General features: G+C 39.0%; 1 long non-coding RNA gene across 3 annotated transcripts; it reads left to right on the top strand.

Annotated features, from left to right (window-relative positions):
- Positions 1-21874: 21874 nt before the first annotated feature.
- Positions 21875-46198, top strand: LOC113964130. Of its 3 annotated transcripts, none has more exons than XR_003533070.1 (4): positions 21875-21990; positions 33387-33514; positions 35622-35751; positions 44887-46198. It is a non-coding gene; the product is annotated as an uncharacterized LOC113964130 (long non-coding RNA). The 3 variants fall into 3 exon arrangements; XR_003533071.1 differs by having other exon boundaries at positions 44890-46198; XR_003533069.1 differs by having other exon boundaries at positions 21876-21990; positions 44859-46196.
- The last annotated feature ends 25891 nt before the right edge of the window (positions 46199-72089 follow it).

Here is a 72089-nt window from a genome sequence, read left to right on the forward strand (position 1 = left end):
CTGATCAGAGACTGAATTAATATCACTTGCCAGAAAATTTTATAGCATCCTAGGCAATCTACTAAATCCCTGCCCTAAGGAAGGATTGATGGTATCTGTTTTTATTCTTGATCAATGTTTGTCCAATGTGTCCGCAAAATTCTCTAATGCTGACAACCCTCTGAGGGCAATCTAGCCCAGTGGTACCCTGTCCCTGCTGTCAGAAAATATTTTTAATTTCCTCACTGCTTTTTCTTTCCACTGTCATTTAAGACTGAACTAATGTCCTCCTCCCTTTGCTATCCTATCCCTCTTTGCTGCAATCTTTCTCCTGTCTGGAGTCTGTGCTCATGCTATTTCTCCGGTTTTCCCTCTAGGCTGAGTAACTCCAATTTGATCAATTTTATCCATAGGTCATGTTATTGAGACTACTTAATAATTTGGGCTCTGCTCAGCTGATCCACATCTTTCTTGAAGGAGCATAGATCTTAGCTGAAGCTGTAGGAGAGCTGAGGAGGGCAAGAAGAATTGTTTCATGTCTTCCATAGGCAAGACTTCACTCCTTGCCTCACCATGACTTTTTCCTTTTTCACAACAACATCTCAGCTCAAGCCTGTCTAGAAACATGACAACTTCAGATGCTTCCTGCAAACAGCTACCCAGTCAGCTGCTGCTCATGCTGTGTAGCTGGCTATTCCTGTCTGAGGGTGGGATCTTCAATGTGGGAAATGATGGTCCAGGACACTTGCCAAAGCAAAGCTGTATACACTCTATATTCATTTGTATGTCATTATCTAGAGTGGGTTGTTTCACAGACACATTTAATTCTGAGCTCTGAGAATGATCCAAAGGCTTGGCTGGCTTTAGCTTGTGTGTCAAAGTGATTTTTTCTGTCTGTGTTCTAGCAGGAACTACCTTGAAGGACACTTTTGAGAGGGCTGTAAAGTTATATTGAAAATTGTGCAATTCTTTTGTATTTGGATCTGTTAATGAGACTGCATAGATTTAACCAGTGGAATAAAAAAAAAATAGTTTGTAGATCTGTCAAGAAGAAATAGTCAGCTTAGAAAGTCAGCATTTTCTCACAGTAAAATAAAGAAAATAAAATACCAGTTTCCTGAAACCTTGGCATTAAATTTTCTTTACTTAAAAAAATTCTGCTGTGGATACACTGAATGACAGATTCCTGCTCCTCTGGATAGGCACAGCAACATGCACAGCATCTCTTTCTATAGCTTCCTCCAGTTGTTAATATGTCTGAATTTGATGACTAAAGGGAGACAAAGAGACAATTTTAGGAAGGTTCCATTGCAGTGACGTCATTCATCATTTGTATCTTTTTCTTTGAATAGTGAAAATTGATTGCCTCAGGAGAATAGAAAAGTTTCTAGCATAAAGGTTACTACAGAAAAAAGTGGAAAATCAAAGAATGAAAGGGACCTATCTCTTCTTTCTTTCTCTTTTTGTTGCCTGGAACTGCTGTATTTTATCAGTAGGGGAGAAAAAAAAAGGTATCAGTAGCTTTTCATTCAGATATTTTCTTACCCTGGCTTTGATAATACTGGAACAGAATAATGGGAAACTCTGACCTTTGACTGAGAGCAGGATTTTCATAAAAAGCTTGAAAAAACAATATTAATATGATATATTGTCTCAACTTTTCATTCCTGAGATAGGTTTCCTCTCCCCCTTTCTCTCTCTGGTCCGAAGCCCATTCCTCAGAGCATCAAATGCAACATGAAAGGCAGTAATGACACCTTTGCCCCAGAGGAAAGAAGCCTCAGACGATACAGGCCATAATGAAACACTTGGTGTAACATCACTCTCTGCTTCCTCTCAGGGTGGTCAAAGACTGCTAAGGGCAGGGGAGACCTGGCAGTAAGTTCATGCTACTCATTCTTGCCTGGGCAGGTGGCAAGAGGTGGATATTTTCATGCTGTGGGAATGAATCTCTCCAGCAGATAGATCCCATTGTAGCTGTCACAGTGTTTCCAATTGTTCTACTAGTAGTCAGCATGTGTTCTAAGAGGAGTCCTTTTCTTCCTCCCAGACAGAGGGGGTGGAGAGAGAGGGGACATTACATTCTTCCCGTTCTTCCCATGTGGATTGATTTTTTTTTTTTTTTTTTTTTGTTCCATGAGTTGTACTCAATTTGTAGTTATTTCCCATGTGAGTAATACCTGGATAAGTTACGGCTTACGTGAGCTCAACACTTGAAATGAAAAGCAGATTGCCGTGCAGATTTGAATTATCCTCCAATATTTCATGATATATATTCCATCTTCATGGGTTAGTATTGTTACATATTTCATAGTTATCATTTCCCCAGTATCAAACTTCTCATTATCTGCCAGTACTATCCAGCTATAAATGCCAAAGCTCTCCAGCAGCTAGTGTGTCCTTTTTCAGACTTATAGTTCTGTGTTCTATGGATATTCAGTGTTTAATGGCTCTGAATAAAACAGAACTGCCATCATGCTCCTGCAGAAACCCCAGCTAGGCTATTGACAGTGCAAGTTTCATTTAATTCCTAGATTCAACAGCCATTTCTAGATGTTTCCTGAGCAAAGCAATAAACACAAAATGCGGTGCTCAAACTGAATATTTAAAAGTCAATCAGGCTTGAAATTTAATTTTGTCTAATTGGTTTCTTACATTCACACACAACTGAATGACATTTAGAAAAATCCAACCTTCCTACGTAATTTCATGTTTACTCCAATCACAAGATGGATTTTTTTTAACTTTTTTTAATTTCATTTTAATGCTTTAGATAATTGACTCTCCCCACTGCCACAGGTCTAATACAGTGTTTTGGAACTCATCTGTGTTCTACTGATACATGATGCTATCAAAGCAATATCAAGCTTTATTTATCTTCTAGTGCTGGATGCCTAAAGGAAAATCATATGTACTTTTGGGGATCACATTTTGCAAGTTGGGGAAAGGGTTTGGTAATTCTGTGACATTTACAGATTAATGTTGAATCAGGAATTACACACAAGGCAGTATAAAGTTTACTGGTCCTGTAGAAAACCAGGGACTGGTACTTCATGTTCTGTAATTTCCTTTACAGTTTCCTTGGTAATCAATTTCATACACACACAAAAAGGCACATCAGTCCCATTTATAGTCAGTTCCATCTATAATCTGCATTTTTGCAGATTTCCAATAGTCGTCTCTGAAAAAGGAGCTGGGACACAAGCTAAAGCAGTGATGCAACCTTGTGCAGAATAACGGATACAGTGTTTGTCATCTCAACACAAACATAAACTTCAGAAAGGTTTCTGAAAAGTACACAGAAAATTATAAAGGGGTGGCAGATAATACATAGGGTAAGTACAAAAAGAAAATTCTCTTGACCATAAAAGAGGTCACTGTGATAAACTGAACTACATAGATCCCTCTATGTCTAGTGACATAGAACTGAATGACATACATCTTTCATAACACCAAATTCCACAGGACCTTCAGGGTTGGACACTTGAAATCCCATAGAGATGCCTCAGGACTCATTGTCGCAAGAGCCTCATCTACAAGGCACACTGCAGGGTCCCAGGGGAGCAGCTCCATGAGAGTGCCTCCACCTGGGTCAGGTCAGTGGTCAGACACTGTGCTTTGCTCTCCTCATCATGGGCCATTTCGAGTTACCAGGCTGCCCTGCACAGCTACAATCAAGGTCGACTAACATCATATCATCTTTTAATGAAAGGTAATGCACTCCTATAAATAATAAGACTATGCGTAGCTACATTAGTTAAAGCTTTTAAAAGGTGCCTCAGAAGGTAGATAAGAAGCAAGGGTGTGGTGTCCTTTTCTAACTGCTGGAGAAGACATTTATAGAAAGATGTTAATTTGGAGAAGACATTTATAGGACCACAACTGCACACTGAAAAAGGCTGAGACAGGAATTTCTTGCTTCTTCCCCACAACGACTAAGGTCAGTTATTTCTGCAAATAGGATACTGGACAAAACAAAGAGCAGTTTGTATCCCGTACTTCATTTATTCTGTGCCTTAAAGTATTACCAATCTTTGTGGGTGTCTGACATGGTATCACTCTAATTTCAGGCAAGAACCCACCTCAATGAGGACCTGCTTTTTATTTCATGTAAGAAAACCTGAAGAACCAGCGGCATGGAATTATTTTATTTTTATTTGCACATAATTTTTCTTGACTCCCCTTTCCTTTAACTAACAGCTATACAGAAGAGATGAATCCCTGATGAAAACATACTTATGCTGCTGAGCATAAATATTATTTTTTGGTATACAACATCAGAGCAGATATTTACTTTAGCCTTAAACTAAGAAAGAGCTATTGTCTCACCTTGATGTGTGAAGCTTTATACATTTAATTCCCAATATAATCAGGTGAAAATAGAGCCCTCTGTTCCTGGAAGCTTTGCCAATTTGTTATATTATACAAAGACACATGTTGCCTCTTTGTTTAAGAAATAACTCAGTGTTTGAGAGAGGCAGCAGACAGTTGGGAGCAATACTTTCTAAAGAATTGTGAACAACTTCATTTGTCTCAGAAGATCATTGACTCTGACACCTAATGGTGAAAATTTAAATATCACCATTAACTGTTCTAGATGAAGTAATTTGAACAGAAGCACCCAACTTTGCCTTTAATTGAGTGTTGATGGTCATAGTAAAGATTAGAGATGATACATACCTAGTGCATCATCTTTTCCATTTCTTGAAAGGCCTAGGTGGTTTTACTAATGCACTTGCATTTCAAGTATTGCCACATCTAGTTTTAATACAAAGCCTTGTCTTCCATGGGTTCCCTCACAAGCACAGTTTTTCAGTTATGCTAGGATTGTGGTAGCACTTTGGGTTTGGCAGGTGCAGGCTGCACCTTCCCCTTTTGGGACAGATGTAGCCCACCCAGGATGGAGCTTGGGGACTAGAAAGGTTGTGGTTAAGTAAATGAAGAGGAACAGTCTGACCCTAAACACAGATGGCTCTTGTCTGGGTGCTTTGCTTTATTACCCAAAGCATAAGTAACATGGAGGAAAAGTACGGTGAGACTCCCACAGCAATGATGTGTAGCAAGTGCTTCCCCTCCTCCTCTGACTGCTGTAACATGGTCCTGCCACTCTGCAGCACGGTGCCTATCGAATATCCAGTCAAGGTACAGAAGCATTTGATGTACTTTGAAATGTAGTCCAGAGTCAGTCTCTCAGAAACCTGATATGCTTTTAAACTCCTCCAGTCTCCCATTAGTAAACTCAAGAGATATAAGTAATGACTTTCCTTAATCAATTAGCTTGTCTGGAGAATGTTTAAGTCTACACCTGCACTGTGTGTTGAACCCATGATCCACTGGCTTGTTTAAAACTACCTTTTAGTCCTTTAAGAAAAAAATGCTTTTGGTGTGTTCAGCTGCCAGATCCTAGGGGTAAAATGGTTTTCTTGACACCACTTCTGTGTTGTGTCACATCTGTATATCTGGCTCTTTAACACCTAATAAAGTAAAAACCTTGCCTTGACTTCTCAAGTGTAATTCTAAATGTCAGTCAAATACAGCATCTGCACTTGGGTGGATATTGCTCTTTAGCTTATTGACTCCGTACGTTGAGTCTGGCCTGAAAGAACCAAGGCACAGCTTTCAGACAGTGAAATTTTCTGCAGCTTCTGAGAAATAAGGACCCATGTTTGATGTGGACATGAAAAATTTAGAAGGAAAAGTAATTCTGAGAAAGTGTAAGAGCAGATTATACTTCCAGACAAACTCCCCTAGGGCTTGCCATGCATTTATGAGTATACTTTCACTAACACTTGTCAGTAAAAAGTCCAGATTCTGAAGTGTAATTGCCACGAGAAAAATTAATATGAATTTGTTCATTAGGTTAATAGTTTCTTCTACAAATTTTTGTGGGTACTCTTTGTGCTTTTTTGGCTGACCTAGCAAAATCAAAGCTGTTCAGTGGTAGAAATCTCCACTGTGCTCTTAAGGCTGAAAAGGGTTGTCTGAAGGCAGCACAAATGGGGACCCCTTCCAGCAAAAGCAAGGAGCACACTGAGTGAAAACAACTCCCATCTCCTGATGCTGCCAACACAATGCAGGACATGCAGCTGCTTCTCCTAGAAAGAAGCAAAGCCTGACTATTCTGCAGCATGACACAAGACTGAAAACTCTAGCAAAGTCTCCACCATATGGTTTGAGAAAACTAGCTACGTATCTTAAGACTAAGAAATGAAGCAGAAGCTCAGAGTTTCTTCTTACATTTTCTCTTATGTTCTAAGGGTGAAAACCTTAATTTCTAGTTTCTGTAATTAACATTAGTATGTCTGTCTATAGCAAAAGTCAAGGAAGAGAACTGATGCCTTTAGTAGTGGGACTAACCACAGCTATCCTTCATTTCATTGGATTAATTTCATTGGTGTTAATTTTGTTTAATAATGTCTAGATACATCACTGATAAATAGAAGGGTGGACTGATGTAATCATCAGGAAATTATTGAGAAAAATAAGAATAAAGTAAGAAGACCTAATAAGAGATCAGAAGATACCACAGTTAAAATGCAAAGTGCTGTGATCCCTTAAATTGCTAAGCTATTTTCTCAGCTGAGTCAAAAAGGATATATTATCTGCTTGAGTGATTTAATCTGACTAGGTCTAGTATGAGAATGGGCATTTAGATCCTATGAGCATTTCCATCCTATAGATACGAATGCCCTTCATCAGAGAGATCAATCAACTGTAACGATGACTCTGCAGTGCTGGAGAGCCTTCCATTGTTGTTAACTAGACTCTCCTCTACAGTATAAAGCAAAAACACAATTTTTTCTCCTAGAGCCAACTTCTTAATTGGACCTAATTACCTGTTGTATTAATTTGGCAGTAGATCCTGTTCACTCAAAGATTTATTCTGAGTTATGACCTAAGGTTAGGAAGTTTGTGACACAAACAGCAATATATTTGCTACATATATATATATATATTGTCCAGCTTACTGTTTTTTAATAAAATCCATAAAAAGTACACAGAATAGGTTTATTCCATTAAGCAGCAGCACGGCTTATGAACTTTAAGGCACAAATATCCTTAGGTTAGAAATCTTCAGGGTATTGGATTCTTCTCCTAAATTAATATCAAGGCCCTTCACAGAATGTTAAAGCCATTCATGACATAGCTATTACTCAGCCATTTGATGGGTTATGGATCTAGAAGAATAATTTAGTGTTTTGTGACAGAATCCTCTAAGTTTAATATGACTTTTTTTCCTCCTTAACACAAGCAAATCAGAAGCATGCAGATTTGCTTGCAAACAATCTGGTGAAAAGCATTGTGAGGAAAATTTAAAAAATCATATGAGAAAAAATCACTGGTCTGAGCCTAAAATGATAGCAGACCTCAAAGACCAAACTATTATTAAATCTATTTCTCCATACTGAGAGGGTGAAGAAGGAAAAGTCAAGACATTTGAAACCCATCATAAACAAAATGCCATTTTGTTATGAAAAAGAATGAAGAAAATCCATCCACATAGTGTAAACTGCTGGCATGCCACCTGGCGTGTCCTGAGGGCCACTTGGAATGACCATATGGATATTTTAGAGGCACCTAAGATTAAGAGCAAACTCTAGGATGCACTCCTGAGTTACCTGTACTGTGCATTGCTCCTATGAGGTGTGTCACAAGTCTGCCAACATATTTCTCATGGTTATGATATGGCCCTCACTATTACCCTCCCAACATGCGCATGATGGAATGAAAATGTTCCAGTAACAGCAACCTTGTGATCTCCACAGTAAATGCTGGATGGGCTGATAGCACAGGTGAACCTACTGTGCACCTTAATGCCACTGCAATACCTCTATAGATTAACTGGAGTATGGTCCTTACCATGAAAGTAGTGAACTTGTGCACCCTGCTAAGTAACCATCCTGTGGGTTTCTTGCAAGAAAACTTTCTGAAATCTGATGGATTTGCAAGGAATAACTATGTAGGTGATATCTGAAAGCACAGAGGTTTCACGGTTTCTAGACAGACAATTTCAGAAGGGTGAGGAAGGCATTTAGGGCTGGAACAAGAATGACACTGCCAGCTGAAGCAGGTCTTATTAGACAAGTGACCTTCCATCTGGAGCTTTCTAACATCTAGGATTCTCCTGTGGTGTATCAGAAGATTGCTCTTGCAGTTATGCCATAAAAAAATGGTAGAGTTACAGAGTAAGAAGGAAGGTCAAAAGTGAAGAGATCTTTAAGAAACTCTGCTGAGTTCCTTCTTAGGTTGTCCTCCGTTTTTCCACTTGGAGCAATGGTTGGGAGGAATGAGAGAGTAGTAAGGGATAAAGGGGTCGACAAGAGTGGCGCAGTGTAAAGGAAATGATTGGTGAGAGCAAAAACAAGAGGAGATGCCAGGAAATTCAGATATGATTTGCAGTTTGCACTTGTTAATTATATTGAAGCACTGAATAATTGCCTTCATACTGAAATCCTAGTACGTTTCTCTGTTACCTGATCTTCCCCCAGTTTCTCCACTTCGCCTTCACATTTTTGCACCTTTTGGATCTACTTTGATCTATAGTTTAAACCACTGGCTTAATGACCTACATTCACATAATTTCATGATACACATTGTGATGGGGGATCACTTGGTAAATTGCAACAGATCTGCGTTATTCTGACTTCAGATCGAGCAGCCAGTGGTTAACAACACAAAGGAGCTTCACAGCTCTCTACCTAGTCTTTGCATCTGAGAAGTTCAACGTCTACTGTCTCTGTCCTCTGTAATACACAATATGTAGTGTATGTGATATATAGGGTGAGAGAGAACTGATAGTTATGTATGTGCTGGTTTAAAGGTAAACCGGCAGGAGAAATGAACCCAACTCAGAAGAGATTATAAATTAGAATTACAATTTAATAAAAATAATACAATAAATACAATTATACAGAATGAACAATTGGTTTTAGCCCACAAAACCCCAGATGTATAACCCGGCATCCTGGGGCACAAGCAGAATGTGCATTCGTTGGTTCCTGTGCTGAGCCCCACGTGGTCCCCTGAGCCCAAAAGTAAAAGGAGAGGAAAAACCTGTTGGTGAGAGTGATGGTCGCAGTCTGCTCAAGAGTGGTGGTCACAGTTTGTTTGAGAGTGGTCGTCTCAGGCTGCTTGAGAGTGGTGGTCGCAGTCCAGTCGAGGTTCTGGTCCTCCTCTGGATCCCACAAGTGATACCAGAAGTCTCAAGACCCCCAGATTATATATCCTCAGGTTCAGGCAGGAATGCCCAGTACCTCCCTCAGGGAGTTCCACAGTGGGTGATTGTGGGTCATGAGTGTGAGGTCAGGAACATCCTCCTATTTCACAGGCCTCTTAACACCCAGCATATAGCCTGAGGGGTCAGATGTGCTCTGGGCAGCTGCTGCAAATGGTCTATTGTTAACAGTTTCTGGGAAATGACATGGTAGGTGTAGAATACACAGTTTGGGTTACGCCCACACAATGATGAACTGGTCCCAGCTGTTCTAACTAGGACAATGGATGATAAGAAGAAGAACCTGGAATGAATATTTAAAGTACTAGCTTTATTGCAATTCCATTTTGGCTCAAGAAAGTCTGAGTGCTGTAGGAGAAGGGGATCCTTACCAGTTAGAAAAAATGAAGAGATGATCTAGCAGTCTGCCACCTGGGTGAGTGACTTGAGATTCAAACAGCAGAGCATCACACCCCCAGTAAAAGTTCCATAACATTTCCACCTTACACCTCGTCTTAAATTTTCATCATTGCAACCTACATATTTAGAGGCTGTGTCCAACGAGATAGTTAAGAACAGAAACAGGATCAAAAGACAGTGTCAGTAACAAAAAGATGTAAAGAGAGTACATATAAATGCAGTAAAAACCTACCCAGAAGTATGTGTTCATTTTTTTTCCTCTATCTGCAATAATCCAGAAGTATGATAGTATAGGAAAGGAGTTTCAGTATTTGATACTAAGAGACATATGAAGCCCGTGTAGGTATTATGGCTCAGTAGTTTGTGTTATCCCCAGTCCACTCCTCCATGAAGATGTTACTCAATTAAGTCATAGATACAACCTCATTCCTTGTGTTTGGCCATAATTCAAAGTGCTCTTGCGCTCTCATGTGCAGATTCTTAGTTTGTATGATCAATGGCTTTTTTGCATGTTTGATGTTGTCCTATTGATTAATTTTTTGGCTCACATGCATATTGTAACACACCGGCTTGTCATGCTGTGCAGTGAATAATGGTGGAATGCAATCTAACAGATGTAACACAATGCAATAACCAAAAAAAGACAAGTAATTTTCTGATCAATAAGCCAATCCATTTGGTGAGATAGAAGGGATCAGTTTGGAGACATGATTTATTTTTCCTTTAGGTAATGCATGAAGGCCCTTACAATTATGAATCTCAATGTGTCTGACTTACCAGAGATCTCCTGTGTGTAGGTTACATAGTAACGACTGATTGAAGGCTTATGGTTTTCCACAGTACCATCTGTGGGCATGCTCTGTAGAATGTAAGGAGTCTGAAGACTGGGTAGTTTCTCAGATGCTAGAAGTGTGCCCTTTTTCTCTTCTTATTGCAGAGGCTAGCAGAAGACCTGGTTGAGTCAACATGAACTTGCTTACTTGACATCACCCTGTGTTTAGAGTGACTGTGAGACGAAGCCAACAAATCAGATATTGCTTACTAACACAATTTCCGATCAAAAGCAAAATAAATTGGGAGGTCTAACATACAGGCAGTAATCAGAGCTACTCAACTAAAATTTAAGGTTCCAAGGAAAACATTGGCTCAAAAGGGCCGAAAGAGCTCTGCTTACCTTAAAGTCCTTTCATGCTCCCCTTTTATGGGGATAGTACCTTTTAACACCTGCATGCATAACCTTGTCTCTGAGGGACGATAATGTCCATCAGCCTGCACCGCCAGAGGACCTCACTTCTGCCTGGAGTATGATGTCCTTCTCCGTACAATACCTGAGGTAGCCTCTGGGTGTCCCCAGCCTTTGTAATATTACCTGTCCCCATACGCTCATCAGTGCTTCTAGGGCATTCCTGTACTTGAGAAATGGTTTTTCTGGGGGTAGGCAAAGCGTTTTCAATAAACATCAAGGGACTGTAGGTCATTGCCTGTGTCAATGACACTTGTGCTTACTTTCTGCAATGAGTGAAGGTGTGTGTATAGCAGGAGAAAGCCTCCTTCCCCTTCTCTCTTTACTCTCCAGGAGCCTGAGTGCATCCTGTCTCTTCCCCAGAGATTTATTGACATTCATTACATTAAAAAAGGGGTGAGATCTCTGAAGTATTTTTAATGAGCTCCTGAGATTATATCTGATGAGAGAAGTGATCAACATCAGAGAGCAAGAATTCACCCCAATTTTTCACTCATGTTTGATGGTAGAGTATTACCAGGAGCTCCACTGCACTGTTTTTATGGCTGTTGGGTGGTAATCATGGTCTGATTATTTGTCTGTGAGTATTTCAATTTCTCTTTTTAAATTTCAAGAGAATGGGTAGCAATTTGTTCCAGCACCTTTGTTCTTTCTTCTTCACAGCCACAAACTAAAACCAGGATGTTTTACTATCAGCTATTAGTACTTGGCAAAAAATTTTTCAACCTGCCTTTCCCTCTTCTGCTTTTTTTTTGCTTTGTCTGAGATTGTAGAGCTGACACAGATAGTTCAGTGCCCCAAAGAAAAGTTAGACATCACTGCAATGAGACGCAGCTTGACTGCATATTAGCAAATACTCAAGCCATTTGCAAATCTCTTAAGTCTGATCCTCTTTATGTTTTCTGATGCTTAACAAGTCAAGATTTAAAGAGAGAAGTGAGCAATTAAAAAAAGGAGAGAACAAAAGCTACAATCATAAAAATCTGGTAATGATTTATCCCCAGGGCTGGATGCTAACTATTGCCTTTAGGAGGCTACACACAAACTTTAATCTCCTCCCTCCTCTATGTTGCTGTGACCCTTAATAACATCCAGATGTTACCTCTTCTTTTTTCAGTATCTCATCACTTTCTGAGACATTCACCTTTTAAGAGGCATTTCTTTTCAGTGTTGTTCCCTACTTGCAGCTGATTTTTTTTAAATTTTTTTTTTAATTCATTAAAAAGTGTAGTTAACAAAAAACTTACTTTCCCTAGCAAGAAAAAAAATTAATCCAGGTTACATTTCAATAATTACAGAATCCTAAGGAGATAATGGAAATAATTAGTGAGGAAATAACCCAGGTGCTATTGAATCTTCTGTTGGAAAGTCTCAATGAGGACAGCATTTACCAAAAATAGTTATAAGTGTGTGACTGGTTATGTAGCTAATATATTTGTGACAGGTAAAATTTAACAAGAGATGGACAAGACAGGAGCTGTAAAAGTGACCTTTATTATTTCACTCTTTTATTGGTAAAGTCAAATCCTGCCCAGTTCCTCTGTAGACTTAAAGATTGCAAGGTAGAGAATTATTTCTGGGCACTCTTTGTCAGCTGACGCACAGCAATGATTACGAGCTGTTTTAGAGGATGAATCTTTTCCTCACTGTCCCCTCTTCTCACTTGCAGATGCACTCATGCCCCAACTTTGCCAGCCTTCCTCCTCTTTGTAACCCTCAATGGAAGCACCTCTTGCTCTCCGTGTTTCTGGATGCCTCCTCTCTCACCGGGCTTTGGTTTTCTGCCTAAACCCCTTCCCTCCAAGTCCTTCCCAACTAAAGGTGCTTCAACTATTGTTCCCTTCTTGGACATATTTAGTTATCCCCACCTTTTGCAGAGTAAGGGAGAAAAATAAATTGATGTCTCCTGATTTGGGCTCCTGTTTCTTGCCTCAAACATGTCATATACATGAAAGCTGTGCATTGGGAGTCCCAGGGAACACTCCATTCTGGAGGCAGCTCCTCAAAGGAGGCAAAAATGTCATGTGGAGGAGCCACTGCTGTTATTTCCTGTATTAAGAAATTGCATTTAAAGAAACAACCAACCTAAAAAAACAAAACCAAAGACAAAACAAAAAACCTAACTTGCTGAAGGTAAGACTCAGGTGCTCTAAAATCAGGTGGTTAAAAAACTTTATTTGAACATCCAGCCATATACCCTTTCCTTGCACATTTTACCTTAATGTTTGTAATATCTCTGTTTACAAATAATGCTGCACCGTACACTTTAAAGATAGCTCATTTTAAATAGTGGATAGCTTGATGACCTGCAGACAGATGAACAGCAAGACACAAAGATAACAATGAAAAGCAAGATTTAACTTTTCCTTTGGCGGGGCATGTTGCTTATTCCAAGCAAAGAACAATGCTGTCAGGTTGCTAAGACTGGTGTGGTCTGTTCCTGCCTCAGGCTAGGTTTTGTGCTAAGGTGAATCCTAACCATTAGAAATCCCTTGTTTACAACAAGCAGTCTTGGAGACACACCTAGTTATGTCTACAGGGCTGGAGAAGTCACCGCCCAACTTTGGCTTCAGGACATCTGGCAAGTGTGGCCTTATCTCAATATTAGACCTACAGAAGGCTTTTCTGCTAAGTGATTGCTCTAAAGTAGAAGTTTAGAAAGGGGGAGTGCTGGCATCAGTTGTACAAAGTCTATGTTCTCAGGGAAAACATCTTCCCACACAATAGACTTCAAATAAAGACAATGACTAATAAAGGCAATAATGAGTTTACAGATACTACAGAAGAAAATAATTACACAACACATTGTCACATATTTTTTAAAAGAGTTAATGGTAGTTTGGGATGTTTCTTCTATTGATTCCATGATTTCTGCTTTGGCAATAAGGTATTTTACCATAGAAGTGTTGCATGACTTCGTTACTTCACAGCAACACTAATGAAAATAATCAATCTTTATATTGATAATTTCTAACCGCATGTAATCATTACTACGCTTGTATAGAAGACAAGCAGCACAGTCTAAAGGCTTAGAAAATTTTTTGCAACAAGGTCCTTCAAAGAGAAATGTGATCAGGTTAAGTAGAGTTTTCAGCTCTAGATTCTGGAGGTGCATAACCTCACTACTCAGTGTTGCCACATTGAACAGTAAACCCTGTACTAAGCATGCTGATTTAGAGCTGCTTGTTAGACTGAGTGAAGAAGTTATTTTTGAGAGCAGTCATCACTCCTGGGGAAGAAAAACACACAAAGTGTGGCAAACACATCAGGATGTGGTTCTCACAGGTTTATTTGTAGAGAGAACAGAAGCATCAGTAGTTGTGTACCATTTACATTTCCTACATCTACATCTTTCTCTTTGAAGAACTTAGCATTGTTTTTACAAAGTACTGTAAAAAGTGTAACAGCTCCCATGGCTTTGACTTCTTTGCAGGAAAGCAGTGTACAAGGGCATCACCAGGACGTGGTGGCAGTGAGCTAGCTATGGCCAGAAATCCCTCACATTCCATAACCTTCACTTTTAGGCTGTCAACACAATACTATATGCTGCATATAGCAATTGATTATCTGGCTCACCCTCCAGCTTACCACCAGTTTTTACAAGGATCTCTTGAAAAAGAGCTCAGCTCCCACATCACTGTAACCTCTGTCATTTCTTCTTCTACTCCCTGTTGTTTCCCTGCCTATCCCTGCTGCCCCATCCCCTCAATATGAGTAAACAGAAGAGGGCTGGTGTAACTTTTCTTCACAAAGGCCACATGTAGGCACTTCAGACTGTTTGCAGGACCCACATCTTTGAAACAAGGACAATTCATTTTAAGGATCCAGAACTCTACTTAGATGAGACTTATTCTGCACCTTGTCATATGCTTAAGTGCCATACATTATCTGCTTATAGCCTAAGTGTGTGAAGGAAGCTATTTATAACACACAAGGATAACAAGTGCAGTAGTCCTAGGACAGAAATGCAAACATAGCTAGTCTCTCCTGGCACACGTTGTTTTCAACTCTTTACAGAGCACTGATATATAGAAAGCACATCACAGTAATTTTCTTCTTGCTCGAGAGGTGCAAACCACAGTCCCCTCATCCGTGGAGCAAGAAACCTATGTAGGCTATGACGCTGTATTCAGGCTCCTGCAAGGTGCACTTCAAGTCTTGATGAGGGGAAGGATGAAATGATGCTGTTCAAACCACTTGGTGTTTGAAGGGGCTGGAAAGATCCATGGAGAAATGAGAGAGAAAAGAGATAAGGAAAATGCAGCCATATCACTGAGGTTATGGTATGGCAACCAGCGTCTGGATCACACAAGTATGCTGAAAGGAGCTGAATATCTGATGGAGGGCATGAATGTGAAATCCATATGTGGGCCATCCAGTGAGACCATCTGGGGCTGATAAACCTGCTGGTTTATTCTGTGTCAAAATGACACAGAATAAACCAGCAGAAATTCTTTTCATAGAGGAGGTTTACAGACCTGCCAACCTTCTCCTTGCTGGCATTTCCAGTATGTAAGTACTTATTAAATTACAGTGGGGCTGCTCACTCCAATTTTAAATGAACATTGTAAAGTGGGTTTTTGACAACTTATTAAAAATTTAAGTATAATTCCAAACCCTTGGGTTTGCTGATTTTATATTTAGCATTTCTCTGTTGGAATAGCAACACATGATGTCTGTCAGCAAGCCAGCCACAATAGCCCCAGGCTGATTTTCCAAAAATAAAACAGCAGTCTATATTTGTCAAGGCTGTGCCGGTGCCATGTTCTACATGAGCATCTTTTTAATCTGATAATTCATCAGCTGAAACATTGTCTAACAATCAGCTGAAGTGTTCTTGCAATCTGAAAGAAACTCTGTTCCCATTCCCAGTGTGGCAGTCCACAGGTTGTGTCAGAAGAGCACTAAAGTCACAACTTAACAAAGTTAGAGAGGAACATTAGGAAAAAAAAAAAAGAAGAGGGAGGATGGTTCATTTTAAAATGAAAGGAGAGTTATAGTGAAATTTTTTAAAGGGAAGATCAAGGAATCAATATGCTTCAACAGGCCACTCACTCTGATTGCGATTGAGACCTAAATTTGACCAAATTCATGAGTGATCTGGTAGTTGACAGCTGACATAAACGTAGCCTGACTGCATTTGTTTTCTCCATTTATATAAAAGGTTAGTTATGTTCCAACTGCAGGTTTTGTTTGCAATTGCAGCTGTGTGTGTAAAATCACCCATATAAAATCTGCATAAAATGCAAATATGTTTACTGAAAATTATGGAGGTTAATTTTTTGCTCTGCTTTAATATAGAGTAAAATCAATTGTGCTGAAATATTTTAATGAAAAAGACACACCACTGTGGAGAATCTAAGGGATTTGGAGGGCAACATGGAATCAACATGCTGACTGATGTGATCCTATGTTGATTGATTTGCACCGACAAGTTTTGCCTTCATCTTCCTAAACTGACATCTTAACCTAATGGACAGGGAGTCGAGCTCTCTTTGGAAACTAGTTTTACAGAAGGAGATAACTCTATCTGGTAATATTGGGAACTTGAGGAAGAAAACGAGCAAAGGTTCAGATGCAGATAGAGGTGGGCTTAGAGTGGGACACAGGTGCATGTCAAAGTGATTGACTGTTCTGTAGTAAAGGACTGTGCAATACTTCCCTCAGTAATACTCCAATATTTACTGCCTATAATTTTGTTATTTGGGTAAACTTGCATTTTCTGTCCCTCTCTGTCAGTTAAAACTTACCCAATTCATACATATGTGTGTGCAGCATTTGGATATTTAATAATGTGCATATATCTCTGTACATAGCACAAACACATGACTCCTGATTATAGTAGGACTGATAACTGGACTGGGAGATCTTCTTCAAAAAAAGAAGAACAGAAATAAGTAGCATTTATTTTGTGAGTGCTTCTAGTTTTGACAACTTGAAGGACTTTTTAATCACTCATATGTTATGTCTATAGAACTTATATTTGTGAGTATTACAAGGGCATGACAGGGAAGTATTAACTGGAATTTCTTAACTGGAAATTTCTTTTTGTACTTACAACAGTAATTAATTGTGACAAAGTTACAGAGCTATTGAAGTTTGATTGTGGGAAATGACATGGAATATTCCCATTTTAACTGCAAAAGTGATTGTTTAATACTCCTATTTTCCTAACAAAATGGAGATCCATAAGGACATCACTATCTGCATTTCAGCTAAGAGAACATATGAAAAACCAAAACATGAGGCCATGTAATACAGCCCTTTTTTAGAGATCATGAAGTGACAGTTCAATTTGTCGCTGCATTGAATGCAGCTGACCACTGAGGAAAATGGATCCTCTGTCTACAGTGGTCACGTTCTGAAATGAATCCCTTCACTGTATCACACTGTTAGTAAGATTTATACATTCTGTGAAAAGCAAGGCATTTCCATCAAAACAGATTGAGTTTAATATAATACAAGTTAAAATTTTTGCCCATATGTGTGGTAATAAGATTCTGCTCTAGAACTTAATTTCTTGGATGGGACTTTTCAATTTCAACCCCAGATTCATTCAACAGTCTATATTTACTTAATTCTTTGCCACCATTACACGTCTTCCCTTAGCTCTCATTTTACTAGGACAAAACAATCCAAGTGGGTTGGGCTTATTTTGCCCTATTCATTCTTCTTTTGCATCTATTCCTTTTTTATCTCAGTACTTCTTCCATCATTACGGAGCATGACAATTGTACACAGTGTCTCATGTGGAGTCTTCCCATATTGTCTAGAAGGCCATTGACAGTACTCTGGGAAATACTCTCAGTTCAACATCACTTGATTTTCAAAGGAAATGTTGCTTTTCTTTTCAACAATCCCTTTTCTTACTCAGTTTAAAGTGCTGGGCCTTTGTTAACTCTCCACTATTCAGGTCTAAATGTCAGCAAGACTATTATTACTATACAATAATACAGGTTACTACAATTGCAAATGGATTTATTGGATGAAGAAAAAGAGGTACAAAACTGTATCTACAAGATAGGACAGAAGCCAAAAAAAAAAAGGGATATCAAATGTTTCTTACATTTTTTGTGGGGGAAGTGCTGGATATTGTACTTATTGCTACATCACATAGAAGTTATGTATGTCATTTTCCAGTTTATAAGTGTAGCTATCATATTTATTATAGTCATTATTTATCTTGTATTCCGCCAAAAAAGGTGGTTTGAGGTTCAGTAACTCGATCGCCTTCTATGACAAGGTGACTTGCTTAGCAGATAAGGCTGTGAATATTGTCTATTCGGACTTTAGTAAAGCCTTGGTCACCATTTCCCACAGCATTCTCCTGGAGAAACTGGCTGCCCAGAGTGTGGTGGTAAAGGGAGTTACATCCTGCTGGTGGCTGGTCACAAGTAGTGCTCCACAGGGCTCAGTACTTGGGCCAATCCTATTTAATACCTTTATCAATGATCTGGACAAAGGGATCGAGGGCACCCTCTGTCAGTTTGCAGACACCACCAAACTGACTGGGTGGGAGTCTTGATCTGCTGGAGGGTAGGAAGGCTCTGCAGAGGGATCTGGACAGGCTGCATCCATTGGCCGAGGCCAGCGGTATCAGGTTCTAAAAGGCAAAGTGCCAGGTGCTACAGCTGGTTCACAACAACCCCAGACAGTGCTACAGACTTGGGACAGAGTGGCTGGAAAGCTGCCTGGCAGAAAAGGACCTGGGGGTGCTGGTCGACAGCTGAACATGAGCCAGCAGTGTGCCCAGGTGGCCAAGGAGGCCAATGGCATCCTGGCCTGTATCAGAAACAGTATGGCCAGCAGGACTAAGGTGGCCACAACCTTAGTGATCTTCCCCCTGTACTCAGCACTGTAATTGCTGAAAATGTCTTTTTAATTAGAAAATGTGGAAAAAAGCCTAAAGCTCTTAGGTTGAACTACAAGTACAAACATGAGGTATTACAAATGCAGAAAATTTGGTTATGAGTTATATGAAATAACACAACTGTCATCCACAATGAATGCCTTCAGTCTTTCAAGCACTGCACAAGGAATATATATATGCGCTTTCACTTCCCTGTATTGAGTTCCTTACCGCTCTGCTGTCATTCTCAAAGCAAGGAGAAACATTAGTGTGACAGCACAGGACATATCCACAATGATGTTCAAAGACTTTTGCTATTTTTCTAGAGATGGCAGACATACCGATTTACCTCAGGACAGAGCAACCTTCAGATCCAACACTTGAAAATGCACTGGGACTGCTGTGATAACTCACATAACTGAGTTTGAGATGTAGATATTCAAAGATGCTGACATAAAGAAATGAAATCTTGGCCCCACTGGAGTTGGAGCAGATTCAGCTTTGATGTCAGCACGACTGTGATTTTAACAGTGATTTTAGAAATGTCAGGCATGGCTCATGAGTCTAATTGACAGAAACATTTTGACGAATGTCAAATTTTAAAATACCATTTTTACCTCAAGCATTTGACTTGCTTCTGTGCAGATCCTAGGTACATTTTTTTACAGCACAATATAGGACACACTACACTTTTATTTCTATGCACACAGCTCGGATAGTGCAATCCTCAACTGCTGTAGTTATTTGCTTGGATGTGGAACAACACTGAGGAACTCCAGCTTTGTGCCTGCATAGCTATACTATTGACAATTCTGAGCTGTGTAACAGTAATTTCAAATAGTTAAGTGGGAAAACAAAAAAACCCACTTTTATATCAGTAAGAATTCATCTCAAGTACCCAGCCTTTCTGTAGTGAATATTCAGCATCTTATGGAAACCAAACTACAATCAGCTCTTCTACTGCATCTACATTTCCTTCTACTACTTCCATAGAGGTCCTACAAAAACAGCTGCAAGTCAATTATTCAGACTGGAAAGCAATGTAAATTTTTCTTTTTCCTCTAGTCTCCACCATGTGCTTTGCTATCAAACAATGCCAAAACCAGAATATAAATGAGGCTAGAAAATATCCTTATAAAATACACATGTATATGTATACACATGCTGTATACATTATTCCAGGTGCATATAGCATACTGAACTGCTAAACAGCTTTCTGCATGGACTTCACGGGAACAGAGACCCTGTTATGAACTACTCCCTCCCTATTTTTTTTCCATACACTCGGGCTATTGTGACATCTTCTTTCCCGGCAGTGCTTCCTTTCTCTTGAACTTTTACCCTCTCTGCTTGAACCCTTCAATGAATGACAATGAAACAAAAGGGGAGAAAAATGAAGAGAACTGTAATTAACAAGATGATGACTGCTCCAGCTCCTCAGAGATATCCTTAGAGAGTGACTCTCTGAGCTCATCAGCACAACAGAAGATAGCAGTGTCAGGGATAAACTGAAAAAAAACCAGATAAGCTAGAGACAGTTATTTTTAAGTCCCATTTTATTGACAGAATATAACATCAGTGAAATTAAGGCAGCATCCAATTTAGACTGGCCTTATGTTTTTATGCTATAGCTGCTCAAGTGGATTGTATGGTTAAAACCATATTTCAGCTCCCCAAAATCTTATGTCATGTGTGTTTGGACAGTATCAAAAGAGTAATATTGTGAGAAAAGTCTGTTAATGGTCAGTTATTCAATGCAGTATTGGCAAATACCTGGAGAGGTGCTGTAGATAGATAGGCTGCTGAATTTTAAACACCTACTGAGCCTAATCTCTTTCATCTAGTTGTACCTTGAGTAATACAGGAGCTAATACAGATTGGAGAACTTCAAATATATGCCTCAAGCATGCACATATATATTACAGCAGTAAAACCCAATAGTAAACCTGTTCCTTAGGCATTGTTAATAGGATTTGGATAATCGCAGAAAAAGCCCTTGGTGCTGAAATTTATTCTTTTTGTTTACATCACATTACCTAATGGGACTGTGTGAAGCTGAAAAGAAAACAACGGATTGACATGAATGTTCCAGTAGAAAAACATGGCAATGTCAGTGAGGCCTCCGTGCAAGTTAATAATTTGTTTTACTTTATTCCGCATTTGCTTATCTCAAGGAATATTTTCAAATGAAAATCACATGCTTGTACTTTTTAGCTGAAGTTAAGTGCTAAGATAACGGGTTTTAAAATGTCCACTGTGGGGATTGGAAGATGCCCTATCAGGAGTGCTTGGTACACACCTCACATGGGGTCTGCTCTGAGAATGCTTCTTAGTCATTTTCTTCACCACAAAATCCATCAGTGATGTTTCATGTGCCCTTTGCTGCTGGAAGCTGTGCTATTCTACCCCTTGGCCAATGAGATAAAATTATATATTCCATAAAATTACTGAATATTGCATTTCTAATCCCAGCATCTATTAAAACCATTGCTGCTACCTGCTAAGGAAAGACAGACCAAGTTAGGTAAAGAGAGGTTGAAGCCCAACAAGAATAGTTAATTATTAACTGGGAAGTTAGAAAGAGGGATGACCCACAGAGGTAGAGTATCCCTCGGAGTCCAACATGCCCTCCTCCCTGTCATCCATGGACTACTCCTTATATACAGTCAGGTTCATTCTTTCACGCAATAAGATGGAAGGAAAAGCAGATTCTTCTGCTTTTTCCCTTTGTTCTGATTTCTGTCTTTTGTCAGTCAGCACACAGTCCAATGAAAGGACGAGAGAAAAGCAGTCACAAGTAAAATTCACTTTCAAGGGGGATTTTACCGATGCCAAACTACTGTACCATCAGCAGTTATTGGTTACACACTATAAACTTTTATTTCCCTGCTTGCTGGCCACATGATACCAGAACTCCCTGTTGGCCCCAGAAGGCAGATGCCTGCTGCTGGTACATGACCAAAGTAAAATGTAAGTTGCGTGTCTCCTTGGCTACTATATGGCCATTTTCCTAAGCAATCTTTGGCTGATGAAGTTCTGTGCTCTCTCATAAGGACTGTCACGTGGTGGAGGAAGAGGTGGGGGGTTGATTCCTTGTTTCTATGATTTGTAAAAAGGTAAATGTTTATCTCAGTTTTGGCACTGAGAAGAAGAGCAGAGAGGGTTTTAAAGGCACTTTGCACCTAACTACTCATGAAACAACACTGTTATTCTCACACAGCAGGTGTAAGCAGAAGAAACAGAGGCATAACAACTTAGCAATGCAAAATGAGCTCCAGGCATCAGGTAATTGTACCTTTTTTTTTGCTTTTAAAATCCCTAACAGCACTGAATCACATGCGGTCAATCTGACCTGTTCTTGATGCTGTTCGCAGCAGTAGAAAGTCTTTGTGACTCACACTTTCAATCAGAAGGACATTTTAGATTATTCACATATGGAGAGAAAAAAGCAAAACAACAAATTATTTATTTGTATTCATTTTATGACCTGAAAGGGCTCCATTTTTCATTATTTGTACTGAAGTTAGGGTGTTTTAAAAGTATTTATCCAAAAGATGTGATTTCATCATACAGCCTCCAAAACAAATATATTTAGTTCCATTATATGTGACCTATCTTTCTGACTTTCTTTTGAGATATAAAATATTATGGAGAGGTAGAAGCATGTGATCCAGAGAAGCAATGCAGCAATGCCAAATGTTTGAAATTCAAAGGTATTGGCAGTTCCCTGGGGCAGGTATTTCAGTGTCGTGAGAGCCAGAACCCTCTGCAATGAACATAGTGGCTCTGAATGGCTCAGACATAGCTTCTTGAGGGCAGCGGAGCTGGTGAAGGATCTGGAGCACAAATTCTATGAGGAGCAGCTGAGGGAGCTGAGGGTATTTAGCCTGGAGAAAAGGAGGCTCAAGAGAGACCTTGTCACTCTCTATGACTACCTGAAAGGAGGATGTATTTAGGTGGGAGCTGGTCTCTTCTCCCAAGAAATAAATGATAGCACAAGAGGAAATAGCCTCAAGTTGTCCCAGGGGAGGTTTAAATTGGACATTAAGAAAAATGTCTTCATCAGCAGGGTTGCCAAGCACTGGAACAGACTGCCCAAGGAAGTGGTTGAATCACCATCCCTGAAGACATTTAAAAGACATAGAGACATGGTGTTTGGGGGCATGTGTTAGTGGTGGACTTAGCAGTGTTGAGTTAATGGTTGGACTCAATGAACTTACAGATCTTTTCTAACCTAAACAATTCTATGATTCTCTGTGTTTTTGTCAACTGGTTCCTTCACATTCCATAAATGGTGCTTCTGTGGAAAGGGTAGAGAGAGACGAGCACTTACCCAGAAACAAAGCATGCAGTCAACAGGAATGGGCATCCTCCCTGACTCTACCAGAGGTGACTGGTAGAGTCACCAAGCACCTGCAGAAACAAGCCGCGCATCCACTACCAGGAATGCAAGCAGTGACATTATTCTTCCTCTGTTCCTTTGCTCCAGGACACCAGGTCGCAGGTCAGAGTCGGAGGCTGATCATCATCTCTTATGGCCAACCTCTGCACAGCACTGTCCCCAAACAGGCAGGTCCCAGGAAGAGGCTCATTAGCCGTGCACTGTCCTAATGGCTGCATGGCTTCCCGGTCAGATCTGGGCTGTGACCACCAGCTGGAAGCACCAACGAAGTAACTCTGCTCCCTAGAAAGTCTGCACTCTCCAGTCAATTATCTTTGAGAATTTGGTGTATGTAGTGATTTGATTAAAAACAGGGATCTTTCTCAGGTTGAGTAATACATACTCTTTTTTCATATGATTTAAGTGTACAGGTCCCATGCAGTAATGACTTAGGATATAGACAGAAAAGTTTTGCTGATGAATGTAAAATAACTGCAGGTGCATGTAGAAAAATGTTATCTATTTATAAACCACCTTGTAGTTAAAAATACAAACAATATTAAAAAATGGATGGAGAGAAAAAAGTTTAGCTCTCAGCACTAATTCTAGCTCTTGTAATTAAGTGTAATCCATAAATACCAAGGGATTGTCCATTTGGACCAGATTATATGTTTCAGTTCCTAGAAGAAGAAAAAGTTATTACTTTTTTGCCATGCATTAAATTTAATATTAGTTACCATGTTGGAAAGAATAATGGGAAAAACCTTTCCTTGGATTGTGAGAAGGTGAAATCTAATATCTTCCAGTTAATCCCATTATGATTATTATATATGGCTCTAGTTTGGGTTCATTCATAGATTGCACAAATATTACTAAATAAGGCTTCAGGCAAGTATACATGAATTTTTCTAAATTGTGATCAGGCCTCAGTGCAGTGGCTGCCAGGTAATGGATTAACGAGCTGTCAGTATTAAATTCATTTATTTCTCTATATCATTTAAAGAGCAGGTGGCCTCTAACTATACCAATCTGAACACAACGCTCTTAAAGCCACACAGCTTTTTGCAGAGAAATAGGAGGAGCAGCAGCAGATTTCATTTATCAGGAATAACGTTCTGTTCCTGACCTTCCATCTCCAGCACCTAGGTAGAGTCACTCTGCTGGTGCTATTGACCCTGCACATTTTATGCAGACTGGGGTGGATTGATGATAAATATACTGAAAAATTATAGACTTGCTGTAACTTGAAATTAAGTAAGGCCTTGAAAGAAAAGCCTTCAAAGGACTAAAAATGTGTGCATGCATGCATGTATTTGTTCAAAAAAGCATGTAGTGATTTACTGGACTGTGTTCTGCAGATATGCGCATATGTGGGTTTCAGTGAATTGTAAGGTGTGCAAGTCAGTGCAAAATTTGTCTTACCCTTCTCCAAAGTCAAATCAGTCCTGGCTGCCTCTGTCACATAAACAGTGTAAGTTCAGATACAATTGAAATATGTGAATTAGCCTGATGGATTTACTAAAAAGTAAAACCAAAAGTGCTGAAAAATTTCACAGTTATTTAAAAATAAGAAGGATAACCTTTAGTTTACTCTGGTTATATTGTCCCTTTTTGTCCCTCTCTTTTCAGTGTACTAGAGCAAATAAAATATTTGGCCTTGAAAAAATGAAAAAGGGTGGGAAAGAGTTCCATTTTGACCTTTAACTAAGCAGCTCATCTGATTGAATCTCTGTATGTTGAAAAAAACGAAGGTGAGCAAGCAGGAGAATTTTCTTTCAGTAGGCAGGGTTTCAGTTTGTCTGCATTTCCTACCATCTCATTTGTTTACTCAGCATATTTATAAAAATTACTGCAGCTCCCCATCTATTACTGCAGTATTCTAATTAAAAGCTGAAAGGATACTGAGGACTCACTTGGAAAGGATTAGTGATCATGGAACAAACTGAAATGTCTGTCTGCTCCATACCACCAGGCAGCTTTTCTGCAGGTGAAGATAAAGAAGAGTAGCACAAGATTTGTTGAAAGAGTTTTTTAATGCTTCTTATCTTGTCTTACTATGGTGGTAAGTGTTGTCAAGGACTGTTTTGAGCAAGAAGTTGAATTACAGTCATCAAAAAGAATGAGGTCGTGCTATTGTCAGCAAAGACTACTGATGGCATAATGCAATGCTGTGTGCAATGAAAATTTAAAGAACAGGATAGATCTGCATTAAAGGAAGATTTTTCTTTTCTGGGCAGGGGTTTTCCCCTCTCTTTTTATAAGACAACTTTTTAATTAAAAACAAACAACAAACAAAAACCCCACAATGGGGAGGTTTTGTCATCATTTGGGAGTAAATAGAAGATACAACTTAGGGGTGGGTATCTCAAAGAAAAAAATAGCAGCCAAATCCTTTCTCAGGGAACTCTGTGTGCTTACATTTGTGAGCCCTAGACATGTGCTAAAAACACCTCCCTTTTCATTCCCAAAGCACTATTGCTTTGAACAGTATTCGGCAAGAATTCAGAAAAGCTGTACTTAAGCAGTGTGGCATTTAGAAGGCAGGTATAATGTAAAACCATTTCATTAAAAGTAAGTCACATCAGGACCCACTAGAAAAACAATTTATCCTGAAATGACTAAGAATTGATACATATATAATTGTTTTGCCATCACCTTTTCCAAAAAACATCACCCAACTAGACCTTAAAATTGTGCCCCAAAAGGTTATTTGGACACCAATGTTGCTCAGGCAAGTGGGAAGTCAGCTGATGTTCATTTCTACTTCTCAGGCAGTGACATCACAGGGAAGTCTTGCTTCACAATTTTTTGAATGGAAATATTTTCTTCTTTTTTATCTCCATATGAATGAGCATACTCACATTCGACAGGTGCACTCTTTGCTGGGTTAAAAAGCGGCTGGATGGTAGGGCCAGAGAGTGGTGGGAAATGGTGCCACATCCCGTTAGTGGATGGTCACTAGTGGGATTCCCCAGGACTCAGTTTTGGGGCCAGTACTGTTCTATATCTTTATTGATGATCTGGATGAGGACATTGAGTGTACCCTCAGACAGTTCACAGATGACACTAAGTTTGGTGGGAGTGTTGATCTGCTGGAGGGTAGGAAGGCTCTGCAGAGCTGGACAGGCTGGCTGGATGGGCTGAGACCAGCAGTATGAGATTCAACAAGCCCATGTGCTGGGTCCTGCACTTCGGTCACAAAAAATCCCGTCAGCTCCACAGGCTGGCGTAAGAGTGGCTGGAAAGTGGTCCAGTGTAAGAAGAAGACCTGGAAGTACTGGTCGACCGCTGAACATGAGCCAGCAATGTGCCCAGGTGGTCAAGAAGGCCAGTGGGATCCTGGCTTGTGTCAGAAATAGTACGGCCAGCAGGACCAGGGAAGTGATTGCCTCTCTGTGCTTGGAACTGAAGAGGCTGCATCTTGAATCCTCTGTCCAGTTTTGGGCCTCTCACTACATTGAGGTGCTGGAGTGTGTCCAGAGAAGGGTGACAAAGCTGGTGAAGGGTCTAGAGAGTAAGTCATATGAGGTGCAGCTGAGGGAGCTGGGGATTGTTTAGCCTGGAGAAAAGGAGGCACAGAGAGGACCTTATCACTTTCTACAACTACCTGAAAGGAGATTGTAGGGAGGTGGGGGTCAGTCTCATCTCCCAAGCAACTAGAGGATACAGCCTTAAGGTGCACCAGGGAAGGTTCATGTTGAACATCAGGAAGAGTTTCTTCACAGAAGCGGTTGTTAAACACTGGAATTGACTGCCCAGGGAGGTGATGGAGTCATCATTCCTGGAGGTGTTCAAGAAACTACTGAATGTGTCACTTACTGACATGATCTAGTCGACAAAGTGATGATCAGTCAAAGGTTGGCCTCAATGATCTTGGAGTTCTTTTCCAACCTTAATGATTCTGTGATTCTGTATCCTCACCTCACTTCATTTGTGTATATAATTGAAATTCTATATAAGTTGAAATGGTATTTGAAAAAAAAGAACCGCTACAGGTTTTAGAAAGTTACTTACAGCAGACAATAAACCCATTTTCAGCTTTTTGGCATACAGATGTCCTTTCTTCCTGAAAATATGAAAATTATGTTTTTATAGGTCAAATTACCCAATTGTTTCCTCATTTAATCATAAAATAGATGTTTCTCTCCTGAAAAAAAAGCAAAATTAATACTTAAAATGTACACATTCAGACATAATTATTTCTTTTTGCCTTTTTCCTTCTCTTGTTCCTCATTATTTCATCAAATTAATGTTGTCCTTGTGAGATTTTGAAGAATTTGATAAAAGAAACTGGTGAGATTAGCCTACCTTTATCTGAGTTTTTATTGAGACCTATTGCATATAAAACATTATGCGTAAAGAGGTAAACATATATTTAAAAAAATAAACAAACCATGTTTTCCTATCAGTTTTGGGTTTTTTTCACTTCCGTGGGCAGCACTGGCCTTTTTCCCCTGCTTCTAGGAGAAATGTTTGCTCCAAAAATATGTTAACCATCCAGTGTTTTGTTTGTACTCTATTCAGGGGCTTGCAAAAGTATTCAAGATATACTGAGAAAGAAGGGAGCAAAATGCTTGATATTCGACTTTACGTTACTGGAATTCCTTGCGGGACTGAAACAAACCCTTAGCCATGCTTGTTTCACACACTTTTACAGACAACTATTGGCAAGCCATGTGAATCTTGGAGGTTGGAACTTTTCTCTTTTCATCTGCCCTCTTTCAGTATAAGTTTTTTCCTTATTGTATCCTATGCAGCACTCTGCCCTTCAGCATAGCTTGCACTACTGACAGAATGCCAGCCTGCTCTCATTCTGGTTCCACCTTCACATCCCTTCTCTTGGCTACACCCCCAACCTGAACCCTGCTCCCTTTGCTTTGTAGGTTCTCCTTGATAATTTTCTGTTTCTGGTACGTTTGTTATAATTCCCTGACCAAGTACTCTTTCCCAATCTTTCTATATGAAAAATTCTTCTGTATGTAAAATGCTTTCAGTTTGCCAGCTCAATGGTGTTACGCAAATAAGAACACGATCCATTGCTTATCAGATTAATAAATATTTAGATAAATAATGCTTTCTCCAGGCAGCTAGCTTCAGTATGCCATAAGGCTAATTGCAAGGTGGAGAAGGCAAAGACTTTGAGCAACCAAGCAGGTGCTGAGGAGGGAAGTCAACCTCTTGGAGATGATGACCTTCACATCTCACTGTTAACAGAGACCCATAAGTCACCATAGAACAAAATACCTATATTTTGGAACTGTTCATGTTAATCAATACACTTCAGTTTTCCTTTGGTTTTCTAAGGATACAAATCCTACACAGTCACACTCTCTCTGTTTTTACCCACAAGCACCTAATAGCTGTTTTGGCATTATTTTTTGACAATGGATTGTCCCCTTTCACACGCTAGCAGTGAGGACTCAGACTAACAGTCCTGCAAAATAGGCATAGCACAGGTTTAAATTCATGTAATGTAACCCATTCCCAGGCACTGTGACTGCAGAAACAAAAGAGGCTCTGCAGCTGTCAGGGAAGTAACCTAGTGAAGTTTGCAGGAATCTCTGTTAGCTTTAAAAGTCCTTTCTATCAGTCCTATGAGAAGTTCCTGTACCAGAAGTCTCTCTCTGTTCTCCCACTTGCAACACATTCTAGTCCAAAAGAGTACCAAAGCTGAGATCTTCAAAGGATACAAAGATATTTAGGAACATAATGTCCCTGAAGGTTGATGGCATTTTCCTAATCTTCTCAAGCTACTTCTAAAAAGGCCTGTTCAACAGCTCTGTGAGGGTTTTTTTTCCTTTATAATTGCCTTTGCTTTTGGTTCCCTCTTGGATTATAAATCAAAGGGAGCCAATTATCTATTCATATAGCAGTTTGCAGAAAACTTATTCAGCCTAAACTATATGCAAAATTTAGCCACAATTCATCATAGAATTTAAATACCATTATAAAAATTACAAGGAGCAATAGTCTATCACTAAAATTTAAAAGCATTGACTTTGAATATAGACAATCTTCCAGAATTAGTTAATACTATTACATTTTTCTTACACTTAGTCAGAAGTACCTGATCTCCTCTCTAGACACTTTTTCTCAGAAAGCAATTGACAATTTGTAATGCTTATTGCATTTAAAAAGTTAATTGCTGTCTAACTGAAGTAGCTTATTATACAAGTACTGGGACTATGTCTGTCTGCCAGTTGAATACACTAAAGTATTCCATTTAAGCAATTTAAATTAAAATATCATTCTATAAAGTTGTTTTGATTTTGATTACATATTGAGATTTTAAATAATTTTGACTTAATTTCAAGGGAGATGGATTCCTTTTGTATAATATCAAATTGTAATAATTTCTATGTGATTAACATTTAATTTATGTCTACATTCTTGGCATATTCTTTCCCTATAGCCATAGTTGTATTATATTTGTTAAAAAAGATGAGTTTTCTGTGCAATGTACTGTGGAGCTGAAGTAGCAAAAATCATGAAGAAAAAATTCTGTATCTGGAGTTCTGCAAGCAATCCCCCAACAGAATGCCACTATCACATGTCATCATACAGCCCAAAAGACAGCTCCATAAGAAGACTTCATAATAGAGAGAACTAAAACTATCATGGTGGGTTCTATAGTGTGATGTAGTCACTTGCTAACGAAATAAGATGACGCAAAGCTCTAAATTAGCCTTTAGCCCAAACTTTTCATGTTTGGGAGACAGTAATACAGTAGCATTGTACTCTCTGCAGCACAGATGGATGGCCTCTCTGTCCTTCAATGTCTGCTTCAGGACTCACACAACAATTTGAGAAATTAGGAGATGCTATGCACTCCACTCAAATGTGTTTATTCACAAGTGGAAGTGGGCATTTCTCTTCCATTTTGGTGACTGGTATAATTTTTTTGGAGGGTAGGGTGTTCAAAATAGTTGAATTGTCAGAAAAGTGAATACTCTACACTGAATTTGGTGAATGACTCTAGCCAAATTTGATGAGGCAGAAAAAATAAATGTCAGGAGCAGAAAGACAAAGCAGGATATTTTTTTAAAGTAAGCTTTCTAATTTTTCAGCTAAGTTCACGGGGGCACAGATTTTCTAGTCCTTAAGAAGCAGATGAATTGCCTGGAATAGTCCAGTTCAAACAACTTGGATTGCTTCAGGAAGGATGTGAGAAAATGTATGTCTCTGAATACACATTTAAAGTTAAATGACTATTCTAATTTCCATGAGCAAACTGATGAAGAACAAGTATGGACCAAGAATTTAGGTTTTGATTTACACTAAATTTCACCCAGACAAATACTTCATAATTTGCACCATAACAGTTTTGGTCAGTACCACTTTAAACTGAAGTATCCTAGGTAACTGCACAACTCCCCCATATCTTTTCTGAAGGAAATGCCATTAGCAGCAATCTGATAGAGCTCATGAGAAACAAGAATCAAGCAGGAATTTACATCCTGTCTTTGTCTCAGGACTTGATCTTGAGTTTAAATATTTGTTTTCCTTGCTAAGGTGTATAAAGGAATCCATGGATGGTTTGTCAATGTGTATTTTTTCTTGCTATTGTCAGCTCTTTGTTTTGGAAAGCTGATGTGAAGTATTCCTACTACTAGCTTTTTTGAGTGTTCAGTTAATATGCTGTAAACCAAAATACACATACATAATAAAAAAAAATCTATAAGGTAACAGCACCAGTACAGCATCTGAAGTCATTTAGAAAATGACAGTCTTTGTAATGATATGGGAAAAGCAAAACAACACAATCCAAAGGACAGTTTTTAAAAGCTCTGCAAGGGGAGGTTAAGGTTGAATATTATGAAGAAATTCTTTACAGAGAGGATAATCAGGTATTGGAATGGGTTGCCCAGGGAAGTGGTGGATTCTCCATCCCTGGAGGTTTTAAGATGAGACTGGATGTGGCACTTAGTGCCATGGTCTAGTAACCATGGTGGTAGTGGATCAAGGGTTGAACTTGATGATCTCAGAGGTCCTTTCCAACCCGGTTGATTTTAAACTGAAAAGGATTGAAACTGCAAACTTGCATCTGAACCTCTTTGAATTCTTACAGAGAATGAAGTCCTGATTTCCTTCCTTGGATAAATATTTTCTCTGCCAGTTTTTTTGTCGATCTGCCTCTGCTAAATCTCCTAGAACTTCATCAGATCTGCATTTACATCCTACTCCCTTCTATGTTATATGCTCAGCTTCTTCAGATGTTTCTTTTTCAAAATATATGAAAAGAATTTACTTTAGAAGATTGTGTAATTTCTGTCAACGAAAAAGGACAGAACAACTGCCTGACTCCATTACAACAACAGGTCTACTTCCCTTATTCCAGGCTGCAGAACCTCAGATTAAAAAAGAGCAGGAAAGTAGAAGAAATCTCTTTTACGTTTAACAGGTATCTTTAAACACAAATTCTATCTCACCAGCCTCAAACTTTTATTTTTAGCTAAAAAGGAAAATCTAAAGGATTAGATTTTTCAGTCTTCTCTACCCTCAAACAAATTTTACTTTAAATAGCCTGTCTAGCAACCCTAACCACCAATGTTCAGCAAATTTTTTATTGACTTTGCTATTTTATTTCCAATTGCTTAAATGGCTGTGCATTGAAAACAGAAAGTTACTTGAACTTATTTCAGTGAACAAGTCTCACCTGAGATTTTTTAATCTGTCCAAATGTAGACACTTAATCAGCATGGGCTGAGAGAAGAAAAATTAAGCTAATGACCTTCACACTGAAAAAAACCAAACCAAACCAACAACAATAACAACAACTACTACAAAAAGGCAGAAAAGAATTGATTGCAAAAGGCCAGATCCTGAAGGACTTTAAGCATCCATAGGGCTGCTAAATTGGCTGAAGATGCTGGCACTTGGTGGTCCTGAGAATTAACATCTAACAAAAAATCTAACTGCATTTAACCACATGAAATACTGTTATATTCTATGCTTCTGTGCCCCACAGATTTGCTGTGTCTTTTACAGTGAGGATTTTATTCCAAGTCTGGGTCTTCTGGGTGACTCCATATTCAAAATGACAGAAGAACCTACAAAGCATGTGGGTTTTTGTATAGCATCTAGCATTTGTTCTATCTACAGAAATCACATGCCTGAAATGTCTTAATCAATAAAAAATGGAAAAAATATTTTAACTGAATTAAATATCCTTTTTCCTTCCCTTCTTTTACATTAACAGACAAATTGTTGTAGAGCTCCTTACAAGGCTGTGACACTTTAACTTTGCAACTTGCAATGCTATTATGCGTAGCGAGGTTTAGTGTTTCATGTGACATGCTTTTGCCTTGATTTCCAAGTCCTTGATAAGGCTGTTTGAATTGCTAACAGATAGGACACCGGAAGGAGATCACTCTTATCGTTCACTTCATGGACCACCTAAAGGTTTCTGCGGAACTTGCAGTTAGGTGAATTCTCATAAAAGAGCTGAAAGTCCAGACTGAATCACAGAATCACAGGTATCTGAGTCAGTACAGCAAGAAATTAAGCAGAAAAAGTTCCACATATTCTTCTGTTAAAGAGGCAACAGAAAAATCCTACAGCACCACTCCTTTTTGTACTACATTGCCAGTCACTCTTGAACAATGATGCTCAGATCATAGTTGTGTATTAATTTTATCACTTTCCACTTTCATCTTGGCCATTTATTTTCTTACTTATAAAGGCAGTGGGTTATCCTCTATTTTGTACAGACCCAGAGATTAAAGACTTATGTAAAAGATTTGGGTCAATTAATATTTTCCTTTTTTTGCCTTTTCTTGACATGCTACGAGGAGAGTTGCCTGAAGAACTTACCCCAATTTATCCCAACCCCAAAAGCTTTTGAAGCTAATATATACTTTTTCCCTCTAGTTACGCATTCTAAGTTTTCCAGAAATCCCTTTAATATAAATAACACTGCATTATCTTGGCAAGGAAGCAAGGACAAAAAGACTTAGAGGCAAATTATTTAGATAAGAGCTAAAAATCCATAAAAGACTAGAAAGTCATCTTGCTCTTGTGTTCTGTTTTCCTCCTTAAAACATTGCTATTCCAGAGCAGTGCGAAAGAGGACCTTTGGGAAATGAAACCCTTCCTACAAGCACAGAAGAGGATCAGAATGGGTTACCAGTGTCCCTAACAGGTATCTTGGTCCTGCCCGCTCATCCCTGTGTGACAAGTTCCGTCTCCTGTGACTTCCCTAACCCACTGCCAGCTAGGTTAGCCAAAGTAGCAAGAATTAACAAAACACACCCATCTGTCCCTTAGAAATGAGGATGAAATGCAAATATGCCTGTTTCAGGTAGGTCAAAAAGAAACTATCAAATTATTTTCACCTTCAGCCCCTGCAAATTGGGATCAAGAAAGGTGGAACATCTCCTGTTGACAAGCTCCCTCGCACAACCAGTGCTGCAAAAAGCTGTCAATAAGGTGAGATCTAGTAAGCAGACTGTAATTAACTTCATTATGTGAAAGGACTGAGGAATGGAGGATGAGGAGAAGAAATGAAGTAAGAAATGTGTTCCCCAGGTAAAGTTGCCCAATGATAGCATGCTGGGATGTACACAGCCTCTGGAAGCAGGGGGCTCAGAGAGCCTGCCCTGTGGCTGGCTTACTGCCCAGGCAGCCTGTGAGACACTCTGTCTGTCTCCTTAAGGTAACCTGCAGGATATGCCACAGATGGTGAACTTGTAATTAGAGTAAGGGCTAATGACCATGGTGGTGACCCCAAGCTGGCAGACATGTGACCAGGCTGGGCAGAGGGCCTGTTCCTCCAACAGGGATCAAGGTCAACCTCCAAAGCAGTAAGGAAAAACACAGGTGCAAGAAAAAACTTCATGTCCCTAGGTGAGGTGGCCACCCATGTTAGCGCTGCCCTCCCCTCCTCCAGCTGTGCCACCTGCACCATCACTGCTCAGCTTTGCCTCTGATTCCCCAAGGCACGGAGAAAAAAATATATCAAGTTTCCCAATTATCAAAACACTATTGTAACAATGAGCTGTTGCTGCACCTGCTTCCTTAGTGCTGAGTGAATGCCACAGCTCACCTCCCGCCACAAAGGGGAGCCTGGCCAGTGATGATTAACTCCAGCAGAACACAATAGTCAACATCTGAACCGCCTGTGTGCCAAGGAGCATGTTTTCCTTGTTTATCTTGCACAGCAAGTTTTTAGCATCACTTTTTTACAAAGGCCATGCCTACTCTAGATTCCCAGACGGTGAGTCAGCTGTGGTCCCGGGTGAACCTGGACCCACGTGGTGGAGAGTGGGGAAACTTCACCCCATGGAAGGGTAAGGCGTGCTTGCCACCAGAGCACATTCAGATTTTAAAAAACAAACCTGTTTCTTACCACCACACTTTAGCCTCGATCAGTATGTAAACAACTCATGGAGGACTGGATCTCAGCACTAGCTGTGCTTCTCTTGCTCCCTGCCTATCTTTTCAGCCTGAGGGTTGCAGAAGCAAAGTGTCTGCTTTTCACCAATGCTCAGCAATTTATCTTTGTTGTATAGAAGCATTATTACTTTTTTTTTTTAATCAAGTTTGAGTAATCTATGTACATTACAGGTCTGTCATCTTTTAATTCCTAAGCCAACCAAGCTCTCAGTCTGACATGCAGGGTGTGAATGTGCTGTCTCCAGCAAAACCCAACAAGAAGAACAGGCCTCTGAGGTCATGAGCAGTCAGTTAGAAATTAGAGCAGCCCTGAGGCAAAGGAAATTCAGAGGTAGTAGAAGGTTTCAGTAAAGCAAGAAAAAAGTCCAACATTTAGAGGTTGTACTACAAGGACGTTTGCATCCCACAGCATTTGCCATCCTAATAAGTGGCTTGTTAGAAGTCAAAAATATGCGGGTAATGATATTTTGCACCACCTTCCCACTTTTGTAGCATACTACAATGAAATCTGCAATTCCCTTTTGTTAGAACAATACAGATAATATTCTGTAAGTATATCACATTGTGCTATGAAATGGGGAAGAATTGTCATGAAAATGGAACTTATTATCACTGCTAAAATGGCCCCAAAGTGCACCAAACCTTTGTAAGATGCAAGGTAGATTAGAAAGTGAGAGTGTTTGTTCTTCTGCTTATGCTGCCCTATGCTGATAGGGCTTTTGCTCTATCCTTTATTCTGGGTGTTTTTATCTTCATAACACTGCTGTGTTATGAATATAATGGTATGCAATACCAAGCGAGGCCAACCCCAGGTATCAGTGCCATCTCAGTGTCTGTGATGTTGCTGTAGCGCCACCCCATGAAGTCCAGCCCAGGTCTGCTCAGGCTACTTGGCCTCAATATCCTTCTACTTTTGTTATCTGACACTTTGTTTATTTTTTCGGAGCTTGCCCTGTGTTATGAGTTGGGTTGAGGGAAGTGATGGTGTGGTGGGAATACGTCCTATCATGGAGATATGAAGAGTGCCTGGAAGAAGAGTAATGAAAAGGAACCAACCTCCTCAGGGCATCCATGCACTGCACACTCCCACCATTCATGTTGTCTGACCTACCTTCTCTTAACATCTTCTCCCCCCAACCAGGACAATTTGCTTCATGGGTCTGGCTCCAGTTTAAATTTCATGAAAGTCAAAGTGGCAGAAGTAGAAATGTTCCTCCTTTATTATGGACCCTGAAATATGCACAATTTAGTGGAGAGCTGTGGAGACCAAGGTAGTATACCATTTAAAAATTTGTTTGTTGATTTACTCTCCTTGTAATTACACATAGATTTCATTATTCCTATTTATTAAAGAACTAAATATAATTAAAGTTTTGTCTTTGAGCTGAGTGAGATTTTGTTTGGTTACTTTCCACGATCTCCTCTCACAGTCAGGGTTAGTCTGGACCTTGGTGAAAGGTGTGAGCTGCAGATAGGTATGCCAGAGATTTTCCACACAATGCCCACAAAGTTTCTGAGACTGATTATGTCGTAGCTTATTTTCAGCTAATGTCAAAACTGAAAAAGTCAAGCCATCAGTCCACATACTGAGCCCTTCTTTGCAAAACAGAGGACCTTTATGAAGAAGCCAGCATTCGCAGTACAGTATTATAAGTGTCCAGCAACTTGTGTAATGGGCATACAGATCATTCTGAGGTTTCCCCCACAGAAAATCATGCTGGAAATCATGATTTCCATCTCCAAGACTCATTCGTCCCAGAAGTTTTTAATTTTATAAATTAACATATCATTTAATTTGAAGTCAAGGTATGGATCCTAGCTTGTTGAGTGGCTGTTTTTAGAAAGCATTGGTAACATATGTGGGATAGTGGAGTTTTGTTTTGGTTAGAGGTTTTATGGAGGTTTTTTTTTTTCTTAACAAGTACAGAACACAGGCTGGATGGATTAGAGCACCTCAGACATGTCATTGTTTATATTGTCATGGACTGTCACAATGATTGGTGTTGAGAAAGGATGCGATGAAATGTTTATGTGGAAAACTAATAGTTTGCCTGATATGTGCTACAATGTTTTTGTGGGGGGGAAGAGGGTGGGTTATTTTGCTTTTAACTGTCTAGCTCTTACAATTGGTCTGATTCTGCTCCTGCTGAAAACTTTGGGCATTTTACCATGCTGGTGAGCAGGCCTGGAGCCAATACGTCTACAAATGAAATAACAGAAGCCCCAAGTCTACAATGAGCTCTGCGCTGAAGGAATTCCATCTCCATATATGAGATCTTGCTCAGCCACAAAACACGTCAGCACGAAGCCAGATTTTGTGCAGAGCAGCTATATAAGAACAACACTTTAATTTCGAGGTACTGCTTTAATACTACAATGTCAGCTGCTGTTTTCCAGTCTGGGAAGCACATCTGAATTCTTGGTACTGTTTGCCTTGCTAAACAGTGGCATTAAGCTCTAGCTTCGCCTCCTTTCCTTGGAGAAAACAAGTTTCTACTTGGAGAAACCAGTTTCTATTCTCCACTGTGGATGCAAGGGTTAAGGGTAAGCAGACTTCTGGGCCTACACTAAACTTGAAGAAAATATAAAGGAGACATATTTTTATTTATAATAAAAAGTGTAAATGTCTTTTTTTCCCTCATGCCAATCTGATCCAAAATTGGATGCGCTCCACTATAAAAAAAGCAAGAGAGTGTTCTAAAAATATATAGGGTAATGACATTCATCCCAGACAGAGATCTGTCATCCCAGATCTGGTACCGCACAAAAAACCCCAACAGTTTTCCCAGTGTTGGTCCTTCAACCATCTCACCTGACTAACCATACCAGCAAATCCACTAATCAGAGGATGTGGGAGCAGCACCTCAGGAGGGTGAATTTCCTTTACAGCATTTGGCTGGAGGATAGATGCTTGCTCTAAAGACTCTTTTTCACAAAAGGCTGTTAAGGCAATCCCTGGGGTGTGAGAAAACAGGAGGTGAAACTCAGCACAAAGGAACAATAACAACTCCACACAGCTTCTGCCTTCTCTAACAGAGGAAAAAAAAGTTCTTGACTTTCACATAACTTCCACCTCCTGGCTTTCTGTCAGCCATTCCCCAGGCAGTGGAGAAGGCTGAATTTAAAATGGAGATTAAGATATGCCCTGGAGCATATTTAACCCTCGTTACTTGTTCTTGTGATGATCTGTACTTTGTAACATGTAAGAGGTAGTGGGCATCCTATTGGCCTCTCTCTTCCCCCATCTCATCCTATGCTTCAGATAGGTACCATTTTATACCTAAAAAAGAAATAGAGGTTGAAATTATGCCTTCATCAAGCACAGAGAAGTCAGACAAGCTTGGGAGTTAATGTCCAGGATTACTGGAAACATTACCTAAACCAATGATTTTCTAAAACCCACTTGTCAAAGGATAGATCCCTGCAACTGAGACATTGTCAAAGATTAGACTCCAACACTGATGCATCCTGCTGTAAGGAAGCAGTGGGACAACAATCAGGAGAGTGAGCTGGCAGTAAGGAGATGTCATGTCACAGCCATTTTCTTCCAAGTTGGTTTGTCCAGCCAGACTGAAGCCTTAGTCAAAACAGCCTTCTTTGGCAAAACAGTAGAAGAGTCAACTTGGTATACATTTCAAATGATACAGTATTTCTTCATAGCAGCTTCCTAATTAAATGAAAGTTATCATTTTTGATAGGTATGCTTTTCCTGTCTTTCTATGTTGTCTTGGCATAGAGTAGTTCTCTAGGTCCACTAAGTTTTGATGTGTGTACATTGGTATAATTTTTCATTTCTGGGGTTTAGATTTCTGCATGTATGTGTGTAGAAATTAAGTTTAAGAGACTAGACTGAAATTCAGCATTCAAGAAACAGGAAAAATATTGTTCCAACTGCAGTTTGTCCTCTGCCCCACCTCTTCAATGGCACCATTCCGGCTGAAAAATTTAGCTTGGTGTGAATTATTTACTCCTTGCTGTATCTTTACTTCCAGGGAGATGAACCTGTTGCAGACCTCAGCTGCACCTATCCCCAAAATAAAATTAATTTATTTACTAATAAATTTTGCACCTTTTACAATATCTTTTGCATGTTTAGTCTTAGCTTAGCTGATAAAAGGGATTTGTAAGGATGGCACATGGGGGAAACAGAGCTGTGCACCCAGATTTTCCTTTATGTACCACTTTGAGGATGTGAGTACCACTTGCAAGCATAGTGGCAAATATAGAAGGCTACCTGAACAGTGGGCAATTATGTTAGCAACAAGGGATATGCTACAGATAAGGCAGAGTTTTGTAGTTAACTTTTTAAGGCATAATGTGAAAACAATAAAGAATTTTTAGATATGGCATTTTATTTAGTTATCATGTTAATAATTGAATTCTGATTAACGATTGTAATTAATCATTATCTATGGATACTTAGGAAACTGTCAATAGCCATAGTGGGTTCAATCAGAGAGTCATGTAGTTCAGTACCCTGTCTCCAACAGTGGGCATGAAGAGGTATGCAGGACACATAAGAGAGTGAGCACATATGATGCAGTGGCTAAAATCAAATAGCAGAAGCTCCCAAAGGAGGAATAATGTTATGTGTCTCCAAGCACAGGTCTCTGTGCTCACTGAATTTACTTTGGAAATTACAAAGGAAAACTTTGGCTTTGGAGATGGCTCTAATATTGGAGAGATTTGCACAACATTTAGGAAAATTGTGAGGAGCTGTAAATTATTCTGTAATGTGTTCATGAGTTCATGGTTAATAGTGTTCCTTGATTTGACTATCTAAGACTCAAAAACCAGAGGCAATTGTGGTCTTTCTTGATGATGTTGGGGTAACAAAACATAGATTAAATTTCCAGAGTTGTCCTGAACAGAAAGTATTTAGGAGGCCATTGGAACACCTGGTGCTCAGAATTTTTTGTAAGAGTGCATTTATATGGGAGTTCTGTTTCCTTTTTAGCAAGTAAAACAGTCTGCAAAGATGGGAACTGAATATCCAGATCATTCAGAATAACCCCTAACTTGCCTATTATGTTACAGATTTCTCCCACATTTATGATTCAATTTAAGAGGTAATTTCAATGAAATTGAATGTTGTGACTGTACAATAGACAGCTGCTAAAAGATAAATGCTGAAGAGAAAAGATATATTTTCAGAGGAAAAAAATAGGTTTTTTTAATGATGAAAGTTTAGTTCCCTTACATGTATTATTATTATACCCTCTGAGATAATATTATTTGTGCAATGTGATAAATTATTTTCTGTTGTCCATAGGAAGTGAAAAGAACATACTTGCTTTTATAATTCATTGTTTTTGATTAAAAACCTGCATTCTCGTAGCCAAAAGATGGAGCAAGCCACTGAAGACTTAGTCTGCATTTCAGCTCTCCAGAGATTATTAATCAACTTGCTCCTTCTCCTTTTATAATTAATTAAGCAACAGTCATATAGACCAACATCTCAACTACCTGAGCCAGAGGATCAGAAATGTTCAGTTCAGGATTGTGACAAGACTTTCGATGGCTAACACTGAGTTTATATGGCACACTTGCTGCAAAGATTGCATTAAAGGAAAAGTAAAACACCAAGCACTGGGATATCAAATTTCCAATATTTAAAACAATGAAAAATTAAATAGGTCTGGAAAATTTAATTCAGACCCTTTGTTCACAGGTTTTACACCATAAGTCTGTGTTTTGTTTTGTATAACAACTTGACTTCACATCGTCCTTTGCCATCTTTTCTCCTTCCCCTCTCTCCCCCTCTTTTATTTCTCTTTCTTTTTGTTTTTTCCCCTAGTCTAATTTATCATTCCATCTTTGCTTCCTTTCTTTCTTCCTCATTCTTTAGTGTTTGCTGCAGCAGGCACAAGGAGTCTCTGGGGTCTCAGTTCTCATGTCTAAGCACTATGACAGCCAAACAGTGAAATGGCAGATCCACATTAGCTTCTACTTCCCTCTTTCGTATGTACTCAGTCAGTTTGTTGCTATATTAAAAAAGAAAAAAAAAATCCAACCATCAGTTAGGGATTTTAAGAGAATGTAAGATGTTTAGTGGTTTATGTGGGTAAATCTGACAGTGAGATTCAATCAAGCCTTGGAGAAATGATGATTTATTATTTTTATCTAGGGCAAGGCAAAGGCAAATAGAATCATAGTCACTTTATATGGATAGAGGAATCTGTATTTACAGATGCATACGTATGTGTAAACATGCTAGTTAATAGCACACACTATTTCAGAGCTGATCTGCAGGACAGGCTTCCAGAGTAACTGCTTTCTTAGATGCATTCACAATGGATATTTTGTCATCGTCCTCACAGGCTTGTGGTGTGACAGGTCATTAGTGGATATTATCTATTGTGAAAGCAATCTTGAAAGCATTGTGAACTTTGAGCTGCCTAAGCTCACCAGGAGCTGATCATACAGTTGAAGAACAACTTGAATTAATACTTAGCAGGCCACATGCAAATGGGACACAATGATGGCAGGGGAGACGGCTATTCTCATGCTACTGAAGTTTACTTTGAGGGACTGGTAGACAGCATGTATCACAGAATCACATAATCACTGAATGATTGAACCTCTGGAGATCATCTAGTTCAAACCACTGCTAAAGCAGCTTCACCTAGAGCAGGTTGCACAGGTCATGTACCAGGGCCCCACAACGAAAGGCAAAGACGGAATGATATCCTCCATGACTGCACTAAAGGAAGAGTTCCCTTCAGTAATACTTGTCTCAAGAACAGATCCAATGCAGTTGGGCATTCGGACAGCTGCAATGGGTATGGGGCTGTCACAAACAGTACACAGCCATGATAAAGCAGCTGTGTCCCACCTCTCATAGAAATGAACTTTCCAGTGCAGAAATTGCTATGTCCATTAGCTGTACAATGTAACAAAGGTGGTGTGCCTCTTTGAGGTAGTACTTGCTTCTTAAGAAATAGCATAAAACTACATCTGTAAATTAGCAGTTCTCTAGTAGCCATCCTTCAGCTGCTTTACCATTAGGCAAAGTCAAGACTGTCATGAACTAACAAAAATGGGCTTCGCAGCCATGTCAGAAGATTTCTGACCCACTGTCAAGTGGCACTCAAGGTGGCATGGTCTGGAAGATGACATGGTCCTCCAAAGTCAGACAGGAAAGAACGTATTTTTTACGACACGTTATCAGCCGGACTTATCTCTTTGTGAAGACACTGGCAAAGATTCACACTGGTGTCAATTACAGATTGACCTGTGCATTGCCTTCCACAAAAGGAACATGAGCACAATTTCACTACCTAAGTCAGCAGTGGTGACTAAAAAAGGATACATATGTTCCCTCTAATGTGATAATATCAATATCCAATATCCATATGCAAATATACCTCTCTGGGTCATTCTTGTTAGCAAAAGCTTTTTATTCTTTCTGTTGTTAGTTGGGTTTTTTTAAGCTTTCTTTCACAACCTTACTGGTAACATCTTGGTTTAGAGGTGTCAGAGCAATATGAATTCAATATTTTTTTATGTGGTGGTTCTTGAGGTCAGCACATTGCAGGCATTAAAGGAATGCTCGGATTGCTACACAGCCCTTATTAGGGTGATCACTGAAGGTCTAAAGGGTAAGAGACATTCTGAAGCCATCCAGTCTTACATACATAGATGCACCAAGATGTTCTAGAGACGCCCTAGGAATCCGAAGCATCAACAAGAGGAATCACACCAAATTTGGGACTCTGTGAGTGGGACAGAACTTGAAAGGGCCCTAAGAGCAAGAAGAAGCTTGGGGCACAAAAGTGTAACAGGCAGAGCTGAGCACAGCTATCCATTATGCCTCCACTCCCAAGGTACAGATGCACATTTTTCAAGTATATTGAGGATTAGTTATTGTAATAGCTGTGCATGGAGTTATATTGACAGAAAGTAATGAAAATATTGCCTAAATTGGACACTTCACAGAATCACATAATATTCTGAGTTGGAAGGGACCCACAAGGGTCATCAAAGTCCAACTTCTGGCCCTGCACAGGACAGAATCACATCATGTGCCTAAGAGTGTTGTCCAAATGCTTCTTCCAATCTTCACAAAGCTAGCTACTAAAATATTTACAGGCATGCCATAAGATGGAATAATTAACTGTAACATTAATGGATTTCATGGTAGGTGGTATGAGTATCCTGTAAGTGTATGAGTAGCCTGTAACAGCAACCTTTTGCTTTCACATTCCTCAGACAATGTGAGATTTTTTTCTTGGTATGGTCTTGCCTTCACATTAAACACCATCATACCTCAAAGACCATATAGATGTTTGGTTGCCTTCTCAGCCAACCAGTTAAGGAGAAGCACTATGTGCCTATATACTCACTGACAAGCAAAAAGAAAGACTGTAGTCATTTACATCCTTTTATTTGTTTTAGGTTAACTTGGCCTCATTGACCTCATTAGGTTAACTTGGCACCTCTTTGTACTTGGGGAATATTTCAATTAAAAAACAGACTGCAGAACAAATTGTTTGCTACCAAAGTACAATGCAGATTTTTCTGAGCATTATTATTATTATTAATAATATGCAGTACTATGAATGTTGTACCACAGCTTAGTAAAGTACACTTGAGTGCTTCTCAGTATTAGCAGGGCTTATGGACAGACTGATAAATGTCCAGTGAAAAATCTTAAAACACAAAAACAAGTAAATCAGTGGAAAGGTATATACAGCTTGTTGTTTTCATCAATTTTGCATAAATCAGCTATAATACAAATATATCATTTGTGGCTGCATCCAGGGTGTCTCATATGCTTGTGCGCAGGACACAAAAGGTAAATCCAGAATTATATAATCCACCATACTTTCCCCCATGATTCAGGATTATACGGGATTTGTTTTCTCAACTTGTTTACATTTTTTTACAATCTTTAATACCCATATAATTTCATATGGATATAAGATGCTTAAACATCGATGAAAATATTCTGAATCTTATGAAAAGAAAAATAATGTGCAATTTACTAAAGAACACCAAAGGGAAGTGGCACTCTTAGTCAGAATTTGAAAACTATTAATAAAAAAATGTCTTTGGAGATTGCAAGCACCCTTGGCAGTAAAAGGGCTTAATGTTTTTGTTTCTTCTTCACTACAATGAAAGCAAATGATTTCTATGGGGAATATTCTCAATTCAGTGCTGCATATTCCATTACCTAAACCAATAGTGGTTTTTAATGCAATAAGTTCAAGATATTCATAAGAATTAATTTTTTTCATAAAGTTTTCTGCAAAGAAACAAACCAATGAGAAATGAATAATTCATATGTTTCACAGGGACACATTTCATTTACTTGTAAAAATAAAAAAAATGTATGTTGTAAAGTAGTCTGTGTAATATTGGATCAAATTCAGTGTTATTAAAAGTTGGTGTGAACTAAGGTTCAGGAAAGAAAACTACTAAAACCATACAGAAAAAAAAACATTGAGGTCTGCTATAGAAAAAATAGAAGACTGGAGAATATGATTTAGAAAATTTTGTATGAAATATTTTCTGTCAATGAGAAGAGTGAGTTCTCTTTTAGAAATGTGCAAACTGATATTACTCCTTATCCACTTCAATTCATCAAAATAGTTCTACAATTACAAAAATTTTTAAAGGGGTATTATATTTTAAAACATACACAATTTGATTTTTTCAGTTCTTTTCTATTGTAGGTTTAGATTCAGAATTTACAATTGTTTCTTAATATTGTATTGGGTTAACTGCTCAGTGAATAATAGGATAAATGAAGCTGGAAGGGAACTCTCAATATCAGCTAGTCCATCCCCCTGCTCCAAGCAGGGCTGTCTTCAAAGTTAGAGTAGGTTGCTCAGGGCTTTGCTCAGCTGAGTTCTGAAATTCTCCAAGGATGGAGATTCCACAACCTCTATGGCAAAACCACAACCTAGTGATATAATAGTATTATTCCTAGACTTGCCTTTTATTTTTTTAATATGTGGGGTTTGTATCTGAATTTCAACTTTAAATCTTGTTTACATGACACCTAAAGCAGTACAAGTCCTGAATTTCTTGCTGCTAGGTCAGTATGTTGAATGCATTTCTGTTACTTTCAGTATTTTAATGATATGTATGAGAAAGACACATCAATAGATAAAAAATATAATCCTTTTAGGATGTCTTCAGTGTGTACAGCAATCTAATGCTGAATTCATTGTGGTAGTGCTGAATAAGTTTATTGTGCTTGAAAGTGTTTAAAATTAATGTAATAACTATACCAAGTATTACTCCTATGGAATAAGTACATTAGTTTAAGTCCTTTCCATCTTCTTAAAGTAGTAATTAAAGTTTAATGTCAATAGATAATTCACTAAAAAATACTCATTTTCATTCTTTTTCTTTTTTTTTCTCCTAAAAGAAAGTAAAAAATTGTCTTTTTCTCTCAGAAGGATCCATAAACACTACAAGTCTGGCACATTACGAGTCCCTTGGCTGGCTAAACTCAAATTAACTAAACTTATATCACTAATTTGTAAGTTCTGAAGAGGAATCCAGGTCACTCCTTGAGAAACAATATTTTTGACATTTGAAAGAATATCTGCATCTTTGAAAGATGGTATGCATTATTGTAGACACAGATTGGGAAGACCTGCTTTGGAAGTGATGAGAATAGTCAAACCAAACTGTGATAAGTTCTGTAGGCACTGATAAGAAGCTAAAGCCAATGGAGTGGTGCCGTAAATTTTTATTTTATTCGAGGTGGAGGAGGCATTGCACTATCTAGTGATCTTTCTGCTGAAAATATCAAGCACAGAGAAAGGGATGAGTTTGGTTTTTAGTATCCACCCCAAATTCAATCAGCAAGATTAAAATCCACTACGATGTGCATGCAAAGCATGTATCTCCTACAAACAGAAAATGTATTCTGAGTGCTCTTTCATCTGCCACAGCAGACCAGAGTTACACTGCTCACCATTCAAGAAAGAATTTAAGTTGATGGTGGTGGGTTTGGTTTTTCTGCTGTTTGTTTGTTTGTGTTAGTTTTGTTTGTTTTGTTTTGGGGGTTTTTTGTTGTTGTTGTTTTGTTTTGTTTTAATTATTTTTGTTCTATTTTTATTTTAAAGCTGCTCTGTTGTTGTGAAACCCTAATGGTCTTCCTATCACTCAAACAGCCAGAATATGTGAAGTTATCCATTATGACAATGTTATTAATCCACTGTAACAATAAACCATGACTATCTCTAGTGCATTCTGCATGTTGAAATTCATATAATTATATTAGTTAATAATGGGGGATTTCTATTTGCTCTCCTTTGTTGTTTTGGGTATTTTTTCCAAACAGCTTTTCATGAAACTTTCAAGTGTCTCCTACCCATGATTCCTTGTAGGTGCTAGGTTGTCACACCTTCTATGTGTGAGGAATCCCTTCTTCCTTCTCCTTTTTTTTTATTAATGACTGTAATTACTATTTGAAAATTCTATTCACCTTCTTTTGAGAAAGCACATAAAAATAGAAAATCTCTTCAAAATTAAGCAGTCCATAATGATGAAACAGAACAAGACAGTGTTTATCTATTGACACTAGCATGATACATTCAGCTAAATTGAAATTTGGATTATATATCTTTCTGCGTGTATTTAGGAAAAACATTTACCCAACCACAACCTTTGCTTCAGTTTCTTGAAGGATAGATTTGCTTTATTCTCACCTCTGTGACTACATAAACTATCCAGCCTGGCCTGTAACAAAGGAAAAAGTTCCTTTGTAGTGGTGCTATGAAAAAGAATTTGAAAGAACTGGCCACACTCACTCACTCACTCATGGCTAGGCTTCGCAAACGAAGATTTGGGAAGGGCTCTACCCATTTTTCATGCAAGCGCGTTGGTGGCTAAAAAGGCCAATACGAGAAAGGCAAGTCCGGTTGCAAAAGACACAGCAGAAAAACTCCTTAGATGGTATATTCTGCAAGGTTCTATTCTTTCTGCGTTGTCTTTTCTCCTCAAGAGTGATCCTGCGTGCTTTCTCAAAAGCATCAGCAGCGTTATAAATGGTCTGTCTCCAGGCCTCCCGATTAGAGGCCAGAGTGGACCAGTTATGGTGATCAATATGCCCGAGGCTGAGTTGTTGCTTCAGGGAGTCCTTGTATCTTTTCTTTGGAGCTCCTCTCTTGCGGCAGCCAGTGGCAAGTTCACCATAGAGCAGGATCTTAGGGAGGCGGTGGTCCTTCATCCTAGAGACGTGCCCTGCCCAACGCAGTTGCGTTCTCAGTAACATGGCCTCAATACTCGTAATTGCTGCCTGTTCGAGAACAGATGTATTGGTCACATAGTCCGACCAATGGATGTTAAGGATTGTACGGAGGCAGCGTTGATGGAAGCGTTCTAGGAGACGCAGGTGGTGGCGGTAGATGACCCATGATTCGGAACCATATAAAAGAGTAGACAGCACTATGGCTCTGTAAACACTGATCTTGGTGCTTTTCTTCAAGTGTTTATTACGCCATACTCGTTTATGGAGTTTTCCAAAAGCACTGTATGCCTTCGCTAACCTATTGTCTATCTCCCCATCAATCTTACCATCTGAGGAGATGAGGCTGCCTAGGTAATTAAACTGTTGGACTGAATTGAGTTCTGACTGGCCGATGGTGATGTGGGGATGGTGGGGGACTTCCTGAGGTGTAGGTTGATGGAGAACTTCTGTCTTCTTTAAGCTGACTTCCAGCCCAAAGAGCTCAGCAGCATCTGCAAAGCAGGATGTTAAACGCTGCAGAGCTGCTTCTGTGTGGGCAACAAGGGCGGCGTCATCAGCATAGAGCAGCTCCCGGACAAGATGGTTTAGGGTCTTAGTATGGGCCTTCAGTCGCCTTAGGTTGAATAGGCTTCCATCAGTACGATATCGAATGTAGATACCATCCTGATCATTGAGGTCTGCTGAGGCCCTTTGGAGCATCATACTGAAAAAGACTGTGAATAGGGTAGGAGCGAGAACGCAGCCTTGTTTCACACCATTCTTTATTAGAAAGGGCTCAGAAAGCGTGTTGCCATATCTGACTTGGCCGTGCTGATCCTCATGAAGTGAGATGATCATTTTAAGGAACTTGGGGGGACAACCTAAACGTTCCAAAATCTGCCAAAGACCTTTTCTGCTCACAGTATCGAAAGCCTTGGTGAGGTCGACAAAGGTTACATAGAGACCTTTGTTCTGTTCCCTACACTTCTCTTGCAGTTGTCTGAGAACAAATATCATGTCTGTGGTGCTCCTGTTGGCTCTGAAGCCACACTGACTTTCAGGTAGAATTTCTTCTGCTATAGTGGGTATTAGTCTGTTCAGGAGTATTCTTGCCAAGATTTTGCCAGCAATGGAGAGCAGAGTAATACCACGGTAATTTGAGCAGTCTGATTTAGTACCTTTCTTCTTATACAAGGTGATGATGACTGCATCACGAAGGTCTGATGGTAGTTCGCCTAGTTCCCAACAGCGCACCACAAGCTCATGAAATTTAGCATGGAGTGCAAGGCCCCCATGTTTCCAGACTTCAGGTGGGATTCCATCAACCTCAGCTGCCTTGCCGATTTTCACCTGCTGTATGGCCTTGAGGGTTTCTCCTAGAGTGGGGGCAGTATCCAATTCGTATTTCACCGGTTGTTGTGTGATGGACTGAATTGCTGAGTCTTGTACTACACGGTTGGTACTGAAAAGAGTCTGAAAGTGTTCAGACCATCTATTCAGAATGGAGGTTTGATCTGTCAGAAGCGTTTGACCATCTGCACTGAGTAGTGGGCTTTGGACTTGGTATGTAGGCCCGTATGCTGTTTTCAGGGCCTCATAGAATCCTTTGTGATCCCCTGTATCTGCACAGAGTTGAGTTTTTGCGGCTAGATCGGTCCACCATTTGTTCTGGATGTCACGGAGTTTCTGTTGGAGCTTGCTGCAAGCAAGACGAAAGGCTGTTTTTCTAGCGTGACAGGATGGCAGTGCAAGGTGTGCTTGGTGGGCGGTTCTCTTCTTCCTCAACAATTCCTGGATTTCTTGATTATTTTCATCAAACCAGTCCTTGTTCTTCTTGAGGGAGAACCCTAAGGATTCTTCAGAGGATTGCAGGATGCTACTTTTAATATGCTGCCAAATTGTTTCGGGAGAGGAAACTGCAGAATCTGTGGAATGGTTATCAAGCTTAGTTTGAAGGTTTGCCTGGAATCTTTCTCTTACTGTGGCTGATTGGAGATCGTTAACTTGGAGTCTTCTCCTTGGGATACTGCCCCTCTTGGGTTTGAATTTGAGATAAAGGTTGAGTTTACAGCGCACAAGCCGATGGTCTGTTTGACATTCTGCGCTGGGCATCACGCGGGTATGGAGGACATCGCGGACATCTCTCCGTCGCACCAAGACATAATCAATGAGGTGACTGGCCACACAATTGCTATGAATTTTCCTCCATCAGTTGTAGGTAGTGCTCTCAGATTTCCATCTGAGATTTCCTAAGGAAAAAACTAGGTCCCAGGACCCCTATTTTTTCTGTTTTACCTACAACACATGCAACCTAACATGGCTTATGCTATGGAAACAAAATGTTGATTCTCATTAAGAACAAGGCATGTCAAACATTGGACCTATGGTGCAGATGATCAATTTGCTAAGATGATTTGGGTGCAGGGTTTAGCATAATACAAACATGCAAACATTTGTCATCTGGGAAACATAGCAGAGTTTCCTGTCTCCAAAGTCAGACAGGAAAGAAGGTATTTTTTATGACACGTTATCAACCGGACTTATCACTTTGTGAAGACATGGGTAAAGATTCACACTGGTGTCAATTACAGATTGACCTGTGCATTGCCTTCCACAAAAGGAACATGAGCACAATTTCACTACCTAAGTCAGTAGTGGTAACTAAAAACAGATGCTTATGTTCCTTCTAATGTGATAATATCAATATCCAATATCCATATGTAAATACACCTGTCTGGGTTATTCTTGCCAGCAAAAGCTTTTTATTCTTTCTGTTGTTGGTTGGTTTTCTTCCCTGAGAAATATATTCAATTTTCAAAAAAAAAAAATTATACAGAGTAATGTTTCCTACAATCCCCCCAAAGAATTTCCATAAGGACCCCAAAAGTTTAGAAGAAAATTACCTGAGTAACCTTCACTATTTTGCCAAATATCTTTACTAGTTAGTGCTAGGCACTCCAGTAAGAGCATAGTACAGTATTGATTATTAGAATTCCATAAGTAGGGAAAATCTTGCTGCATTATACTCTTCACCGTAAATTTCAGGAATATTTATACTTCTTTTCCTATACTCTATCCAAAAGAGCTGATTATGACTATACAGCAGTAAAGACCTAGGAATAAAAATGTTTTAACAGCAGTTTATACTCCTATTTAACAAATAAATAATATCTTCAACTACATCATGTGTTAATTATGACACAGCTGCTTCTTTTTATAAGGGTTTGAGAGATAATACAGTAAGAATGCATCCTGTCAGGATGCTTTATCCTCACTTCTTGGGTTTGGAGGAGGATGGAAGCAGGGGGTTGCTTTGTGAAACATGCCATCTCCCTGAATTTAAGAAGAGTTTTACATCTCTTCCACACATATAATCCTTTTGATGAACCCTCTAGAAATAAGATCCCAAAAGATGGAAGAGGAGAAAGTGAGTACCTTTTCTGCACAGTGCAGACATTTTTGGTAGGGAACGGCCTCTGTCACTCACTCATCCTCTGTGTTGTGTGATCTACAGGCAGAGATTCATGTGTGAAACAAGGTAAAGTGCAGAGAAAACCAATATCTCTCAACTGTGTCATAACTAAGATTACTTATTTCTCTGGGGTAAAAAATGCATACATATATATGTATATACACACATAAATTTAGCTGGAGTTGGAATAAAAGTGCATAGGAATGGAGAAGAATATTTTATTATTTTCTTCTACTAGAAAGCCATTCCTTTCATTCTTTAGCACTTGCGTACAATTGGACATGCCCTTTATCTCCTGAAGCACCTTTTTACTACAGAGAGATTTGAATTTGTTCTGGTGTTCAAATTCACTTAACTATTTGATTATTCATTGTTTTAGATCATATATATCCTTGATTTTCAGGCAAATCATGATCAAGTGCAGGACCTCTGTCTATTCACCAGCTTACTTGTGTCTGTTAAGTTGTGACGGCTTGTAGCTGCATACCCACAAAGCCATGGCATGTCATTTTATTTCTGTGTTTTCACTTGCTCAGCATATCCTCTCCCGATACCTAAATTTAGATTCAGTAACAATTCATTCCACAAGTTGTAATGCTGACAGGGTAGATGGTTCTGTGGTGATATTGTCTCTGATGTGCTGAACACTGCACAAGACAGAGAAGAAGCCTTTAATGTATTAAACTTAACAAGATGACAATTAATGGAGAACATGGCTTTCTGGATGTGTTTCAAGCTTACATTTAAAATATGAGCGTAAACTCTTTTGCAATCTGAACTGTTCTCTATATAAGTTTCCTAATTGGGATTGAGAGCTTCTGATGATACCAACCTGATATCAAGCCACTCACACTGGGTTTGATTTAGTAAAGGGATGAGCACTCTGGACCAAATTCTGAAAGCACTTTTTATGCACATGCCTTACTTTAAGCCACATGAATAGTTCCTTTTAAGACAAAAATCTTTCTTGTGCTCTCAGGTTGAACATGTACTCTGCTGCTTTGCAGGAGAGTGCATTGCTCTCAGTAGCTTTTCACCCACAACAATTTAATTATCTTATCCAATATCTTGTTGTTTGACCTCTAGGTAAGTCATTTAGACCAATGACCTCTCTAAACCTTCTTTCTCTTTCTGTCTGTTTAATTAATGCTCCATTTTTTTAAGCTGCTGCAAGTGCTGCTATGCCAGACAATGTGGTTTGGATTAACTTGATGTTATTTAAAACTTACTTCCTTTCAGCAAGTTAGGAGACACCCAAAGAAGACATGCTGAAAATTAAGTAGAGATTTTGCATCAAGTTTAAGTTAAACACATATGCCTAAGCAATCTTCTTGAGTTTCCCTGTTATCACACATCACCTGAACTGTGTCTGTCCTGATGTGGGAAAACACAAGGAGAAAAGAATCACAGGCCCACTGTGTCTGTGTATTTTCTCTTAAGTGTGGGGCGTATGTTACATAATAAATTTCACTGCAATTTAGCTGTAGTCAGATTATTTTGAGTTTGCCACGAATATTAATGCATATCTGCCCATTACGATGATCAAACTGAAAAAGCTTAAATGTTATCAAACTGTGGCAGCTAGTTCACATGTATCATAAAATACTTCTAGGACCCATTTATGCCAAGTTCGTGCAAGTTTCTCATGTATACAAGTCTCATTTTAGATCAAGGCATCCTGTGATCATGTGTCATGCATCCGTAATAGCATTACAAACAGGGTAACAAGCGGCCAGACTTAGCATGAACACAGCTGTGGGGAGTCCGACCTAGTGCAATCTAGTTTATCTGAAGTCTAGTTTATGAATGTTCTTGCAAGACAGCTAACACAGTACTGCACCTTCAAATGATACATCAGTGGCCTTTTGCTTCCTGCAGTGAAAAGAAACATAGACCACAGCACAGAAAATCAGTTCTGGAAAGTTCCTTGTGACAAAAATGCATTCTTGCTTAAGAGCGTCTAGCATCCTCTGCCCAACCCAAAACCACAGAGGGTAAGTGACAAGTAAGTCTCCTTCTCTAAAGCCATAATGAAGAGCTTTATTAACAAGGCAATAAAAAAAGCTTGTAATAAATTAGCTGCTTAGTTTTTTCAGGGAGCATAAAATTTTTCCTCAGTTTCGACCCATTCAATCCTCTGCGCTAAAATGCTCACAAGGGCTGGCAGTTGCTTGGTCCCATGGGGAAGCCATGCTCTCCCTGTGGGAGGTCTGCTGAGGATGCTGCCCACCCATGGCATGAAATATGCAATGTCTGTCTTCTCTACCCACCCACAGTGCTGGAACAAGGAGCCCAGAAAGCTTGCTTAAAACCTCCCCGTTTGTGTGTAATTTCTTTCTGTTTCTTCAGAAATAGAATGTCAACATCATCCTTGCAAAGATAAGAAAGAATCAGGCTAAAGTATGACCTTCACTTCCATACAGTCGTTTTATCGTGGCTATATATTAGTGAGTCACAGGACCCTAAAGAGCAGCAGATATGACATTCATATGCTCATGTTATTGGTTAATTGTTTACTATATATCAAATTCAGTAGGCTGAACCTCTAGATAGGAAATTTTTTGGTACAAAAGTGTATGTGCATGCACACTCACGAATGTGTGTGCACAGACATAAGGTGCACACATGTGTGTTGAACAGCTCCCTGTGAGAAGTGATGTTTTAACAGTGTGTTTGCTGGAGTAAATGGTGCTCACACAGTTCCCAAGCAGATGTAAGTTACCCATATGCTGTGCTTTTTTATCTCTTAAACCAGATTTACTGTGAAATTATGTGCAGTATGAGATGGTGATTTTTAGCTTATCTGTTTATCTCTACTGGGACTTGGATTTTTGTCTTGCTTTACTTGTCTGTGAGCCTCCCGGTAGAAGATTCATTAGCATTCACTGAGATGATAAACAGTTTCTATTCTCCAGTCCTGTTATCATTTTCTATTACTTTTTTTTTAATCAATTATTTTTATTCATTGATAACCAGGCTTGTAAAAACAACTTTGAATAACCAGCACACTAAAACACCCACTAGAAAACAGTTTACAAGAAATATCTGTCCCCTGCCCTTTGATGGGTTTTCATCCTATTCTAAGCAAACATTTTGGAACCAAGACCTTTATCCTAGGCTGTCCAACAGCTAGATACAGATGCATCCATCTATCTATCTGTCTGTCTATCTATCTACCTAGCTATTTACCTTTGGTTTGCTAATTGAAACATTTTTCCTGGATAGTTTGCTTTCTCAGCAGTTATTTGCAACATCTGAAACAAAGTGAATATAGAAAGGACCGACTTTGGGAAGTTTTCTTTAAATGCTCAGATCCTCAGTGCTTCATATTCTCAGGAAAAAAAAATAAGTGAAAAATGAACAAGTCATGGATTTTCAATGCTCTAATGACTTATACTAATGTATTCCTTCCTCTAAATACAGATTTCTATTTAAAATTCAGTATGCAGGGGTATTATGAATTCTAGCTTAATAGATTCCAAATAATTGCCCTTTAGAAATGATGAATAGCTGTTTAAAGCCACCGATAAGAATATACTATTTCTCCCCTAACAATGGACCTTCTACATTAACTGTATCATATATGCTGGAAATTAGTTTATTAATTTTTTTTTATTGATATGCAAACTACAAGCTGATGGCAGATGGCAAATAACCCCTTTACTCTAACACCAAACCATCCAAAAAAAAGCCTTGTCTCTGCTACAGTTCTTGTAGGGGGACAAAAAAGAGAGATAAGAAGATAGCTTTTATATTGAAGGCAGGCCACTGAAATGCAGATGATGCCATTCTCTCTTGCACTCCGTTTTCAGATTTTCTGGCATAAAAAGAATAAGATATAAGGTTGAATTAATGACCAGATTTTGCAGAACTGCAATTCAAGATGCTTTCTCTCTGCTGTTCATGCTATCTCTGAGTGGCCTTTAAAACAACTATTCTAGACGTGTTCTTTCATTTAAAAGACAAGCATCCAGAAATACTGAAATTAAAAATACATTATTCATATATTCAACATAGGAATGACCTGACAAAAAATTTCACTTAACAGAGCTGATGGTTTCTTCATAACATATGAAACGCTTTGAAAATACCAAACAAAATAGATTAAATGCATCTGCAGTTGAATTTGCAGTTATCATAAAACATGACACTGGAAGTTTCTGAGGTTGTATGTGTTTTGTGTACTAAACACACCTGCTGTACTTAAATGCAGCACTTGAAAAAATATATGCAAAATGTGAATATATTAGAAAGCTAACACCTTTTTACTTAAAAACTTGGGGGAGGATGTGTGTTTTGAAGTATTATTTCAAATATTTAGGGAGATATACAAAGATATTGTACACCAACAATAGTGTTTTTAACAAATAATGAGGTAATGCTGAAGCTATAATATAGTGCCATATGTAAATAAATGGTTTTTCATGGCATAATTGTTGGGTTATACCAAGCTTTTAGATTACTGGCAGAAATAAAACACTTAGTGGATGAAAAGTGAATAAATACATACATATATGCATATATATATATATATATGGTATATACATATATATATTGGATTAAGAAACTGGTATTTCCTATCGTGCATATTACGCAATGGAACATCCTAGTACTAGTGCTCACTTGCTCTTTCTGTTCATATGTGACTGCATGTAACTGCATTTCTGTACAGAGAATTCATCTCAGCTAAATTTTGGCTGTTGAAAAAATATTTACCAGTGTCTGGTAAATAGTGTTTTACTAACAGCAAAAAGAAAACCTCTTTATTAGAGGATAGAAAGTTACTGTAAGAACTGTTCTACTTTTCTCATTGTCATCTTTCCTACATACAAGGAACTTAAATTTCCAATTAATTTCTCTTGGCAAAGTTAGCAGCAACACGAAAGGTCCTAAAAGTGGGTTAAAGCAGTTTTAAGTCTTAACCATAATTGCATCTATAATGCTTGGCTCTGGTCCCTTTAGCCTTTTATTTTTTTTCTATAGGATCAGGGCAGTTACCCCCATCTCAGGGCCTTTTCTTCCTCCCTCTGGGGTAGGCTGCCTTCTCCACACACCACTGGTACCCAGAAAAGAATGGTTCTTCTGTTTGTGTGGCCGACTGCATATTGCATCCATTGCTCCATTCAGCCTGTCTTTTCAGGTCTGGTAGCTTCTGTACAACTTAGCTTTTGTGCTCTACTGCCAGGGCTTTTCTGAAGCCAGACACTTTTTGAAAAGAGGGTATATTTGCATAAACAATACCATGTGAGGAGGTCTGCTGGAAAGAAAATCAAAATTCAGCTGAGCGAATCTTCCTGAACAACTCATTTCTTGCAACCAACACCTCCTATCGTTACCATCTGTGTACTAAATTATGGCTGAAAACGTGTGCCGCTCTTTCTTTTCACTTGCTCTTGTGTACAGATTCCTCATATCAGCTGAAGTATATTTTGTTTTCAAATTTAGGCTGAACAGAGACCCTTAAACAGAATTCAGTATATGGAATGAGGAAAATATAGTTGTATTAAATAAGGAACAGAAGGCCTACCATGCATTAGATAGCTTGCAACCCAGATTGGATTTGTACTGAAGGCTCATCAAAATGCATATCAGAAAGAAGATCTACCCATCAGCTTGCTGAGATTTCAGGTCGGTGATGGCAGGGCAGCTTTATCAGGAGAGAGCAGGGAGAAGAAGGCTTACTACTGTGAATGATAGCTGAAGGAATCATTCTGGAAAATATGTGGTCTTAAATCTCGAGTGGCTTAAAATATTGGATATACTGAGCGCATGTGTATATGTATCCACATAAACACAAAAATAAAGAGTTCATACATATGTATTCATGAGTGAATTCATGTATATTTCTATGCACAAGCAAACATACACACATGGTCTGTGCTACAGCCTCTGTGTGCATTTACAATATCCTACACATGGGAATAAAAATAATTAGGCTAACTCTGAAAAAAAGCAGGCAGGCAAATCAAAAGTAGCCACATGGAAAAAAGGAAGAATAGACTTTCATAAGCCACTGCTCAAATCTCCCGCTTATTTGCATTTTTTATTCAAATATGTAGCTAGGTAATGCATCTCTCACTATTTCATTAAATCTCAATCTTAATTTTGTTTTCTTACTCAGATGCTTTGGATATAATTAATAACAATATTTAAAATGTGTCTCCCCTACTGTATTATGTCTGCACATACAGCATCCAGTGTTTTGCACTGCCTATTAAATCACACTCATATGTCAGAAAAATGATGCTTATGAATGTGTTCAGCATACAAAACTATCACAGATGAGAGGTTTTTCTTCTACCCTGCTGCCTTGATCACTGCCCACTTTCTAAGCCCTAGCATCAAATGGATGGGGAGAAGACAGATTGCCTCTGACTATTGGCTCTATCCATGTGTTGGAACAATGTGCACATGGGATTTTTGTGGGCATTTCTTATTATTCTGGTTTCTTCCTGCACAAAATCCAGTGCAAGGGGCAAGTTTGAACAGAAGATCTCATATCATGTCTTTTCACCTACAAACAGGCATCCTATCAAATGGATTCCCAGATGTCTGAAGTAGCCCCTTGCCATGAATCAAACTACACTTCTGTCATGGGGCTCCAGTTATGCTTGTGTCTTACCCTGAGGAGGCATCCAAGCAGACAGGCAGCAGAAAGCTGGAAGACAATACATTCACCCCTTCATTTCCAAGTCCCCTGTAAGATGTGGAGTTTTATTATACTTACCTGGAATGTGAAGTGGTCCATTTCATACAACACTGGAAAATGAAGATCAATGAAGATCCTTAAAGGAATTGGGCTTAGTAATAGTGACTCTTTTTGTCAGATTTCATTTTGGGGGAATCATTCCTATAAGGTATTTGCTATTTTTTACATGAAAAATGTTGCTACACAAAGCATATATAAAGCAGATCGATTAGGGTTTAATAAGTGTGACAGAAATATGAATGCCCACTATATAAAATCTGTAAATATGGTTTTATTATTCTATGTCAGTACCCATAGTAAATCTGTCATTATTCTGAAATTAAAGGCATAGTCAGCACCCCTCATTCAAACCACCCCTGGTATTAGTTTATAGCATAAATGACTGTATCAAGCAAAAGAGAAAACAATAATAAAAACAACCAGAATTTGGTGCTTGACTAATAAAATCCAAAAGACTTGTTGCATAAAATGGGCACCATGCCATAAAATTCTAAACTCAAGCACCAGAGAGCATGTCATCTGGCAGCTCTTGGTTTTGAAGTAAAGAAGTCTTTCCCAAGCTCATTCTTCTCCACATGTTCCTGTTTCTCCCACAAGGTTAAGCAGAGTTCTTGTCTCTGCGAAAGCCAGACATGACCCCATTGCTACATCATCCATCTCACTCTGTCCTGCCTGGTACTCTCATGTGTCTCCTCCTAGTGAGGTCTGAAACTGGTCTGCTGATTCCACTGGTCCCTACAGCTGGGGTGAAACTGCTGTAACCTCATGCTGATGTCAACAGGGAAACATCTATATCAGTGTATTTGGCCTCAAGCTGAGGGCAAACTACATTAGTCTCACTGAAGGTAAGTCCTCATGTTAGAGCTGGGACATAAATAGGGAAACACAGGAGAAACTCTCATTTCAATATTAACCAGCGTCACCTCACTGATCCAAAATATGGTATGCATACATATATGTAGTATGTATATGCATATGTTACGTATAACTGGTTCTTTTAAGACCAATTAGGTCATGGTGACTGGGCTGCTTTTTTAAAATGACCCACAAAAGGAAACTATTTCTAAAACAAAGCTCAGGAATATGTCAGTCACAAAGCAGAACTTGCACTTGTGTGATTGGTAATTATGCATCCTGCAGTTAATAGGGTCCACATATGTCAGCATATACATTAACCTATGTGTTAATCTCTCTGCTTTTCTGAGGATTTTCTCTATATTATCTTCACAACTCTGACCAGGAAAAAGAAAAAAAAAGGAAAATAAATTCACAGAAGAAATAATAATGTTTATGTAAGAGAGACATTGCCCAATTAATATTAGCTGTTTGCTCATTATAGTGCAAGAAAAGTTAGAGAGGAGGTGATGGTTGGAAGTAGGAGAGAAGGAAGAGTGAACTCCATGTTGTTTGCAGAATGTATTTTTCATGGAGTCTGCAAAGTGCTTTGGAGGGGGGTTTACATGACTGGATTTTGTAATCCCCATAACTTGGAAATCAATAAGATAAATGGAGGAGAAATGAACAGCTAGTGGCCTCAGTCTTGATGATTCGAGGATAAATCCTTTTAATAAACATGAAACTGCAGCAGAGCAGAAACTCTAAGTCCTACTTTTGATTTAAAGATGTTTATCTCTCTATCTCCTACATTTCTCAGGTTTTATTCTCCTCGTATCTTTTCAATTTTATCTCTCTGGTTACCCATATGGTTAATTATTTTTTGCATTTATTCTTCAAAGATGAAGCATGCGCATATGTACATAACACATTAATATATGCAAGAAGTGGGGACAAACATATAGTTTGGCTTTGTAGTAGTTCCCAAGAAGACTTAATGGAAAATCACTGTCATCCTATAGTCATTTTGTTCATGCTTGAAACATGCTGTTGTCTGTATAGTAGAATCACATAGGTGAACGGTAGAAGAAAATAAGGGCAATTTCACTTAAGGAAAACTTACTTACAGAGAGATTTTGCTGGTGATGGTGATCACAAAGAAATGACTTAAAAAAATGAAGCAAACTGCACCAGTTTCTCAGCATTAGGACTCCTTCACTAGTTAATCCATCAGAATTGGGATTTGTCAAGGCTTGTTTTATATAATAAATATTTGATTAATTTGTACATTTCTACAATATAACAGAAATAATTTGGAAGTTCAAGATTTAATATCCAGGCTTCCTTTATATACACAGGGGGAAAAAATACATTTAGATCTCTCATTTATTTTCCAATTATCTGTTCTTTATCCATGCATTAATATTACAGATGTCTCAAGAATAATTAAAACAGATAAGCAATTTATAAAATCTTCACATTTCGTGCTAATTACCATAATGTAATGTTACATTTTTATTAGCAGCTTTTGTTCCCTCCCCCCACTGTTAACTTCCAGGAACCCTGGGGCCTGAGCCAGTCAGCATGTTATAAATCTTTGTTAAAATACGACAAGAAGCTAAGAAGCTTGTAACAAAGCAAATTGGACAGTGATGGAGTTCTCCTTTCTTTACCTTCATTTCCCAACAGCCAGCCTCTCATCAAATATGAAAACAATGATGGTTTTCCACAGTTTCTCACTGTGAAGGCTAAGGGGGTCCCAGGACAGAGGGTTGTGAGGATGGGCTTTGAAGTCGTCAGTCCATGAGAAAGACAGAGGAGAGCAAATTGATCTTAAGATCCTGATGCCGACCTAAGTCACAGGCCCAGGAAGTGACTGTAGAGTCAACATACATAGCACCACTGTATCATGCAATTATACTTACAAACAATTAAGTCCCATCTCAAAATGAGCTGGCTTGTTTGTTCTCATCATTTCTATGCAGGATTACTATCAGAATTCAAAAATAAGCATTCAAGGGGGAATTCCTAGAGATGCTTAATATTCAAGCCATCAAGTGAGAAAAGTGCCACACTGTATTACACGAGCTCTTCCACACCTCTGTTCGACTTCGGTGGAACCATACTCATAGTCAAGCTAAACACTACGGTTATTGTGAGCAGTTTGGAATAAGAAGTAAAAAGAGGTTAACTTTGCTGAAATATGCAACTTCATATCATTAAAATTAAGTACCTCCTCAAGTGTTTAAAAGAATAGGATAAACTTGTCCAATGAATGAACGACAATATCAGCTTTTCTGGTAGCAATACCAGTGGCCAGCACATTAGCACGTGCACACACAGAGGCACACACATGTATGCACGCCATTCTTCTCTGGTGCTGCACAGCAGAGCCAAACACTCAAGTGTGCTATTAGTTGCGTGTCTTAGCCTCTTTCAGATCAGCCTTTAAGCAGTAATTTGTGTCATAATGAAGATAATGTACCTCCATATGTTTCAAAAATACACTCATCTAAGCTTTCAGAAATAATAATGTAGTTTATGTTTCATTTTGTTTTTATTCCCGAAACAGACTTTGAAATAAGGTGGTGGAAATGAGATAAAATGAGATAAAACAGCTTGCTCCAGTGCCAAGTCCTAAAACCTTAATTTAGGGAGAAGAGTACATATGTGTATCTCCTCAGCTGCTACCCAGTCTATTGATTCAAAGCTACAAGACCTTTTTTGTATTGCTTAATTTATTTTTATTTATTGCAACATTGATAGAATTCAATCTGCATTGGATAATGTACTAGATAAGATACCTTTTTAAAACCTCTTACTGAGATCCTATTGGGACTGGCATGTAATTGAAAACACTTAATGGAATATTTCAGGGCATATTGCCAGAGAATGAACAAGAGAACCACATTTTATTTTAAAATGCCATAGAAAAATCACTAAAATTATCATAGGTCTGGTTTAGTGTAGAAGAGGATGGGTATTATAATTTACATAGACTTTCTTTCTGAAATTATTTTCTCTCCTTGTTACATTTGACAACTCACCCACTGTCTTTTCAGAAATGCCTGACATTCTTTTTAATTAAGTAGCGAGGGGTGACAAGCAATACATTTTTTAAAGATTGCTGAATGCATTGGGTGTGTTTTCAGCCTGGGGCCCAAATCCCCAGCTGGTTTGCTCTCTTGGGAAGAAATTTCAGTGATTACAACTTCTGCCTTGACCTATTCTATGATGGTACAAAGCCAAATTGAAACACTTTTTGTTAGTGCTTGCTTTTCACTGTCCCTACTTCTGTTAGGCCAGAATAATATTTGGGTCTTGGAGGGCTCAAAACTGTTAAGTTCTGAGGTTTCCGATAACAATACAGAAAAATCCAGACAAGAGACTTTTCAAACTGGAGGTTTTATCATGAATTTCCTGGGTGCTTGCTTGCACAGCCCCAGAAAAGGAGACATCCTTCTTTATCTGTTGTAAGTCAACTAAGGAACAGAGAGTTTAACTGGGCTTCCCTTCAATCACACAACAGACTACCTAGAAAGCTAGGAATAGCAGCCAGCATGCCTGTTTCCATAATCCTACAGACTACTGGAGATCCCTTGGTGGCAGCTAACAGCCCTACACATTCACACTGCAGATTTACCATTGAAACTCTCCCTCAAGCACTTTTGCACAAGAAAAACCTTTTGCGCAAGGAAAAGAGTTTCTACCAAGAATGTAGGAGTCAGAAGTACTAAAAGACATTTTCAACTGACACAAAAAATCTCAAAGTTAAATATATAAAAGAAAGGAAATTCATTTGAGATGTAAATTTTCAAAATGAGACTGTCTCTACACACAGAGTCAGGTATACACTATTTTGCTGATTCACATTTGGCCAACCTCAAACTAGGAGCTTGTCTTCACATATGTGAAGAATTACAAGGGAAATACATAAATGTTTAGTTTTACCAGTGCAACTGACCCTTGAGCCAAGACCCTTAAGCATTCAAATCCTGTAGAGGGTTCTACCCTAACCAAATTTGTAGATTAATATTGTTTAATTCTTACTTCTTCATGCCATAAAAATGGGGTCACAGGGTCCTTTTTATGGCCTGATATTAAAAATTAAGACTAAATCCAAATAAAAGGTTTCAGCTCCAGATAAAAATGTGTTTTGAGTCCTGTTTGTAGCTATCTTCTCAGAGAAATATCATAACATCAGTCAAACACCTTAAGGGTGTAGCTTATCCCTTGTCTATAATCCTGGACCTGGATTTACATGAACATAAGCAGGTGACCACACATAATTGCCATATGTCAAGGTATATTTGCCCGCAGGTTAGAGAACCGCATTAGTAAATAGGGCCTTCATAAATGTGCAGCAAAACCAATAAAATATAGCAAATATACTGAGAATTAGTTCATTTTTTCCTCTTGTTGATTTTGTGCTGCTATCAGTTAATATTCCCTGTAGACAAACTTTTCCCGCTGGGTGCTCAGGAATTATGAGGTTCACTGGAACTGTTCTATCTTTTTTTCTGTTCTTTTAAGTCCATTGAAATGACAACGCTCAATCTGGAAATTGAATGTGGTGAGGAAGCCACAAACACTAAGACTGATGTGGCTTATTAGCTTGATTCCTGTTTTGCAAAGGTCAGCCCCAAGCATTCCCTGATGCTGACAGATGTCATGTTGCAGTGATAAGCCAAATGTGGAAAAAGCCCATGGTGAACAGACCTATCCATACCAGAGTGAACACTGGAAAATCAACACACTCAGATTTCAGCCTATGGAATGTGTGAGCTATCTGCATTCATGGTTTTGCCAGTAGAGGTGTGGGGGATTTGCCACCTGCTTGAGCAACATTGGCCAATTTATTTAAAATCAAATCATGGTCTTCCTAGCTAATAAAGCAAATCAGTGTCAGCCACACCATCACTAATAATTAATGCATGTTTTGGAATATGTCCAAACCTCTCAAATAAAACAATTGTCTAGATAACATCCTATCTCTCACTTGCAAATCCCATGCACTTTCTCACCAAATGCTCCTGCCACTGGCTTCTGAGGCAACGTGATCAAGAGTAAATAACACATAGCATATGTTCACAGCTGGAATGTGTCAAAAGCAAGTTTTGAATCAGAACATAGCACAGAGGTGCCTAAAACAGCAGTGGCAGATATCTTCCTTACAGCTATGGTTTAAAGCCCAGGTTTGACCACATCTGCCTATGACAAAATCACAGGTACCAATGCCCTAATTCAATGTCCACTCCAAGCTGGAGTGGATACTGCCTTGGAGGACACACTTCATATATCTTCAGGTATCTGAGGTGATAAACACACACAGGGTACAAAAAATAAGTCATCAGTATTTGAATATGCCGTGCAATTTCATATACCCATCATGGGGGAAGGGGTTTGCAAGGATGTATGTGCAGTGCTGCTTGCCAATAGACACAGATTGTTTAACAGTCACCTCCAGGCAGTAAAACCGGTTGCCAGTTCAAGTGCCAGGTAATTTTACAGGATAATTATTAACCTTACTGAAGTTATTAAAGTGTAGCTACTGGGAGACTTGTGAAGTGTGAATTATCGCTATCTGTCTGACTGGGAATGATAGCTAATCCCCTCAAACATTTAATGCTGAGCTGAAGATTATCCCCCTATTTAGATATTAGAAAAATCTTCAGAAAGGATCAAATTACATACAATTTTTACAGTTGTGAGAGAGTATTTACAAGATTTCTCTTCCATTCCTCCACCACCCACCCACCTCCCTTTTTACTCACCCTTCTTTCCAACAATATGCTAGGAAAGCACAGTTCTGTTTCATCCCTCTCTGATATGGCCATCTTCTTGGTATACTAGGAGCACTGAAGTAGAGATATGAATCTTATTATATCTTCCATGGAGAATGTTTCTAAAGATGATAGTATAGCTAACACCATGTGCTAAGGCAGTCAGCACAGCTTGTTCAAGGTCCCCCAGTCTCCTCTCCTGCTTCCCACCCAAAGTAAAATTTCATGTGCTGTGGATATAGCCACTTTTTTTTCCTTCTTATCAAGCCACTGGTGACGTGGTCACCTTTTTTTATTTCCTACCACTTTCACCCAGTATTGTCCCTAGTGTTGAGCTTTCAGTGTCTGTCTCAAAGCCAAATGCCACTAGGGAACATTACAAGGCCAGAACCTGTGAAGGAAAGTGTAAGCAAGTTTAAAAAAAGTATCATATGTACATAGTATTGTAAAGAAATTGAGGTTAACCAGAGGGGAAGAAATTAAGAGAAGCTGTAGCTCATTTTTTGTAAAGTCTCATCCGTTTCCTTGAAAAAGGAAATGATAGAATATCACTGAAGTGTGACCTCTTGCATATGGTACTCTTCACCATTGATGTCTCAGCCCTGCCCTAACACACAACCATGTGTTTGCATATCCTTTGTCCCTGGATGCCTGTCACAGTCATCTGTGAGGAACATGATGAACTTGACTATTTCTGCAGCAATTGCAGAAGTGTGGTCTCAGTACCCTCAGAGTTGTTAAGGTCTTTGTTCCAAGCTGATGATGGTCCCACCCATTAAGCTCCTGTCACGTACCTGCATCCTTGCATACGAGTGCTAACTGCACAGATGGAGAGATGGTTTCCTGATGTGAGTTACTGCCATTTTCAATCCACAACTGGCAAGTGTCTGCCATTAGGGAAAGCAGTAAATTTCAAAAGTCTGTCCTTTGTTGATTTGTTACCCATCTCACGGCTGCTTCCTCTCCTCCCTTCCACATGTCTCTTTTGAAATAGCACATTTCTATTGACATGCTTTGAAGGGATGTTCCCTTGATTATCCTATTCCCAGATCTTTGTAACTGTCTTTTTTACCCCTGAGAGAAAAAAATGTATTGTGCTGTTGTCTTCCTTTTTACGTTAGTGCATATAAACTTGCATTCCTCATGCTGTTTGTTTCCTCTCTGTCCACATTATTTCTTGATACAAGATCAGGAAATATCTTCCTCAAGAACCATACAAAGGCAAAAATTTGCTACTTTTATTTCACCAAAAGTGGTAAATTTATGTGACAGTGAGGTTGCAGAAAACGCAACCACACAGATTCTCCAGAGGAAACTCTTGTCTTACACAGACGCAACTGGCATGTGGGAGTCCAACAAATATTGTCAGTCATTCCCTAGTATCCCATGAGGATTTCTTGGGGTTTATTTTGATTTGGACTTTTCTGAATGTGGCACTAGATTAAGTGGGGGGAGGGAGCATTACTTTGTATGCTATATCACTTTGCCTAAGCATGCTCTACTTACATACTACTTCTGTGCTGTTAATAGACACTTTAGTTATTCCAGAAACTAAGAGAAAGGGACACTTGTACCAATGCATTCTCTTTTATAGAGCATCTTGTATCTTTGTTTTATTCACTAGCTTTATCTGAGAGTTCCCAAAACACTTGCTGTCTTTTCACCTTTTACACTCTATATTATAAAGGAAAAAGAAGCCCTTTGTTACTTATTTGCCTTTTTTTACAGTGGTCCTGGTGATACAGTTTGTAAACTAAAAGAATATTGGGACAGCAACATTTACGTGAGGCTTTTAAACTACTCTTTTATATTAATGGACTTAATTTGTTGAACTTCTTGAGCTTTCTAAAAGTATAATGTGAAAATTAAAATAAATTGATAAATTATTGGTATTTTTTTAGTTAGAAAGAGAAATAAACTGTTGCAGTCTCTGCATATACAGGGTGGTAAGGAATCTATGTGTGTAACTATAGATTCTGCTTAATCACAGTCCAGAGACCATTGCACATCCAAATCAGTATTATTCATTTCATAATGCATAAAGCTGAGATATGGGATTTTTTTTTCTTAGTTCCTTTCCCATATTTTTTGGTTAATCAGGGGCACGGCTTGAGTAAATAATTTCTTCTTTTTGTTTTATTGTACCAATTTTGTCCATCTGGGATTTTTCAGCTTATTCACTCTCTGAAGTGAATCTGAATGTGTTCAGGCAGTGCTTAGTGCACTGTGGCTGCGAGTTCAGGTAAGCCTCTAACTAATTTCTATGTAAATAACAACCAAAGGAAGAATTTGAAGCATCAGGTCCCACAAAGACTTCCTGGCTGGCAGGTGTAAGGTATGAGACTTAGTCTGTCTTTAATCTTGGAGGACCCAACCACATGTTTGCAATGGTAAGAAAAAATCAAAGTGTAATTATATTGTGCTCACTGAGGGGAAGGGATAGAAAAGGTCAATCTAGACAGGAAAAATGGGTGAGAACAATTGTTTTGCAGGTCTCTGCCTCTGAAGTCACTCTGCCAACAGACTGGTGCCCTGTTATTAGACAAGAAGGCTCTTTCAACCTTAAAGTTGCCACCTGTAGCAAAACATCTCTTTTCAGTTACATAGCAAAGTATCCTGAAAATATATTACATCAAATTAATAATGCCTAATACTCAGTTTTTATGTTACCTTGCCGTTGGAAGGGAAGGTGTCCAGTGAAATTTATTTTATTTAATATATATATTGCATTCTGTGACTGGTTTTTAGAGGACCTTAAAATAAATTACAATAAATATTTCAGTGAGACATGCCAGCTATATCAAGGTTGGCAAAACAGCAACAAGTCCCTCATCAATAAATAAAGCAAGTCTGGGTCTTTCAGGTCATGTTACTCCTTGTAGAAGTCTGTTCAAACCCACACACACATGCTGATAGCTAGTAAGATTTTTCTAATATTGTAGTCTTTTTGAGGCTACATGTATCCACAATTATATTTTAATTGTTATCATGTCAATATTGTCCCTAATTTTAAAAATTATTCTTGATGATAGCTCTCTCTCGTCCTAAGATATTTAAGTGAGAAGTCACATCACCCCATGTGCCTTTATTTTGCCAGGCTAAAAAATCATGCTTTTTCATTCACGTTTGGTCACCTTTAGTGCAACCCATTCTCTAGAAGCCATTCTCCACGCCCATTTTGACCTGGATCTCTCCTACTCGAAAATGAAGTCTTAGGAAAGTCTGAAGGGCATCAGATGCAGCATTCCTTGTAGTACAACAGTCTGCCCTGCTCCCAGCACAGCTGCACAGATGTTCTACTTACTTTGGGCATCCCATTGAGCAAAGCTGCATTCAAATGGGTGAGGAACAAGCAAATCTATTACCCAGGATCAGTGGGATAAGCGGTGGTTTAAGAACATGCAAAAGTAAAATATATGTTTGCCATGGTCCTTTTCCTTTACGTAGAGAGGATTTTGACTGGAGGACTGTGCTCATCTGGGGACTTGGATAGCAAAGTTCCAAGAACTGCACTCTGTCAAAACTGCTCGAGTCAAGGGAGCCTTCCTTGAGTAAGTAGGGAGTTTCAGAATATTTAGGATCTAGGCCTATTAATAATTCCACTCTGTACACACCTTGGCTCGAGAAGGTCTTAAATTTTATTCTTACTAAGTCTTAAATGAGCACCTTACTTTTCTTGCATCCACTATTCAGGAAGAATTCTTTTACCAGAATAAAAACATTCCCATATCTGTTTATTTCAAGAATTATTAATCCATTTTTGATTCTTTGTTTTCCTTCATTTCCTGAGATGTAAATCTACTCTGGAATCCCTGCCATACCTTTTTTTTTCCTCTCTTTTTTCATTTTTCTGGTCTTCATTTATTGCCATAATCAGGCTCAGGTTCATGTATTTTCAGTCTGGGGGAATTTAAAAAAAAACAATTTACTTCCTCCTGTTCTCTGTATCTAAATATGGTAGTGTCTTTTTCCTATGAAAACCTGTGACAAGAGACTGTTAATTTAACCCTGTGTCATTATATCTTTCATGGAAATCCATGATGGGGAGAGGTCTTTACCATCTGCTTCCATCAGGAGGGTTATCTGAGTGTCTAGACACTATAGTGATAGGCTTTTTAGGGTTGCTGATAGATAGATGGGGCTTTGGAGAGCTTGCATTTAATCCTCTTCAGATGTGGATGGATGTTTTCTGGTAGTCTGGGATAAAGTTTAGGATTGTATTTCAAACAAATTTACCCTGGAGTGTAAATGGGACAACTTTGATTAGTAGTAAACTCTAACAGGTCTGAGGGATTAAACATGGGATTAAATAATATGTAAATCAGAGAGTCTTTATTTTGATGTACGATGTTTATCGTCTTTTGTTTTAAACACAAATTAGAATTTTTCAGCAGAATAAAAAATTATTCATGCCCATATAATAGTAATAGCTTCCATCAAGAAAAATTGTTACAAAAAACATAAAAGGGCCAAGATGGAAAGGGAGCACGTGTCTATACAGACGTGGATCTTTTATCACTGATGCTTTAAAATACACCAATTATTAAAAAAATTAATTTTAAATCTTTCTAGCTGCTCACCATTTGTTTATTTTGGCACAATATTATTCTCAGAAAATGAGAATAAGGCAAACGCGTATTTCCACCCGGTCGTGTTCTGGTTCTTGTGTGAGAGCACAATGCAGCAATGTTTGGGTCTCGAACAGCAGAAAGCAGCATCTGTTCTGAAAACTTGCTTCTGTGGAAACTTTTAAAATTGCCAGACATTCCTATGCTGTGAGGTGTATGTCCTCCAGCAGTGCTCCTGTTGTTCCTGCAGTCCACAGTGCAAGGAGTGCAGTCTCCCCTGTGAAATGGTCGATGTCCCCATGGTCAAGTGGTTTCAAAGCTGTTGAAAGAGCTTTACCTGACAGGAGAAACTTGCTATTGAGATGCTGGTTCTGCATCTGTGCCCTTCTCTGGCTGCTCTGAGTGAAGCTCTCAATGTCGTCCCCTACCACAACCTCCTCACATGCAAGCCTCCCAGGGAGACCTGTATCAGGCTTGCCCTGGCTCCTACTCTTGCCCCAGTTCTCCAGCCATCTCGCAAACTGAGTTTGGTTACTTCGGGGGTGCAGCTGGGAGGTGGTATGCACAACTCCCCTTCAGGAGATCTAGTTTGTCAAGGGGAATTCCTCAGGGAACAAGTCAGCGACCGATCTTGTTTTTATTATTTACCAATACAAAAGTGGGATCATGAATAAATGAATGAAAATTAGTTATTACCTAACACCGTCAGTATAGAAGACAGCAGGAAGGAAGACCTTGTTGCCCTTTCAGATTGAAAAGTTAGAAATACAACTGTAAAATCATACATTTTATAAACTAATAATAAATATTTTGTTATTATATGTTATGAGATGGAATGTACTGAAAAATCAGAGAGGGTAGACTCGTGTCCAGGTTAGTCACATATAATATGGTTATGAGAAAGATGCGTATGGCTTTTGAAGATACATGGCAACTACCTCTGGTAGAATAAGGAAAGCATTTATGCCCTATATTAAGGTGTTGATAGCATCCCTGCAGGAACAATGTACACTGTATTCTGACAATCCACATTTATGAAAAATAAAATTGGGAAAGGAAGAAGTTCATGCAACTGACCATGAGAATGGAGGACTATCATGCAAGAAAGATTAAAAGACCTAGGCCTGCTAGCCTAGCTTAATTCAAACTTTAAGGAAATGCAATTGCTCAAGATAAATGCACACAGCTGAAGGAGAACCACTGAAGTTATCAGACAACCCCAGCAGCAGAATAAACAGATAGAAGGGAGCCATGGATGTAGCCGTGCTGGGAAGTAGGAGAAGGTTTCTAGTCAGCAGTGTCCAGAGATGCAGATCTCAGCACATGGAGAAGTAGCATGTTTTTCAGTGTCTTCGAGGCAGAACCAGATGTGTTTCTGAAGGACACCACAGAGTGTGGCTTCCTGTAAACGCAAAGGACTGAGCTGAGTGTCCTCACACATCCCTCATTACTCAAATCTGCCTCTAGCAGTTTGAAATTGCCAAGGAACACAACAAAGCACACCCTTCTTACAGTGTAGTACCATTTCAGGTTAAATTTAAGCTACAATACCAATGTGAAGAGGTACCAAAACTTTGACATGTTTTTTTTCCTGGTCTGCAATTAGCCATCCTCTTGAACAGCCTTCTACAATTCTGACTTCCTCAACTCCCCAGTCGCAGAGTATAACTTTGCTCTTGCTTTTTTTCCCTTTTTCAGGGATTTGTCTCATGAAGCTTTCTAACCTTTTTGTCGGACTGGTTCAGCTGAGGAAGACAATTCTGCACGGTACTGGAGAAGGAATTTAAAATCCTATTCTGGAGGCGAGTCCTTCATGCTGTCTAAGACCTGTTTGTCAGCATATACTTCAGAGACTGCACAGGAGGAAATGTGTAGGGTTGAAGGACAATTCAATTTGCTGTGCCTTCAGTCCTTTACCTTTTGAAAGAGACTGTTACAATGCAACACACGTTTGACGCAATAGGCTGAATAAAGTTCACCAATACACTCAACACAGATGCTGAGCTTATCAAGAGGGCTGTGCACCAGTTCAGCATGCATACAACCCAACGCTTTCATTGCCAGGCCTGTAAACCATCTCAGCCTTTTCCAACACAAGACGGCCCTGCAACGATGCTGCCTTTTGTCCACCAAAAGCAAAGCTAGTAAATTATCATTGGTAAGCCAAGCATGGGTTGAGGTGCACACTTCTGCAGAGGAGCACAGTTCCATTCTTCCAGTAGAAGTCTTATACTACCTTTCCTGAAATGGTTTTTTTGAAAGGTAAGTGGTGTTTTTATTTCTGAAGCAGGGTAAAATGAACATTGCTCTAACTTGTCCTGGAAGCCAACAGCAACAACACAACATATCTGCAGGTGAAGATACACAGCTGAGGGTTTCATGGGATATACTCTTTGATGTCTGGTAGTCTTGCATGGAGGGATAGTGGATGCCCTGCATTTGCAGCATCACAGAAAGCTGATGCTAGAGTGAGCAGCTCTGGGACGAGCCAGGATATTCCTTTCCCTTCGTCTGGGATTTAGAAGTCAGAACATTTGAGAGGACAAGGCTTTTTACTTGTATTTTGCAGTGAGCAAATGAATGCATGCTTTCTACTCTGAGACACTGTACAGCTATCAGTGTCTGGTTTTCGTAACTGCCACTTTTATTGTTACCTCACAGAGAATATCAGGCAAGCTAGAAAAAAATTATTCTGTTTATTTTTCTAAGAAGTTGTTATTTGACAAGTGAGAAACTAAAAACTGGATAAAAGTGAGAAAAATCTGCTGTGGAGAAAAGCACCTAGTTGTAACTCAGAAAAACCACCCAAACTGGGGGCCTACAACATGATCAGAAATAAAGGAAAGCAAGTATTGAACATCCATCTTATCTGATCTGTGAAAGAAGAGCTTATATTACTGCTACCGTGTAGGTTATAGTTCAGGTATCAAAGCTCCAACTTCAAAAATTGTATGAATCTGTCTAAAACATAACTGCTCTTAGCCAACAGGCATATTATAACTCCTCAGACTGTAGTTTATGAGCTATTTAAATAGAAAAAGATTGATCATGAGAGGCCTCACAAATCCTATCCCACTGTCAATATTCAATAATGTTTTAACATACTGAAGAGTTTGTGTTGCCCAAAACACCAGCGTGTTATGATTTACTGGCTAGGATTGATTATGTTTCTGGTATTTTATTGATGGCTGAAATTTTGGTTGGGGTAATTTCTCAATATGATGGAATATATTCTCAGCTTCCACTTCAGAGCATGAGGGTCCTTCTCACTGGAAGATGACAGCATGCTCCCCTATACAGCCATGCTTACGGGTGCCTAACTGTTGTATTTGTGACCATATACACAGTTCTTTGTCTTTTCTCTAGATGCTTTCAGACTATATTCTCCTGAAGAAAGTTTCTGGTTATCAGTTTAAAACAACCAACATAGTCACAGTTCCCACTGCAATGGCAAGCACAGACAACAAGTTAACTGGTGGAAGGAGGGTTGGATCTAGCCATTTCTTGACAAGTCTTGCTAAAGGTTAAATTCTGACCAGCTCAGCATAGAAGCAGTAGGATGAGAGAAGAAAGCACACAGACTTGCTTCTATCAGATCAGTGTAGGGTCCAGGAACACACTTGCATTTCTTTGCGTATAGCACAAGAATGAAAAAAAGAGCAAGAGCTGAACCAAGAACTATTGCAAATTCCAATTATCGTCTGTGCTGAAATTGGGTCCAATCTTTAAGCAATAGATGGGAGGTGAGTACACTTTCCCACTGTTTGGACTTTTGTATCAACTTCCACAGCCTAGATTGGCTGTAGTCCTGAGATAGTGGTGTGGTTTCACTCCAGCCAGCAACCAAGCACCATGCAGCCGCTTGCTCACTCCCCCACCAGTGGGATCGGGGAGAGAATCAGAAGGGTAAAAGCTAGGAAACTTGTGGGTTGAGATAAAGACAGTTTAATAGGGAAGGCAAAAGCTGCACACACAAGCAAAAAAACCCAAAGAATTAATTCACTTTTCCCCATATGCAGGCAGGTGTTCAGCTATCTCCAGAAGGGCAGGGCT

This window comes from Neopelma chrysocephalum, unplaced genomic scaffold (genome assembly GCF_003984885.1).
Source record: "Neopelma chrysocephalum unplaced genomic scaffold, ASM398488v2 Primary Assembly neopelma1_26, whole genome shotgun sequence".
Classification (NCBI taxonomy): Eukaryota; Metazoa; Chordata; class Aves; order Passeriformes; family Pipridae; genus Neopelma; species Neopelma chrysocephalum.